This window comes from Medicago sativa, chromosome 2 (genome assembly GCF_051527215.1).
Source record: "Medicago sativa cultivar Bolivia chromosome 2, Bolivia_mono, whole genome shotgun sequence".
Lineage (NCBI taxonomy): Eukaryota > Viridiplantae > Streptophyta > Magnoliopsida > Fabales > Fabaceae > Medicago > Medicago sativa.
Genome location: NC_140750.1, coordinates 29,896,902 through 29,957,849, shown reverse-complemented (window position 1 = coordinate 29,957,849; position 60,948 = coordinate 29,896,902). Strand labels below are relative to the sequence as shown.

Here is a 60,948-nt window from a genome sequence, read left to right as displayed (position 1 = left end):
ATATGAATTTTTAAGCAAAATTTTATTTAAAAATTCTACATATGAGTTTACTTTAAAGGAGGGACCGAATGTGAAGGTAGAAAATTTTTAAGGGACTAAAAGTTGAAGGAATATTTTAAAGAGATTAAAACGAAATTTTGGTATATTTATAAAGACAAAAAACATATTTAACTCAATATATAATTTAATTGAGCTATTTTTTATTTGTTTTAACCCTCCAATTTTTACACAAATGTGACTTTCGTGATGTAGAGTTTGATAGAAAGATAATAAAGACCAACAAATGATTATTTTAATCCCAATTTAAAATTAAATCCTTTCTAATAATGTATCATTTATCAAAATTCGTCAATCACTCAAGTCTAACTTCTTAATTTGATTAAATCATTTTTATTATTTCTAATTTAAATATTTAATTTTGTTTAAAAGTTAATTGGTACACTATTTGGTATGTTTTCTTTTACAGGATCCAATTATATATATTGACGTTGAGGTAATGATTTTTTTTATAAAAGAAAATGTTATGTCAACTTGTTTTTTTTATTAGTTTTAATTATCTCTATAGTTATCTTCGTGGTAAAATAAAATAGACACACATGTGATTTTTTTATATAGACTGTACATTTTTTCTTTTGAAAGGTCTAGACTGTACATATTAATTATTTGGAAAAAAATATGATTTCATTAATAATTTTGACATTAGTTAGTTTTTTTTTTTTTTTTGAAGGAGACATTAGTTAGTTGAAGCATGTGCTTTGTAGGGGATGTGTTGAATTTTGTAAACAAAGGATAATATTATTGGAGTTCACGGGCGAGACTGAGTCAGTCTTGGACATTTTTCTCTTTTATTTTTTCTTCGAGACTGAGTCAGTCTTGGACATTTTTCTCTTTTATTTTTTCTTCTTCTTCTTTTTTTTTGGTAGATAGATGAAATGACAAAGCCATTATAAACTCACACACACAAATGGAGGTACCGGGGTACGAACCCCGGTCATAGCATTCGACCTAACAATTTCGGCATTTTGCCAGTTGAGATAGGACTTCTGGATTTTTCTTCTTCTTTTTTATTAAGGGGGAAACATTTTTTCTCTTCTAAATTCGGATCAATTTAGAGTTTAAATTTAAGCTTTCTCGGTGATTCGTTTTATCTTGTCAACTTACTTTAAACACACATTGATCAATATATTAAAAATATATTTATTCAATTTGCCATATTTTAAACACTTAGAACAACATGATACTTCGACAACCATTATCTCTCTTTTCTACTTCTCAAACTCTATACCCACCTTCCCTTTTCTTCTTTTGGAACTATCAAAGATGGGTGATTTAAGGTCAATTTTGAACTAAAATCATCCATCTAAATTGTTAAACTTTCTTTTTTTAGTTAAATAAGTGATATTTTCAAATATTATTTCGTTTGTTTTTGTGATTTTGCTGTGTTTACCCTACTTAATTTGTTTTGATTTCTCATCTTTGTGCGGTGGTTTTAATTTTACATATTAGTACGGTGTTTATTTGATTCAGGTTAAGAGATTAGCTTTTAGCAAGTACATATTCAATTAATGATTATAGTGTCGTCAACGTTGCAGATCCGGACACATGAGTAATCCAGAGACTTGAATATAGTCATAGGTACTATGCCGTTTTATGCTATTAACATGGATGTTGTGAGTTTACTTGCATATTCATCCTTTTTGTTTTTAGTTTCTTTACATATGTATTGTATCGATTAACTCTATCTATTTGTATGAATAAATATTTTTTATTTTTGTCAAAAAAAATGACACTTATTAGTGCATTTTCGACCTTTCCAATAATAAATAAGTACATTTTTAGATTAACACTAAAATTGTAAAACTTACATCAATATGATACTGTAAATTTTTAGAGTTTTAAAAAGAATCAGTATGATACCGTAATTTATTTATTTATTTTTTAAGAAATATGATACCATGATTTTGTCAAGCTCGCTATCAATTTATCTTATGTTTTAGTACATTACTTCTTGACTTATTTAATTATTAAAATTACTTTTTTTTACAGTAGTGATTGAAATTACTTGTAGATTTTGAAATGAAAAACTAATATGTCAAACAAATTCAAACACTGATGTGAACTTATTTACAATTAAATTTTCTTAGAAACTATATTGTTTTGTGTTTCGATCTAGGTCGCAACCAAAACTATGACTGAATTTGGATATCCTCTCTCGCATGTCTAGAAGGACCAACATATGGACGCCTCCATGGACCGTATTGGAATAATGTCCTCTTGGGAGTAATATAAGTCATTCAATCTCGATCCAATGATATCTTTTTCATAATTTGCTTTCAACTGTCCATATAGGACAAAAACCATAAACTCTATATAAATACTAACTCAATGACATTGGTGCAGGTACACATACATTTTACCATACATCACCTCACAAATCCACGCCGCTTGTTGATTTGAGCATCGTACCCCCCCCCCCCCCCCCCCCCCCACACACACACACACACACACCACCACCCCCGTTCAAGAAGAAGGATGTTGATGAAGGTTCTACCTTCAGAGGCCATCCAACTCGATCATCTAGAGATATCAGGTCAGGCAAGATCAGTGTCGACTTCAATGGAGACTGAACCTCATAACAACCTTTCCATTGTTCCCTTTCAAGCTTGAAAGGAGGCATAAAAGCTTGAAACTGTGTGTGGGAAAGAAGTGCCCAAGACATGGAACACACGTAACCTTAAGTAATATTTCAGTTAAATGTAACCGACCTAATCAGCCTTTCATGTAAACAATTGTATATGTTTTAATTCACACTTTGTGTTGTTTATCCTTTTTTACAAGATCATACTTCATCGACGAAATTATGGAAAATCACCCAAAGTTAAAGTCCGACGATAATAAATACACAATCCCACCCAAGATATGTACGTTATACCATCCCTTAGAGATCGATTCAGGGAATCTGATGACAAGTCATCTTACCTTATTCTTAAGCATGTTTTTAAGTCATTTTCAGTAGGTTTTTCTTCCAGAATGGTGGAATATTAGAGCAATTGCATATGATTTCGGGACATTTGTAATATTTTCTATAATTGAGTCATGTAAATCTATTCTTCCCGAAACATAGGAATTTTAGGGTGTTTTGAATTGACGAAAAAATCATGCAAATCGGCAAAGCAAGAGATCTTGAGACTTTGGGAAGATCAAGAATGAAATTTAAAGAGGCCTCATAAGACATTGTAGTGGGAGGAATTATGTTCCCAAGTCTCAAGACATCTTATATGGAAGCAAACACCCAAAAAGACGAAGAAATAGACATTTCATCACCGAACTGCACTCACATGTGCTCTGAGCATGAAACCATTTGCCTGAAGCATCAAAATGCTCTCTCAAATGCGCCCCGAGCATGGCTAAAAACGGTCCAGAACTTATTTTTTTCTATTTTTTTAGTGGAAAAGGCCCAATTCTTGAGCCCAACTTTAGGTAGAAACTCTCCATATAAATACCACTCCTTTCATTCATAATTTTTCATTTAGAACGAATCACTTCAAGAGGAAGGCAAGTAGTAGGATCTTCCAAGGGATGAGTTTCTATCCTCACTTCGAGTCTCTAGGGTATGTTCATATTAAGGATAGAACATGTTTTCAACTCTATCTTATAAGTTTTTTTTTTTTTTTTTGCTTTTGACAAAACTCTACTCCCTGTTTCTTAAATTATACGACGTTTTGACCATTTCACACAAATTAAAAAATATAATTAATGTTGTATGAGAAAGAGAAACTACAACTCATTTTACAAAATTATCCTTCATTTACGGTATATAAAAGATAAATTAAATAATTAAAAAAAAAAGTAATAAACATTTGGTGATATAATACAAAAATTAGTATATAATATTTTATTGGTATTATAAAACGATATGATAAAATATTTCTCAAAACCAATTTATAACTTGATGTAGAGGGAGTATTTTATAAGCTGAGCTAGCTTTTATTCACCCACGTGATTTTTATGACATTTTTTGTTTTAATTTCTCTTGACTATTAGGCGTGATATTCATGACCATTAAAGCTGCCCCACTTCCTCTCCATTTGGAAAATGCAGATTTATAAGAGGCTTTTACATCTTTTGCAAGCAAAGGTTTACAATGCCGTTTCCTATTTCACCCACTTATACTTTTAGCCCTTATTATATTATTAGTTTTTTTTATTAAATATATTTTTATCCCTATAAAATTACAAGCTTTCAAATTTAGTCTATACAAAACTTTTATTCACTTTTAATTTCTACTTGCATTTTATAAGGACTATTTTGAAGGACTAAAAAAATATCTCTTTTTTGTAAAAAGTTTTTAAAATAGGGACTATTTTTGGAGGACTAAAAAATTACCATTAAAATTTTATAGGGACTAAACTTAAAAACTCATGATTTTGTACGGAATAAAAACATATCTAACCCTAGTTTTTGTAGACAAATGTTAGTAATATTAACAGGTTATCATAATTTTCCGGGATCGAACCTAGACCTCCTCCTACAAACTCCTTCAATCGTTACTTAATATTTTCCATGATATTGTTCCATAATTTTAGTTTGGTGCAACAAATACACAAATTATTTCTATTTAAACACGAAAAATATGTTAGCCGTGTGTCAAAATATATTTCATAAATTGATGAGGTGTTGGTGTTAAAATCTTGATATTATCAAGTATTCGTTAGTTCTGAAAAACACAATTTAAAAGAGGCTTTTACATCAATCACAAACCAAATTATTACAAAAATGTGGAAATATTTTTGTAATTAATGACAAATATTTTAGATCGGTTCAATTGGGGAAGTTTTACCATATACCCCTACGCTTATACTTTCACCCCTACAAATTATTTTAAAATCCAATTTTACCATTTTTGTCAATTGACTTCACACCCCCACAGAATACATTTTCTGTGCCAAAAGTTTCCTGGTATTTGTGAATAAATCTCTTGATAACTTGCAGATTGTATTGTGCAACACACATCCTCTGTTCAACTCCCCAATTATCTCCCATGCCTGTAACTATGTTGGTACAAATTCACAGCTTTGATAATCCATTAATTACAACGCCTTGGTTCTTTCATAAATTAAATTAAATGGTATTGCTTGCACATGATAATAGTAATTTGATGAAACCAAACAAAAATTTTATTGAAATAAAAAATTGAAAACAGCTTTGTAGAATAAAGAGGAATCATAGATCAATTTCATTTTGGGGATATTTATTTTGTAAACCATTATTCTTTCCCGTATTGTAATGTAAAAACATTCGTAGATGCAAAATTGAGGGAATGATTAATAAGTAAACTAAAGGTTATGTGTTGAAATCATAGAAGAAAAACAAGAAGAATCAGAAAAATTGAAATGGTGAAGGAGAAGGAAGAGAGATGGAATCAGTTTTGTGGGGGTGAAATCCAATGATATAAAGGGTAAAATTGAGATTTTCTTCTTACTTGTAGGGGTGAAAGTATAAGTGTATGGGTATATGGTATAATTTCCTTCAATTGTATCAACTGGCTGGTTCGGTCCAATACTTTTTTTTTTTTTTTTTTTAGCAAGGTTCGGTCCAATACTTAGAACAATGGTCAATACAGTGAAATCATAATAAATCTCAAAAAATGAGCAGGCAACTTGTGCATTTGTGTAACCTTGAGAAAAAAAATTTGTTTATGAAATGTAATCTTGGAAAATTTATATAAGCAACTAGTTTTTTTTTTTTTTTTTTTTTTGTTATATAAAACTCATCGCCTAAGAAATCTATCGAATTAAGTATGACAAATGAAATTACTAAACAAAAAAGAATAAAAGACTTGATTGCTCCATCCCCTCACAAAAATGATCATATTATACATGAACTGGGGCCTGATTGATATGGAACTCAACATGCTTAAGGGATATTTGATATACCTCAAAATTCAAAATTCATAATCAATGTCTGTTACATTGTCTGAGACGGCACGCTTAACCAATATTCCTTGCTCATTGTATTGATCCAAATTATTACACGGTTTTGGAAAGATTGTCCCGATTACCTGACCATCCACAAAAGCACACTGAAAAATATGCTTGTGTTTGTAGGTTATCCCAACCTTCATATCCTCGAAAGTCACATTTCTGACCGGAATCTCTTTACTACCTAGAATGCGTACAGGTACACGAACTCCCTTGCCACGAATATTGGTGAAGCTTATGTCTCTGAGAACCTGGAAGTGCTGTATGGTCATATCCAGCATCAGGGTGTTCGTTGTAATCAGTTCTGATAACAATTCCATTACAGACATCGTTGAAAGTCAGATTGCGATAAGTTATTTGGTGAACGTATCCACCTCTTCCAGGCGAGGTCTTGATCCTGATGGCACGTCTAGATTTCCATACAAGAATGTTCTCGATGGTGATATTGGATACTCCACCAGACATTTCACTTCCTATTGAGATGCCAGCACTGTTGCATTTCACACAAAGAACAACATTGAGCTTCAAACTATTCGAATGCCTAACATTTTACGTGTTTCATAATCATAAATGTTTCATAATGCTTACTAACAATTCCATATTGGCAAAAAGCACATTGAGTTGAGTTAGAAATTCAGCTCACCTGACATTAGAACGAACGACGAGATTTCGGATTACTATATTCTTAGAAGGCTTTCCATAAGCAATTCCATACTGATCCCAGCCACTTTTTATCGCAATTGCATCATCCCCGACACATATGTAACAATCCTCTATCAACATATCCTCACAAGAATCTGTACATATCATAGAAACTGGGTCCTGTTAAAATTTCTTCATACAACATACTAAGACAAATGAACATTTTAGTAGAAGAATAATCGAACATTGACTCGGATTCTAACCAGAGAGCATTATGTACACTTAGTAATGATAACCAGAACAACTGTCAAATAAGATATTATACAAGGTAAAATTATGGCTGCCGACTCAAGATATGTTACTCTTCTCTATGATGATATGGTAAGTTTTATTGACAGGGTTATTACTTATTACTGAAATGTCTTTGAAATTAATGGAGTAAGATAACACTGTCTTGATAGCTCCTTTCACAGATGAGGAGTTCAAGTAAGCTCTTTTTCATATGTTGCGAAGACGTAGTTCATTCTTGTCTGAATTGGCTCGAGGATGAATTTATACCTGTGGCTACAAATAACACTAACATTGCCCTAATGTGATCAATGTCATCATGTAATGTTTCTTAAAAGATTCTTTCAAAAGCAATGGCTAATAGACGGACAAAGTAGTGTTCAATTGTGTCTCAGAGTACAAATTATTTTTTCTTCCTAGCTTTCCAAAAGCAATTTCAATCACCGGAGCCGAAGGTAAGTACTGAAAATAATTCATCTATTTCTGATATGACTTACTAATTGCTTTGTGAAAGGAAAAAAAAAATGTTCTGTCAAATTCCCTACTCTAAATTTGTCTCCTCTAAACATTTTTTACCTGCAGCATAAAAGCTTTACTACATCTGCTAACTCTGATGAGAAACTCGACATATGCTAAGAGGCACCAGAGAATAAAAATTAGGTCTAAGCTATGTATGAAGAGATGAAAGAACTTGAAAAGGAATGAAACTTCGGAGATTGTTAAGAGGCCAAGGGACGAGAAACTCGTTGGCTGCAAGTGAATGTGTACAATCATGCATGAATCTTATGACACTCTTGCCCGATTCAAGGAAAGACCAGTGGTTGCTCTAGTATAAGCCATTCTATAACCCCTATATTTTGGCTTGTTTTTCAAGTAATAACCTTGATAAAGATGAAACTATCCACCCCTATCATGAACATCTAGTAAATCGCAACTCAATATAGAAACAACCAACATATCATGTATTTAACTATGAAATACTTATTGTATTATAGAAAAGATACTTGCCAGGATCTATGCCATCAGTATTTGGAGCATCATCTACAGGAGCCAATATCGTAACGTTTTTTACTGTAACGTTCTTGCAGTCGTATGGATGAAGAGTCCAAAAAGGAGAGTCAAGCAGAGTAATATTTGATATCACAATGTCACTAGACCACATTATCTGAACAAGTGGCCCCTTGTATGGTTGAGAAGATTCTGGTGATATTTTGTCCACCATGTACGTCCTTGTCCATCTATGGTGCCATTATGCCCTGTCAATCATGCGAAATGATAGAGTCGGAAACTTAGAGATTATACGTTAAACAAAGAAAAGTTAGAGACCTAGGATTGTGCAAGCCTACTTTGTTTATCGTTATCATGGTTGAATCGTAATTAGTTCACCCTGCTTACAAGTTCAGTATGCGCGACTGTATAGTTCATCTAATGTTGCCGCAAAATGTATTTTATTTCAGATTCTTAAAATTTAGGTCGGGAGTAACTCAGCCCTACAAAACGAGCTTGTAAAGACTCTTAACACGCTTACCTGTTATCACAACATCTGTAAGATTTTGACCATGAATCAAACTGCTATACCGCGGTCTAGGATGCTCTCTACCATATCCATATGAAGGCAATGCAGGCATCAATGGCCAATACTTTTCATCCTATTAATCATCATACAAGAGAACAAACACAGCATAAGCAAAAGTTTAAAACTTTAATCAACCATTCTATTTATGGTCATAATTATTCATATTTTCCCTAGTAACAATGGATTCAACTTATATGCAGTGTTAGTGTGAAAAAGTTTTACTCATACATTCAATTATGGATCTGTGTGTTACAACGTATGATTTTTATAGTTCATCATCTTTTTGTAATATTTTTTCCAATAAAGAATTTATTTAAAAGAAAACTTCAAATGAGAAATTGGCTTGAATAACTTATCTTAAAAAATCATTTTAAGTATTTCATCTTTTTGGTACGTTTGACTTTTTTGGATAATAAAATTTTTAAAAAAAATGCTTAAAATGAGTAAAAAATGTGATTTTTATAATGTTAAATTTGTAACAATGAATATATAAGTTTTTTTTTCCTTTCAAATAGATAATTAAAAAAAAAATACTGGAGAAAAAGCAGACCAAGTTAAGTACAAGGTGTGCCTAACGAGAAAATAGTACAAAGTATCATAATACAATGAATATGAATGTCAAATTACTTTTTTAATTTATAACAAACGAGTTTGAAATAACTTTTGTAATTTTTTAGTAAGTTTTCATGCAAATCATTTTTAGATTTATATCAAATGAGTCGGAAATAATTTTATAGTTTTTGAGTAGGTTTTCACACAAATTATTTTTAGAAACAAAGAAAAAACAATAACTTTTTAAATCTGGAACAAACGGCCCCATATCACTCTCATGCCATCTTATCTTATTATATTAATCCCCAAAGTATAATTATTTACTTGACGAATGGTGAGATGTCAAGGAATGCATTGTAAAATATGTTTACAATGTCAACCATATCAATTAAACTTGTTGGCTCTATTATTCGAGATTGTATTAGTTTTAAGGGTAGTTTTTGTAGTTTAAATTTTTTGCATATTAGGCGTGAAGCCAACCAAGCAGCTCATTATTTAGCTAAATATGCTCTTAAGAATTTAGATTGCATATGGGTCGAAGAAACTCCGCCTTGTATTTCTGCAGTCTTGACATTTGATTTATTGTCAGACTTTCGTTAATGAAATTGTTTTTCAACGTCAAAAAAAAAAAATTAAACTTGTCAGCAAATCTAAAATAAAATAAATAATCAAGAGTAAATAGCGTTGTAAAATATTTTTACAATGACAACATGAATCATATAAGAAAATAAAAAATAAAAAAATAAATTGTAAATACAAAACATATTTCTAAAACATATATTTAAATAAAAAATAAATTCTAAAAATATTCTAAACAGAAATACAAATTATAAATCCTAATGATATCTCATTTTATATCTGAAATATATTTTCCTTTAGAAAAATATCTAAAATATATTTAAATCTAAAATCTTCAAAAAAAATATATCTTTGACCGTCAACAGTCTCATAAGACACATGTGAGATTAGAACATGTTGGCATATGATTTGCAACTAACGGTATTGATTTGACATATTTAGAGCAAGTTCATGCAATAGTCTGTTTCCTGACGGTATTGATTTGATATAACCAGAGTCTTAACAAGAACAAAAGTGCCACCTTCGTCTCTAATGCACATACATGACAATGACATACCTATGTCAAGCCTTCAGTTGCATAGAGAAAGATGCGTTGATATTACAATTATATTTGCCTCGCTGCGGTCTTTGCCACCGCACAACTGTTGGATCTGCTGCACCTAGACATTGTGCTCCCTGCCAATCTGTCCGACGTTTCTGCTGAACTAGGTGTCGGACCTGCATTATTTGCTACTGTCCAGGACCTGCCTTACAGTTTGAGTTGCCTTCTGCCACAGTTTCAGGTTGCAGTTCTTCCACAAACTCCATAGAATAGCATAAAACGGCTGACATTGGTCTGCAATAGCTGCTGTTAGTGGAGATAACTGCTGCTGCTCACTACAAGAAACATTGGATTTTGCCAGGGGCAAAATCCCTGAGAAAAGGGACATAGCACTAGCGCTTTCTCGACAAAATCCCTGCAGTTTCGGTATCCCTCGCTGCTTTCTCGACAGCATGCCGCATAGCACTAGCACGCCAAACTTGAATAGCAAAGGGAGATCAAGTATAATATGTGCAAGGTCTTCATACATGGCATCACAACTTACACAATTTAGTGGACATTTTGAATTCCTTTCTATTGAAGAGGAGCTCTTATTTTTTTTTTATTACATAAACATGAACACATTTTGATTGAAGGCCTTTTATCTTTGTTAAGTAATTTATTTATTTTTTAGGCTTGAAGCCCTAGCATTGGTTGATTTCTCAGCACTTGGGAGTTGGGACAGCCTTGATCGTATTTTGGTTGAAGAATTATAATTCGATCATTAAAGATATTTTGACAATTGAATCAAGTTGAAGTTTTATGATTATTGAATTTTTCCATAAAACTAAGTTTTTTTTCTTCCCTTCTAATACATGGATATCTTTTTGTTTTTGGTTACCATATTAAAGGTATGAAGTTTTCACCGTCGTTTAACGGTAATATTAAGTTTTCTTTTTCCTTTCTAATCTTGGTCGGAATATCCCTTACCACTTGTGTGCGTAAGCGGTTCAAGTCCCTTACAACTTGCACTACAAGAAATGTTGCATTTTGCCAGGGGCAGAAGCCCTGTCAAAATGCAAAAAGTCTTGGCAAATGGACGTTTGCCAGGAGCTTTGCCAGGAGCAGAATCACCAGCAAATATGCCCATCGCAAATGAACATGCCAGGGCTTTAGCTCCTGGCAAATGCGCTCCTGGCAAAGGCCCCGACACAACCCCTGCAAAATGTGTCAAGACATGCTTTTCTGACGCATGCAGTCCTTTGTAGACCGTGTCAGAGTCACATCAGTCCTTTTCAGAAACATGTCAGGCGCTTTGCCAGGGGTTAACGTTTTTTATTTGTTATAAAAATCAAAATATTAAAATTTAATAATAAAAATAATTTTTAAAAAGAATTAAAAAAATTCGAAAATTAATTCAATTTAATTATTAAAATATTTAAAATAAACTTTTTTAAATTGCTTTTTTTAAAAATTGTTTTAATAATAAAAATTATTGGCAATTAAAGTAATAGCAAACATAAAACATAAAATATTGTCTAGCAACATTGAAATTTAAATTGTGCCAAATACTACACACCATAAGTATCAAAACAGTAGAAATTGTGCCAGGAAGTATAAGAAACTTCCCCAAAAGTATTACAGACCTAGAAATTAAATAGATAAAGCCATAAAACTTCAATCCTCATCATCCACATCATCTACGGGATAAGGCTCAACATTGGGACTTAAAACCGGCGCACTAGTGTGGGAGGGATGTTGAGGCTGTGATTGCCTAAACTGAGCCAGCTGCTCCTCATATGATCTTGGCGGTTAAGCAAATCTTGTATAACGGCCGCTTGACTCGCCATCTGTTGCGTCAATTGCTCTTGTGTCAATCTGTGAATAAGCTCTCGCATCTCTGACGTCAGCTCAGGCTGCTGGGAGGATCCTTCACCATGATTGAGGGTTAGTCTTAGGGTTGATGCAACACTACCCTTCCGGTAGTTAGCGCCTAAGTTACCAAGACCGTATAGCTTTCCCTTCTTCTTGTCTCCAGCAACTTTTTTCCAAGTGTTGGAGGTCAAAGAATGATCAATAGTAGACCCTTGAGAAATAGCCTCGGCAAGCTGCCGGTCATACTCCTCCTGTTCAAATAATAACAAAATATTTAAGGACACAACTGGAGTATTCAATGTGTATGCATCATTCACACCTAGTGTTCAAATAGTAAACCCAACATTAAACAAAACAAAACAGATTGTCAGTAACAGATTGAAGCCTACGTAAACAAAACAAAACAAAACAAGTAACAGATTGCAAGTAACAGATTGCAGCCTAAACAAAACAAAACAAGTAATAGATTGCAGCCTACGTAATCGGAATGTTTTTAAAACAAAATCAGACCAAATAATCTCATTACAAGTAACAGAAAACAAGGTGGAATAAACAAAATCAGAACAAATATTGTCATTACAAGATTGCAGCCTACGTAAACAAAACAAAACAAGTAACAAATTGCAAGTAATAGATTGCAGCCTAAACAAAACAAAACAAGTAACAGAAAACAAGTAACAGATTGCAGCCTACGTAATCGGAATGTTTTTACAACAAAATCAGACCAAATATTCTCATTACAAGTAACAGAAAATAAGGTGGCCTACACATTCATGTAGCAGTTTAATCAGGTAACCAAGGTAGCCTTAACAAGGTGACCAAATATTCTCATTACAAGGAACAGAGTAATCAAAGTGCTCTTTTACACTCGCGACACACAAACATTTCATGTGCAGAATAATAACATTAAGGCCTAAAATGTGACATATAATTATCAAAGATTACCTGCACTCTCCTAGCACGCTCGTCGCAGTATTGGCCGGACCTATTTTTGTGCGTTTCGTCGTGAAGCTCGTTAATAAACGGATCTCGACGTAACCTACTAGCCTATTTTTCACAAGAAATAAAATTATGAATTAATTAAACATTAAATTTAATGGGCAAATGCATAAATTTAGTAGTATTGATTTAAAACAATCAAAATTAAATGATATGGAAAAATAAATAAAAGTATATTATTTTTACCATACGCTCAGCGTGCTCTCCGTTGCTTAAGCAACCACCAGTGTGAATGCATCCTCCCTTTTCCGACGCCCGATTCTTCTTTGATTTGTCGGATTTTTCCTTGAACGCCTCAGACGCCCAGTACTTAACCAATTCATCAAAGATAGGCTGGCCAATCCAATGTGGCCGCTTTCTTGTCTCCTCAAACCGAATACGGGCTCTTCTAAGTAAATCCGAAAAACGCGCAGCAGCTCTGATATGAAAATTACGCCGCATTATATCATGATACCTAGCGTCCCAAGAACACTTAGTCTGCATTATAACATATTAAACAAAATTAGTATACTATCTTTTATAGCTCCTGATGCTCTAAAATTATCTCATGATCTTGATAGTTGCCCATTAATACTAGTCATTCAATTCAATTAATTGATTTACCTGCTCTAACAGATATTTTTGAGAACTGTGTTCAGTCAACAATGTTAACCGATATTAGGCATAACCCATTGTGTGTGTGTGTGTGTGCTGCCACTCATATTACTTTTACCTAAATGGCTCTCTGAAGAAGATGTCAATTATTATGCTTCCAAATTTGAACAAAAAGGCTTCACTGGCGGACTAAACTACTATAACAATTGTGCATATGAAGTAAAATAAAAATTATGATATAGATTTAAAGTAACCTCAAAGAGCCTAAACCAACGCTCTTTCTCATCATCATCCACATCACCATATGTCTTCCAAAATTGATGATAGCAGTTATGAATGATGGATCTGATTGCTTCAGCAGCCGGTTTGCAAGGCAAAAAACTGAAACAATAAAAACTCATAATTAAACATTACTACAACTTAAAATGTGCATAAAATAATTGAAATTGAACTTACGAGTTTCCACTAGGCTTTTAGATGAATTGACTACGAGAATCTCTCGGATAATCCGGGAAAACATCATCAACTAGCACCAGCTCTCCACCACCCTCTTCGACCACATTTTCTTGTTGGGGTTGTGGTGGGTTTTGTTGTTGTTGGGGTTGTGGTGGGTTTTGTTGTTGTTGGGGAAAAGGTGGGTTTTGTTGTAGGGGGATTTGTTGTTGGGAAAAGGGTGGGTTTTTTGTGGAGGGATTTGTTGTTGTTGAGGAAGGGGAAGGTTTTGTGGTGGGACTGAATATAGTGGGAAATGATAGCTCGGAGGAAGGTAGGTCCCAAAAGGAGGTACGGTGCCATAATATCCTGGAGGGCACATGTAAGTGGGAGGAGGCGCATAACCCATAGCAGGAGCAGCTACACTAGCCTGGGAGGACCCAGGTGATCCCTGGCTAGACGAAGCAGAAGATGCAGTAGATGCAGTAGAAATGACAGGCATGGGGTTTAACCTGGCTTCTGTTGCTGCATCCACAATGTGAGTAGTATACCGCTTCCTGTTGTTGTTGCCCTTGCTCTTTCCATTATGTTTCGGAGGCATTCCGAGATATTTATCAATAATAAAAACATCATATCAAAACCATAGTAATTCTAACGTCTTGCTAAAAAAATCTCAAAATGAAATTGGAGGCTTGAATGCTTCACTGCATGAATTCAACCAGACCTCAAAAACAAGTCACTTTATTACTTATAATCCCCTAAAAAAAATATTCTGCTAGACCAAAAGAATTATTCTGCTAAACAAACTTTAAAACCAAACCACACTGAAAGTATGGTACTAAAAGGCCCTTCAGTGAAAGAAGATGCAATATAGTTCTAAATTAACGCATGTAATTCAAGAATTCACCACTTGTGCTTAAGAAAAACGCAACACAAGCCCTATGCAAAAATGACAGCAGATTCAACAGAACAAAAAACCAGCTCGTGTAATTATTCATGTAGTAGTTTATTATTATAGAATTAGAAAAAAAATCAGCTCATGTAATCATTCATGTAGTAGTTCATTCATTCATGTAGTATCTGCTTAAAAAAACCAGTAGTAGAAAACCAACTCATGTAAAAAAACCAGTAGTAAAAAATCAGCTCATGTCATCATTCATGTAGTAGTTCATTCATTCATGTAGTATCTGCTTAAAAAAACCAGTATTAGAAAACCAGCTCTTCTGCTACTTTGCAAAAATCCTAAACTCAGCAAACTAGCACAGTAGTAGTTTTCTAATCATTCATGTAATCATAGAATTAGAAAAAAAAATCTCAACGTAACCATGATTCAAAGTAATGACTCCCAATAAGATCATTTTTGTGAGTCAATGTCATGAATGACTGACAGATATTGTTAACACATGGGAAGGTAGTGAACTATATGCACTTGGGAGTAAGTGCTCCATGAAAACATGCTTATCATGACTTTTCATTCCATTTACCCTACTAGTTTTAACATCGGCACACCTGCCCAAGTTAGAACAATATCTGTCATGCATTCTCAAATCTTTCAACCATTGACAAACTGCCTTAGCTTCTTCGAAAGTTAGAGTGTATATTTCCTCGGGTTTCAACAACTTTCCATTCGGTTGAGGTTTTAACTCCAAGTCCTTTCTTTTACAATACACTTCTAAGTCTTTTCTGGCTTTCTCATTATCTTTTGTTTTCCCTTTAACATCCATCACTGTGTTAAATATGTTGTCAAAAAAATTCTTCTCAATGTGCATTACATCAAGATTATGTCTGAGCAAGTTATCTTTCCAATAGGGGAGGTCCCAAAATATACTCTTTTTTGTCCAGTGGTGGTCAACTCTGTATCCTGGTATTGGGACAGTTGTGCCAAAATCAGTGAATTTAGGATAATCACTAACTCTTGTGCACACCTCTTCTGATGTGATTTTTGGGAGAGGGCCAACTACTACTCTCGTATCCTTCAGGAAGCCATTCTTACTTCTTCTAAACGGGTGATTATGAGGCAAGAAACAACGATCAAACCACGAACTCTTCCCTCCATGTTCGAAAGTAAACGCCTTCCTATTTTCCATACAATGTGGACAAGCCATTTTTCCGTGGGTGCTCCAACCAGACAACATGCCATACGCTGGAAAATCATTAATTGTCCACATCAAAGATGCTCTCATTAGAAAATTCTGTTTGGTTGAAATATCGTATGTCAATTCTCTAATCCACAACCTCCTCAAATCATCAATTAAAGGTTCTAGAAACACATCTATGCCTGCTTTAGGGTTATCTGGCCCTGGAACAACACACGCCAAATACATGTACGGCTTTGTCATGCACATCTTAGGAGGGAGATTATAGGGGGTTACAATGATCGGCCAACAAAAATAGGGTTTCGATGATGCCTTGATATATGGAGTAAAACCATCAGAGCACAATCCAAGTCTTACATTACGCGTATCTGCTGCAAAATCAGGATATACTTCATCAAAGTGTTTCCAAGCTTCACCATCAGATGGATGTCACATGACTCCAAGAATTTTGTTTGAATAATGCCACGTCATATGGCTAGCAGTTTTCATCGATGCAAACAATCTTTGTAATCTTGGTATTATTGGCAAGTAAAACATTGTCTTATTCGGAATCCTCCCACTCTTGGTTAGACGATTCCGTGGACTCTGACAAAATTTGCATTCCACCAATGCTCCGTCATTTTTCCCAAATTCATTGTCATAAAACAACATGCAACCATTTATGCAACAATCAATCTTATCAACTTTTAATCCCAACTTCATCACCAACCTCTCAGCATCATAATAAGTTGCTGGCAAATTATCTTTAAAAGGAGTCACATCCAACAACATCTCCGTAATTTCATCCACACCTTTATCAGCAACACCATAATTTGCCTTATGAGCTAAAAGTCTGACACACATTGATAACTTTGATTGCGTACACCCTTCAAACAGCGGGACATTACATTCACTCAACAACTGGTAAAATCTCTGGGCTTGCTCATTTGGGGGTTCTTCACCTTGTTCATCTTCAACATCATCATTGTAAGACAATTCCACACCTAAAGCATCAGCAACCATATCATTCATCATGTTGAATTGCTCATTGTCATCCACATTTATTCCACTACTTGAAGCTTGTGCATTGACTCCCGCCCCAAAATTTTGAAACTGTTCACCGTTATAAATCCAAACCCAATAATCAGGCATAAATCCAACTTTTTTCAAGTGTTTCTTCACTTCATTGGGGTCAGTCTTTATATATCTACATGCACATTTAAGACACGGACATCTTATCCCTCCCTCATTTTGACAAACTTGTTGTCCCCATGCCCATGAAATAAATCCGTGAACTCCTTGGACAAAAAATCCTCTTCTTCCCGGAAACGTTCTGTCATACATCCAACTACGATAATGCTGATAATACTCCATCTTTGTCACGTTCAACTATAACATTCACATATTTAAAGATTAGAAATTAAACTATAACGTTCACATATTAAAATATTACTTAATGTTGTTTTTGTACTAACTAACATAAATTGCACTAAATTTCTTTACGTGCAAATCATATTACTAACTAAATTATTATTTTTACTAACTAACCTAAATTGCGCAAAATTTCTTTACGCGGTAATTTTTTTAACGCGGAATTGATTTTAATAAACAAATTTCTTTACTTAAGAAATAGTTTGTAGTTAAAAATTATTTTTTTATACAATTTTTTTTCCTAATTTTAACAGCTCTACCTTAGAAATTTTTTCTTTAAAAATTTTATTACAGAAAAATTGAAATATATTTCAAAAAAAAACTTGAACATGAAAAAATTATAACATCATCCATATCATTAGTATTTATAAGTAGAAAAACTACTAACTTGTTGAAGCTTGATGATAGAACAGATCCAAACAGCAACGAGGATGGCAAGGGAACAACAAAAGGCAATAAACTTGGACACTGTTGCAAATTAAACAAGTGAGAAAAAATAAGTAAATAAGCAATAAAAAAATATAACATGAAATTATAACAAGTGAAAAGAGTTATACCTAATGAAATAAGTTTAATTGAGATGGGAATGAGCAGAATTTTTTTCTAAGGTTGAGAGGCATTTTTTCTAAGTGTTAAAAATGAATATGTCTCCATGAATGAATGGAACAGTGCTGTTATTGTAAAAATTATAGATCTGCAATTTGCCAGGAGCCAAGCCAGGAGCTACCCCTGGCAAGGCTCGGTCTCCAACCCCAATTAGTAGCCGCAGGCCTACAACAAAACTGTCAGCAATTTGCCACGAAATTGTGCATTTTGCCAGGGGTTGAGCCCCTGGCATGTCAGCTTTTCAGAATTTTGTCAAATCTTCTGCATAATGCAGAGATTCCCTTGACTTTAGGGCTCAAATTTGAATTAAATTTTCCCGCAAAAAATTTGCCAGGGGTTTGCTCCTGGCTTATGGTACAATTTGTAATTGCAATTTGCCAGGGGTTTCCCTGGCATTACTCCTGGCAAATTTGCCAGGAGCTGATGCTCCTGGCATTATTCTCTGGCAAAACGCAAGATTTCTTGTAGTGTTGGACCAATCTATTTCTTGGTTAATACATGCATATCTAATCTCATCGAATAATATTAACAACCATTGTTAATATTAACAAATTCTATTCGAGGTAATCTCTGGCTGAAAGGTGAATTTAACAAAAGCATGTTGGTGGGGTGAATGTGTCTGATTCTTGACTGACTGAGGCGTCGTTGTTATTGAACCGTAAAATTGATTATATCCCTTTTTTGTATCTCGGTCTTCTGATAGGTGGTGATCATCGCCAGTTAAACTTTTGGCATTCGTTGGTTGAACGTATTAAAAAGAAGTTATTTGGATGTAAAGTAAAAATTTGTATTTAGGTGGTCGCTTGGTGTTGGAGAATGGATGTGGAGAGTTTAATTTGACTTTGGTAGGTAAATGGTGTTGGAGAATGAATGTGGAGCAAGTGAGCCTTTGGTTTAAGGTTTTAGTAGCTCGGTATGGAGAGGAAGATGGGTGTGTGAAGAAGGGAAGGAGAACGAGGTCAAGTTGGTGGAAATAAATAATGGGTATTAGGTAATGGAATGGGGGTGGGTAGTTGGTTTGACTAGTGGTTGGAAGGCGGTCCCTTATAAGATAGATTTAGACATCTTTTTGAGTTATTGGAGAATCATTTGGTGTATGTGCCTGAGGTGTGTTCCTTAGGGTGAGGTATTGGGGAAGATGGATGAAAGTGGCGTAGGAGGTTATTAGGTTGGGAGGAGGAGCAGAGTGTAGTTAATTGTTGTATAACATTTTTTTGCAGGATGATATGGAAGACAAATGAGACTGGAATCTTGATCCAAGCAAAGAATACACAGTAAGCGGCATCTATTATATGTTGTCTCCTGTGGAGCAGGCCGATCTTTATGGCACCTCAGATATTGTCTGGAATAAAGCTATCCCTTTGAAGGTTTCTTTGTTTGGTTGGCGATTATTACATAATCGCATACCAACGAAGGACAATTTGCTTCAGCGTGGAATTCTTCCGTCTAATTATAATGTGTTCGATTGGCTATGGGATGGAGGAAAGTGTCCATCACTTGTTTTTAGGTTGTAATTTTTATGATAACATTTTGTTTCTAATTTTGTAATGGTTAGACATTCCCTCAGCAGGTTTGATGTATCTTTCTGATCACCTCACTCAATTCAAAAGTTTAGGAGGTGAATCCAGAAATTGTATATCTTCTCTTTAGTTGATTTGGCTATCATGTGTTTGTGTTATTTGGAATGAAAGGAATGCCACATTTTTCAGCCAAAAGATTCGTCTCTGAACTAGTTATCATACTTATTTCTAATACTAATAACAATGTTAAGAAAAATTGCCAACCCTAATTCTACATCTCTTTGGCGCCAATGCTTCTTTGTTGTCATTGGTTCACTTTATTTTGTTTCATAATTATGGCAAGCACAATTCACAACAATTGATTCAAATTCTAAACCCCCTTCATTACTGATCATTAAAAACACATGTATTGGAGGAATATGAGTGGGATGCACATGCATTGCATATATTGTTGTTATTGGTCCACTATATTTTGTCCCATATTTAATGCAAGCACAATTCATAGCAGCTGGTTCACCTTCAAAACGCCTCTATTAGAGGAATGATTCAGCTTCAAAACGTCTATTAGAGGAATGCAAACAATCATATACATTGGTGTCCCAATTTTCAATTCAATGAATGGCCGTTGCAAAAATTCAAGGGTTGTCAGCATACTATATATGGATCCATTCATAGTTCCTGATGCTCCTTCATCCCTTGCTGTTGCGGGTTCATGGCGCACCAAAATAACATCCAAGCTATGCTTTCATATCAAATGTTGATAGGTGGAATTGATCACTAACTTCATGGTTAATAAAGTAGAGGTAAAGAACTAACTTTAAAAAATAGTACTAACGTACTATGTGATTTTTTATATTGAAGGGGATTCTAACTAAATATTTTGGTTTCTTTTTTTTACATTTTAATTAACTTTGAAGAGTCTATTGAAATCCCTTCATGTGCTTCCAAGTAGAAATCAACATCTAAATATTCTCAAGGATATTAGTGGAATAATAAAGCCTTCAAAGTATCAATACATTTACTGTTCCATTCATTGATTTCTCTATGTACGTTTGGAACAAATATAACTTATTTCAATTTGCTTTTTTTCTCCTTCAGAATAACGTTGCTTTTGGGACCTCCGAGTTCTGGAAAAATGACACTTCTATTGGCTTTGGCAGCACTTTGGAAATTTTGCCGATGTTTTTGGACCTGGATGCCATTGTTTGCCTTGGTGAGATTAGTTTTGATATGATTCAACGACAAAAAACTGTACGTGAAATTAAGAATGTGATATACTAAATGTTTATAGAAACTAGAATGTGTATAGAGACATGTTTCAGACTTGGAGTTTAGGGGATTGACCTATGCTAGACTTTTAGAGGGAGATAAATATAAATATCTTTAAAGGAAAATCTGGAGTGAGCTTAATTTAGAGTTTGGATAGAGTTATTGATGACTACTAATTGAGTTATACAGGGAGTTTGCAACCTTTTGGTTCCATTATGCAGTGAAGAAAAGATGAAAATATAGCTGAAAGTTTGTTGGCCAACAAGTGAACTCATATTTTTATTTGTGCACTTTACTGACTTTTGTTCATTATTATTTGTTTTTTTCATTTGATTTAGATTATAAAAGAGTTTCTTTTAAATTTTTACCTGTATAACAATGTGTTGGCTCATTTAGAACCTGGAATAGCCTTAGGTAGCATACAATGCAATTTAGTTTTTTAAATGATACTATGATAGTATGAAATGCTATATCATGATATTGGAACAAATCTAAACTCAACTGTATTATTTTTTAAAAAGAATTTACATATAAACCTTAGACATGAACCAAAAATGTATGATGCATTTGAATCTTATAGGAACTCAAAGTTATTTAGCATGGTCTTTCATGTTGAGAATGTGTCTTGGTAGTTATGCATCTCATTTAGAAATTGCTTTATAGTGTTGGTAGCTGTTGCTTTGTTTTTAGATTGTATTAGAATTAAGAAGACTAAAGTTTATTTGTTGGGACATGATTATTGGAGGACCTTGAACAGATTTGGAATGGACATTTGCAAATCTCACGAGGAAGGTTAAGATGAAATAAGAAGAATTTTCAGGTATGAATTGGAATAAAATGAAATATTGTGAATCAAATTAACTAATTGAAGTGTGTATAGTTAAAGAAACTTAAATATTACTACTCTTTTTTTTATACATCTAATTTTTTTTATCTAATATGAAATTATTTTCGTTTTTTTATATTCTGTTAGAAAGGAATTTTTTTCAATTCATAGGTAACCTCTTCTTTGAGTTCCAACCCCTTAACTTATATAAACTAAAATAATATCATGATCTTGGATTGTTGTGAACAATGAGGTATCATGGCCTCTATGATGTAACTAATGTCATGTTAGACTTTCCGGAAAAGAGAGGTTGATGGAATTGGTTGTATAAATTTGTATCTGCAAATCTTCATCTCCATGTTATTTACTATTTGTTTCTTCTCCATCTCTGTATTTTTGGATCTAATTAATTAGGATATATGTTATGTTGGTGTGCAAGGCTAATTTGGCACAGTCAATTGGGAAGAGAGAGTTCATACTTTGATGAAGTTGAGAGAGCTATTGAAAGTTATGCATTGGATTTAGGAGGGTCGTCATACTTTGAATTTAGGATTACGACTAAGTTCATTATACTACATTTTGTGCTTTTCATGAATTTAGGATTGCAGTGAAGTTCATTATACTACATGGTTTTGCTAATCCAATGCTATTTTTGAAATCCTTTTTAATGTGTTATTCTTGAATTCTTACTATATTGTGTTTTTTACAATATTCTATAAATTCTTACTATATGATGCTGGGCTTGGGACTATACTTTTTAAATTAAAGGCTATAAATGCCCGTGCGTTAGCACGGGTAGGAGAACTAGTTTGATAAAGTGACGCTTCTATCTTTTTGGTGGTTGAAAGCTAAAAACGGAATCTTAGCTTTTGATTTTCATCTCTGGTGGATTAATCCTCTTTAGTGTTTGAGTTATGTTACCTAACTAGTGATTTTGTCTTGTTTCCTAGCTAGCGTTTTTGTTACTCTCTGTTTTGTTTGTGCTCGGTTTGTAATGACTTTTGATTCCTCACCATGCACAAACAAAGATAAAACAGAAGATGAACAAATACACCAAAAATTTGTTTACCTAGTTTGATCCAAAGTGACCTATATCTTGGAGAGCGAGCATCTCTCTGATCCACTAATATTATGGTCATATGAAATAAGACCCTTGAAAAATAACTCTTCCTCATCAAAGAAATACAACATGATAAAATAGAGCAGTTAATTAGATACTCGATCTATTGAAGGCATGTCCAATAAAAAAGAGAGCAGGCAACCAATATTTTAGATTGAAGGTGTGTACAATATCCAACATGTGTCGGTGTTCGATATCGACACATGATTGGTCTTCTGACCGGTCCAGAACAATTCCCAATGTAAAAATTACTATTTTTAAATTCTTAAACAAAACTATAAGAGCACTTGTTATCATTTTCCTTTAGTAACATTATCAACAACACTCAAAATAAAACTAGCCAAAATATTCCCACATGACATACCTAATGCTGAAAAACTTGATGCAATACTAGCCATAGATTGAGGCAACTCACATATATAAAACTCATTTTGTACAACGCCATTAAAAACTTCAGCAAAACCATCAAGAATTTGTCTAGGCAATAGCCACATAACTGACATGTTCACAACACCTTGTGGAAACTCTTGAAAGCTCAATTGCTAATTTTCTTCTTTTACCTTCTACAATTGCTAATGAAGCTGTTGATAAACATATTGCTACTAATCCAATTCCCATTTTTTGTTTTACTCTGAGACGAGTCGGCGAACGCCTTAGTTTTGATGCTGAAAGGATTATGACACAATCATAGAGGACAATCCAAATTACTACAGAGAGGATCATGAATGTTGACATTGAAGCCGCGGAAGTTATGTGGCGGTTCATGGTGGATGCTTCCAATACAGAAAATGTTCCTTGACTCAAATTTATAGACATTATCATTCCTGTTGTCCAAATTGGAATGATTTTGATAATTGCTTTGAATGCTTCTACTTGATCTATTGTGCAAAGGCTCCATTGGTTTTTTAATCTTCTATCTTGTGTAATATTTTTTTGTTGATGTTTTATAAGGCCAATTAGAATCATAATCATTGGGCCATGAAAATAGATACCAAAGCCAATTAGAAGATTAAAGTAGATACCAAAGCCAATTAGAATCACATATATCATCACTCTCAAAACAGGATTATGAGTTGATTATATAATTTATGACTTTAATTGATATATGCACCGACGATAATGTAAAGAGTTGACAATAATGTAAAGAGTTTTTACAGTGTCAATCGATCATAATCATTGGGCCATGAAAATCATTTTTCTTTAGTTATATCCACTTTAATTAAAAGTCAAATAAGGTCTTATTTATTAAAATTGGTTTCAGGTCTCACTGTCTATTGAAAATTATTGGGAAATTATTGAAAAAAAGGCACCATGTTAATCTTTGATTCCTTTTTATATAGAGAAATTATGTTTGTATTTATATACACTAGTTCTTTGTTTTGTGCATCCAGAAAGACAACGTGAGGTGTTGAGAATAATTTTGAAGCTTACTCTAATTTGTAAACATCAAGCTAGTAAAAGTAGATCCGATTCAAATTGTGAATTAAATTTGAATTGCTAAAGTAAGAAAGTGTGTGACACATCAAATCTTTATTCAATTGCTTCATACTGCTTTAGTACATCATTATTATTAGAGTGAATCAAGGTACACAAATGTTGATAAAGATCTATAAATTCTAGGTTTCTTGTAGCCAAGTCAATGACAACAATAATACCCTTTTGGTGGACTACAATATCTATCTTGAGAACAAATACATTGTCCTTCAAAAGCATAATCATCGAAATTTACTAATTCCTTCCTATACAAAATTTTATTTGACCAATCACTAGAGAACACATTTTGTGGATCCAATCGTTTTTTTAGCTTAAAAACATTAAACTTGGGATATTTATGTTGCACGTTTAAAAGTTCAGAGAGGAATGAATATGATTAACATTTTATAATTTCAATTATTTTAAAATATTAATAATGTGATTAAATAAATTAATATATTTGAGGGGCTAGCTCAGTATTCTCTCCTTCTCTCAACCTACCCGTTTCTCCATTTTCATAGAAGGAGAAAGAGAGAATAAGAGAAGGTGAGGATACAAGTCCCTTTTAATCTTAAAGTGCTGGAAACCCACTTGTGTTGGTTTAAAAACATTAAACCCACTTAAGATTGATGTGTCTTGTGGATTTTTAGCTTAAAAACATAGTCACATTCATGACTTGTATCCAGCACAAGTGGTTTAAAAACATTCATGACTTGTATCCAGCACAAGTGGGTTTTTTAGCTTAAAAACATTAAACTTAGCATCAACCCTTCAATCTTAAGTGAAGAGTGAAGACACATCAATATTCCACAAGTCACATTCATGTCTTGATGACTATACAATAATAAGACCACTCTCAATTCTCATGATTCATGTTATGTATCATATTTAAGGATACATAATTTAACTATTGTTCTTATTTTTTAAAAAAATATTTGGTGAATTTATTACATGAACAAAAAATAAAAAAAAAGAATCTTCAACAAATATAGACTTTATTATTCCCTTCAAATAAAAAAAAAATATAGACTTTATTATACCACCTCTTCCTTATTTCCTTCCACTTCACCTTCAATTTCTTCTCCCTTACAAAGTCCATAAATCTTACTAAAACAAAGAAAAGCCAAAAAATTGGCCAACATCAATACAAAAAGAAGCCAATAATAGTAATCTAAATGTCCCTTATTTATGTTACTAGAAACCCAACTTTCCTTTCCCTCTCCCTTAGTAACATCATCAACAACACTCAAAATAAAACTAGCCAAAAGATCTCCAATTGACATACCTAATCCAGGAAGTGTTGATGCTACACTAGACATAGATTGAGGCAATTCACATATATAAAACTCATTTTGTCCAACACCATTAAAAGCTTGACCAAAACCATCAAACATATGTGTTGGAAGGAACCACATAAGTGACATGTTCACAACACCTTGTGGAAACTCTTGAAAGCCTTCATCAATTGCTAATTTTCTTCTTTTACCTTCTATAATTGCCAATGAAGATGTTGATAAACATATTGCTATCAATCCAATTCCCATTTTTTGTTTTACTCGGAGACGAGTGGGCGAACGTCTTAGTTTTGATGCTGAAGGGATTATGACACAATTATATAGGACAATCCAAAGTATTGTAGAGAGGATCATGAATGATGACATTGAAGCCACGGGGATTTCGAATTTCGAAGTTATGTGACGGTTCATGGTGTTTGCTTCCAATGCAGAAAATGTTCCTTGACTAAAATTTATAGACATTATCATTCCTGTTATCCAAATTGGAGTGATTTTTATAATTGCTTTGAATGCTTCTACTTGATCTATTGTGCAAAGGCTCCATTGATTTTTTAATCTTCCATCTTGTGTAGGATCTTGTTGTGAATTTTTTATAAGGCATGCTTTGTTTAGAAACCTGCCAATTATCAAATCAGAGAGACTCCAACCAATTAGTCATCACTCTCAAAACAATATCGAATGATACCATCTGAGCTAAGTTCACGAGGACGTAAAGATTTTTTATAAGGTTAGCAAATCATAATTTTATGGTCGTGAAAAACATTTTTCTTTAATCATATTCACTTTAGAAGTCATAAAGAGGATATTATTAGATTCGTTGACATATAAAAAATCTTAACACTAGCATTGCATCAAATTTATTCCCAAAGTTTTTAGAATTCTGCTCTTTACCCAACAATTTTTGCTAGCTCCCAAATGAAAATACCAATCATATATATAGTCTTTTCAGTTGGGAGCGAGCAAAACAGTTGGGTGAAGAGCAGAATTCAAGTTATTATTCGAATATATTATGAATGGTTGAAGTATATGACAAGAAAATGAGTGCATTACAAACTTAGTCCCTAAGATTGAAGAGCTTGACAATTTGGTTCCTAAAATAACCTAATTTTGAAACGATCAATGAAATTGAAAATTCTCAATCATATAGTCCATCATGTACAATTTCATCACTAAATTGAACAACAATAAAGGACCAATAGAATTATGTACTTTTAATTTTTGGGATCATTTTAGACTTTTGTTAATTGTAATGACAAAAATTATCCGACGAGAGATAAAACCAGTGATTCACTATGAAAATACACTATGGACAATTAAAAGGTTCATAATTTGATACCTGAATTTATCACTCGGCGCATTGTCACAATAGTACATGCTACCATCTGAGACATTTGATGATGGTAAGTTGAGGTTTCTGTTTCTGTAAGACGCGACGACGACTCGTGCACACTCACTAATCACATTGCCTTTTGGTTCCATTTTAACATAGATTGAAGAAGCTAAAAAGAGAGACACCAAAGATATCAACATGAAGATAACAGGGACACCAAATCCAATAATCCAACCAAAATTTTCTTGAATGTATGCCAAAATGGTTGTTCCAATTAAAACTGCAGCTGCTGTTAAAGCATAGGTCCAATTAAAGTATCCCTCTATGATTCCTGCATCTTTGTCCTTGTCTAGTTGGTCAATGCCAAAGGGTAAGGAAGAAGCTCTTACACCACCAGCTCCAATGGCGATTAGGCATAGAGAAAAGTATAAGAAAGCAAGTTGTGATGTTGTAGGAGAGGTGCAGCTCATATTGAATGGATCACAAGGACTTAGGTTGGGAATGGTAGTTGTTAGCCAAAAAAGTAGCATTCCCTATAGTGTACCACATAATATATAAGTAACCAAATAGTTCGATATATATATATATATTGAAACAAGTGATTAAACTCGTGCATTTAATGAGCTCTAATTAAGGACAAATCGTTCGAGAGAACCTCAGTTTGAATTCTTGTTGGATCAATCATTTTGCATATTTTACTTACCTTTGGATCGAATTCCAAATTACTATGGTTTCTTTCCTTTGGAAGCCAAAAAACTAAAACCAATAAAAAAATATAACATGAAAATGTTCTTATGACGGATTTGGATTCTGCATAGTGAACAAATTTATTGATCTTCATTGTTCGATCTCATATTAACGGTGAAGATTATTTAAAGATAATTTGGTGAAATAGTAATGTGAGTCGATTGATCCCAAATCGATGGTTAAGATCAACTAATGTGCGCAAGTGTGTACTATTCTAAATGCAAGCAATTCATATCCATATATAAATGAAGAATACTACAAAAAAAATGAATGAACAAAATTGATCTAGTGCAAATCTAATGAATATTGTGTCGTCAACCTTACATATATATACATATATATATATATATATATATATATATATATATATATATATATATATATATATATATATATATATATATATGTGTATACATACATATATATATATATATATATATATATATATATATGTGTATACATACATATATATATATATATATATATATATATATGTATGTATACACATATATATATATATATATATATATGTGTATACATACATATATATATATATATATATATATATATATATATATATATATATATATATGTATGTGTATACATATATATATATATATATATATATATATATATATATATGTGTGTGTGTGTGTGTGTGTGTGTGTGTATATATGTGTGTGTGTGTGTGTGTGTGTGTGTGTGTGTATATATATATATATATATATATATATATATATATATATATATGTATGTGTATATATATATATATATGTGTGTGTGTGTGTGTCATATATATATATATATATATATATATATATATATATATATATATATATATATATATATATATATATATATAGTTATTGACGTGGATACAATTTCAAGTTTGTATAGATGACCGAGTGATAGAAACATGCTTGTAAATCCACATGGTCCTCGGTTCATCTCCACGTCCCAAGATTCATGTTCTTTTCTTTTTATTATATTTTGTTTGTTCTTATTATTTTTTTCAGTGTGTTAATAAATATAATCATAGATAACTTTTTTTTCTTATTTTTTAGGTTTCTTGCAATTTTTGGCCTAGTATAAAATAGCAAAGCTTTAACAACAAATATTATAATTAATCTCTAAAAAAATAACATATAACAAACATTATAAAAAACAATTCCCTTTAAAAAAATTTGTGTTTTTTCTTTTAATGACATATCCTTATTTTGATAACCGAACCTCCAATTTCTTAAAAACGGCCTTGAATATAATCATATTTGTTCGCTGATGTATCAGGGACGGATACAGAGGGGGCGCCGAGGAGCTCCAACCCCTCCGTCACCCCAATCAACACACAAGTTATACATATTTCTCTAGACAATTTTTTTTTTTTGAATAAATATTTCTCTAGACTATTAAACAACTACGTATCATATTATTTAAATTTTATATTTCCTTTAAAAAAAACTATTATACTTATGTAGAGCGGTTATGCTATATTAGGAAAATACTTTTGCTATATTGGGAAAATACTATTCTGGTTGTTGATCAAGACGAGTCCTACTTTTGTTCTGACACTCTTTTTGGACAATTTATATGTAAATGTGACATTTATTATGAAATAGAGTGAACGCTATTTTTTTAATTTTGTCAAAAATATTTATGATATATAGTTTAATTTTATATGTTATTTATTATTTATAAATTGTCTAGCTTCTCATTTGTTACATTTCTGGATCTGTCTTTGTTATATATATTTTGTCATTATATGCTATTAACATGGATGATGTGAATTTGTTCATAGATTCATTCTTTTTATTTTTAGAGTCTTTAAATTTGTGTTGTATCGATGTATTCTATCAACTTGAATGAATGAATAACGTATATTTTTGTAAAAAAAAAGAAAGTGTAAAGCGAAAATAGATTGATAAGATAAAAACTTAAATGCATTTTTTTATTCCTCTATTTTAAAAATCAGTTCTTTTGTCCCATATTTAACTTTTGGTCCCTATTCTCCTTTTAATGATAATGTGACATATTCATTTTTTATTTGGCAATGCGTATTATGCGTATTTTTACTTGCATGAATATTTAATATGGTCTAATAAGTGTTGTCATGATAATAGACCACCACGTCTTCAAAAATTAACCAAAAATGAGATGAGTCAAAAATTCGGAAGAAAAAAAAAAGTTAATTGGGATCAAAATACCGATATTTAAAATATAGAATAAAAACTTTTTTTTTAAGAAGCTAAATCAGTCCACCTAAATTGGCACCGGAGAGAATCTTAAGAAGCTAGATCAGCCTCCCTAAATTGGCACCAGAGAGAATCGAGATCTAACCAGAGAGAATCGAACCTGAGACCTCGAGGAGGAGCACACTCCCATGTCCCAAGCCAATACACATGCCAACCCAAGTGGGTTAGAATAAAAACTTTATTTATTTATTTTTTAAAAATGAAGACCAAAAATACATTTCAGTCTAAAATTTATAAGAACTTACCAGTGAACTAATAACAGATCCAAAGGCGATGGTAGGGTAGCGACCAAAGTAGGAATCAGCAAGAAAAGCACCGATAATTGGTGTAAAATTAGTAGCTGCTGACCAGAGGAGGATCACATTGGTAGCTGCAGCAGCTTCCATTCCATAATGTCTTGTTAAATACAAAATCATGTTTGGCAATATTCCATAAGTTGCCATTTTCTCAAATGACTGGTTAGCTGCCATCCCAAGAAAAATCAATCACCATATAACAAATTAGTTTTATTTTTAATTCCATGTATGACGATCAACTGTGCGACAATGAACTTTTTTTTTTGGAATAAGCCAAAATGGAATATAATAATCACCAAGAGATATTCATCTCGCACAAGGCGTGCAAAGATAAACACTTCTAAAAGAATACAAAGCTCAGTTTTCTGTTGCCAAATAAAACACACATAAAAAGAAGAAAAGGAACATTAACCCAAAACACTCATACAAATTAAAGGGTGCCGCCACCAGTCATTATAACTGAAAGCTGAAGTTAGCCTATTAGCCTGTAACCAAGAAAAAGACACAGACTTTACATTGTCAAAAAGTTGTTCCAAGTCTTCTGCTTTGTCTTTGAAGATCTTGTTGTTTCTTTCCTTCCAAACAATCCAAACGCAATGAACTAATACTTAAAAATCACTAGAAACTCTATTGAAATGATGGTTTGATGCGTGTCAGGTCCACAAAAAGTAAGGAAATACAAATATGAGTTAAGTTGGAGACGACATAATTGTTTTCCTTGCTTTTGTGGAATCGACAACAACTTGTTCACCATCTCAACCATAAGTGCAAATATAAACTTCTACTTTCGAAAGACAAACTATTTTTAATAAAATTTTGAACAATTTTCAAATATTGGAATATCATGGATCAATTATATAATATGAAACATTACATTGTATCAAATGATATGAGTCATGTTACCTATGATGAAGGGTAAGGTTCTGAATCCACCCTTTCGATTTGTAATGTTAATTAGAGGCTCTTCTTCCTCGTTCACCATATTTTTCATGCTTGAAATTAACAAAAGAAAATAACCCAAATGAATGAAAAGTCGAGTTAGTTGGTTGTGACAGAAATGAGACTTAGAAAGTTCAAAGATTGACATGAACATATATAGTGTAGGTTGGTTGACACGAAGTGTCCTATAGTTTGTTAATAATTTTCGTTGTCCAAAAAAAAAATAATGTGTATGAATACATGATGAAAGTCACTTCCACAATCTTAAATTATACATGGTTGGTACATAGTCCAAAATAAAAATAATGTGTATGAATACATGATGAAAGTCACTCCCACAATCTTAAATTATACATAGCCAACCATACATGGTGCAAAATAAAAATAATTTGTATGAATACATGATGAAAGTCACTCCCACAATCATAAATTATACATAGCCAACCATACATAGTCCAAAATAAAAAATAATTTGGATGAATACATGATGAAAGTCACTCCCACGATCATAAATTAGGTGTCTTTTTTTATACATTGTTATTTAAAAAATGATTAGTAGTTTTAATCTTAATGATAAAATATATTTCGTTTTTTTTTAAAAAAAACTTTGCTAATTATAATTAATGGACTAGTTAGGTATATACTATATATAGATAATAACTTATTTCAATTCTTTTGGGCTGATTTTTTCTCTTTTCAAAAATGCCTTCTATTTTCGAAAATTGCTTTTCTAACTTCAAAAGGTTCCTAACAACACATGGAAAATATCAATTTGCCCCCAGCAGTAGTTAACTACCGTTGGCATTACCGGCAACAGTTAACTACCGCTGAGGCCAGCGGTAGTTAACTATCGCTGCGTTATGGGAATACAACAACTTACATTCAACCTTGTTTTTATCATTTAACATTTTATCAACATTTTTATTATCATTCAACATTTTTTCAACATATTTTTTATCATTCAACATTTTTTCCAAACACTAATCAATTCATAATAAAAAAGTAAATGTAAAAAATAAAGTCACAAGTACATATAATCAATTCAAAAATACACAATTGTATTTAGTTCATTTCATTACATTCGGGTAGAGATTTGCAACTTTCGTTGAAAAGTCAAAAGTGTAACAGCCCGATTTTTCGCTATATTTATTTTATTATTTATTTAATTGCTTTTGTGTGTGCTTGTATGTGCTCTTATGTGATTATTTGCCTCTGTGTGTATTTTTGGTTGGGATTTGTAGAATTCGGTGTTAGAAGGGTATTTTAGTCATTTTGGACTTAGGGGCATTTTGATCATTTTGAGAGTAGGGGTAATTTAGTAATTTTGTTGAGGATTATTTTTTTAGTTCTTAGTGAGAGTTGTTATTTTACTAAGTGCTAGGGAGTTGTAGTAATTTATTTTATTACCGATAAGTGATCGTTAGTATTACATTTTACCGTTAAGTGAGTAGTAACATTTTTGGGTTAGAATAGAAATGGGTTAGGCCCATTAAGGTGTTGTGAGTTGAGCCCAATTAGATAGAACCTATATAAACTCTAGTGTTAGAGGAAAATAGGGTTTACCATCATTTTTCATTATTAAGAGAAGAGGTAGAGAGAGAAAGAGTAAGAGAGGAGAATGGTTGAAGAGGAAGCTAGAGAGAGCTAGAGGGAGGTCAAGCTTCAAGGATTGGAGCTAGGATTGGAGCTAAAGTGAAGCCCTAGTATTGATTTTGAAGAATTGAGGTAAGGGGTTAGACTTTAATGATAATTAATAGTTGTAGATTATACCCTAATTCTTTCATTAAGTGGTTAATTTGAATTTGGTTGTAAAAATTCGTGCTTAATTGTGATGATATGATTATATGCATGAATTGAATGATAATTGTATTGTTGTTGTTGAATTTGTATGTTAAAAATGGGTATATATGAACATGATGGGTTTTGGGTGAAATTGATGATGAATAATGTTGTGGTTGTTGAATTGTTGATGAAATCATGATCAAATGTTGTTGGTGTTGTTGTAGTTTTATCATGTGTTGTTGATGAATTGATGCATTGGGTATCATGATTTGATGAATTGGTGATGAGAATTGTTGTTGTTGTTGAAAGTTGTAAAAGTTTGGTGAATTGGTGAATTTTGATGAATTGATGTTGTGATTGCAAGTTGTATGCATGTTTAAGTGTTTTGAAGCATATATGACATATAAACATCTTTGGGATTGAGTTTTGGGGTTTGGGATGATCAAAATTGGGATTTTGGGGTGAAAAGGGGTTGGAACCCGAAACATTTTTGAACTGTTCTGGTGCAGGACGCTTAAGCGTGCAGACCACGCTTAAACGAGCAGCAAGCATGCTGCCAGCGAGCTCTAAGCGAGCCCAGAAGTTTCTGGAACTTGCACGCTTAAGCGAGCGGCGGTCGCTTAAGCGAGCTACCCTATGTACAACCACTTTTGATTTTTCGCTTTGTGCACTTGGGGACCAGTCCGAGCTTTCTAAAATGTTTCTTTTGACTTGTTTAACCTCTGTTTACACACTTAATCCTACTGGAACTACGTTTGATTCGATTTGGACTTGAAATTGTGAAATTCACTTAACTTTTGAAAAATGGTCCAAAACGTCAATTTTCCGGAAACTCGTTTTTCTCATGGAATTGAAGTAGGGTTAAGATTGTATGTTATTTATATGATTTCTAAAAATGGTTGTGATTGGTTTCATCAAGTCTTAACATGTTTTGCTTTGAAAATGAGATTTCTTTTGTAAAGATGATAAAGTGAGACGAACTTTGAGTTTTTCATGATTTCGTCACATTTGGCCGGTGAAACGTCAAAGTATCCTCTACTGCACTCACATGTGGCCTAGAGGTATACTTAGTTGAGGCATTGAATCTTGTTTGCTTGGTTTGGTTCAATAACTTCAATTATTTTGAAAATGAGATATCGATAGACGAACTTTGTTGAAAACGATTCCTTTGAACAATTACCTTGTAAATCTTTTATGAATGACTTTATGTGATTAATTAAGGATATATGAATGGTTGTTGAAGGTTGAATATGATGTTTATCATAAATGTTGTATTATTCCACTTTGCTTGGTTTATGAGAAGTATGTGGGATTGTTGTGAGATATTGTGTAGTTGATGATGATTTATGTGATGATGACTCATATGTGAATTGTGATTTGTTGAATGTGTGTGGACATGAATACTTGATAATGCAATGTTGTTGAGCTAGTCAATGTAATTGGAGGTGTACATTTACATTGTCGTTGGTAGTTGTATGTTGAAGTTGTGCATTATCGGGTCATTGTTGTATGTCCATGCATCATATCATATGAAGTCAGTTGTGAAATGTAAAAGGAGGTGTACTTTTACATGGTAAGAGGAGGTGTACTCTTACTTAGATGTGCGGTTGGCATCTAATGTTGTTGTATGGTACCACATGCATGTATGTGTCGAGTATAGGTGCATTGCATAATGAAATGAAAGCTTGATGTGATATGTGAATGTTGTTTGTTGGTGGTAAGTGGATGCTTGCTTGTAATATTTGGATTGGTTGAATGTATGTATATATGGAAGTTAATTGTTTATGCAACTATTTGAGGATTAATTTAACTTCTTTTTATCCAATTATTATTTATTGATTATGATTAATGTAAAGCTAACCTCATGTGGTTTTGCCGCCTACCTGTCTGTATGGATGGGTAGACGCGTGCAGAGTAGTCCACTTGTGGTGAGTGCTTGGATAGCTGGAGTTAGCCTCCGCTATCATTTTGGAGTTATAGTCTAGGGCTCTGATTAGGTTGAGTCAGTGTCTTTTAGTTGTGTTGGACTTATTTTATTTATTTGAGATGTACTGATTGTCGGACTTGGAGGATTTTGTTTGATGATGTATTGTTGACCATGACATGTTTTGTCGGAGATTTTGTATATGAATTTTATCCGCTGTGACTGTTGAGATACTTTATCTAGATATGCATGTTGATTTTTGGATTATGTGAGACGTAGCGGCTAATTCTTGAATATCTGTTATATTCGCATGTTTTATTGCTTTAATAGAATTAGGTCGTTACAAAAAGAATGAAGAGAACACAACACATGTATTCTACAAAATCAACTATATATGTTATCACATCAAATTCCCTCATATAAGACGAGTCATCACATAAAGAATGAGGTGCATTCTGTGACACTCATCTTACATGAAGGAATTTGATATCATAACTTATATAGCTGATTATGCGTAATACATTTCGTGTTCTCTTCATTCTTTTGACTTTTCAAATGGGCTTGCAAATCACTACATCCCCTACACTACCTAAACATAGAACTTCTGGGTGAATGCTTGAGAGTTGTTGTTTAACAGGTTTGACCTTATCCAACTTCAGAGGTAAGACAATTGCTGTAGTTGGAAGGTGCACCCGGAAGGGTGAATGCTACGTAATCATGATCTTCTTGCGGAATCAAACTGTTGAGAATATCTTCAGTTGATCTCAGCAACGTGACAAACATATCGATCCACGGGAATATGTTGTGCTGCCAAAACTCGAGAACATGCTCCTCACGTCGTCGTCGTTCTTTAATTCTAACCGACTGAACGTTATTCTTCCCTCGTCCAACGTTGGACGTTCATACCAAATGTATTTCACCCTCCTTGTGTCTCCGGAGTTGAGTCTCTGGTTGATTTCATCCAGTTGATCCTTGAGACCTTTTAACGTGACATTAATGTACCGAACTTTGAACATCTGAGGATTTCCATCGTTGAAGCGTACGCAAACTTTGAACAAATCGGTCATTGTTTCAAACCTACACCATAAAAAATTAAACAATCAATGAAAAACTCATTCAAATATTTCATCAAACACTTGGAGTGCAAATTATACATAAACCCTAAAAAAACCCAAATAAACCCTAAAAAATTTAAAAAACTCGAAAAAAATATAAATTTAAGCAATATAACTCCATTATAACAAGTATTCATAATATTTATTAATAACATTTCAGATCTACAACATAACTCTATTTAAAAAATAAATCAAAATTTAAAAATAAAACTAAAACTAAAACTAAAATTATAAACATATATACCAACTAAAATGTATGATAATAGCCTAAGTGATTACTTGTGATTAAGTGGCAAAAAAATTGGATGATTTGGTAGAGATTTTTTAGAGAGAGAGTGAAAATTGAAATTTTTAGAGAGAGGGAGTAATGAAAGAGAGGCTGGAAGCTTGGTTCTGACTTGAATAAGTAACATGCAGCGGTGGTGCTGGACAAAGCGGTAGTTAACTGCCGCTAGTAATGCCAACGGTCGTTTACTACCGCTAGGGGCAAACTGATATTTTCCATGTGTTATTAGGAACCTTTTGAAGTCAGAAAAGCAATTTTCTCTACTTTCAATACAAATAACACATGTAACAAATAGAATCCTATGTTGAAGGATTTTGGATTATGTAATCCGAATTTCACTTACACCCTAGAACAATCCGGATTATATTATCTGTACTATACTTAGACCCTATAAAATTGAGTTGAATTCGGATTATTTTAGTGTTTAAATGTACATCTTTGGTGTAAAGCAACACATAATGAAAATTTAGATAATATATACTATATAAAACATAATAAAACAACTTAGTTCAACAACATATAACAAACACATAATAAAAACAACATAAAACACGTAATAAAAACAACATAAAACAACATCATCACTGATCCGCTAAATTAATGTCATCATATGTTGTGTCCATGAGTGCCCTTATCTCTTCGTAGTTCCTGGGCCCAATCAAACTTTTTTTAATTTTTCAACAGATCTGACCAACGAAGCATCCAACTCGATCGGCCCTCTAGTACTGTACTGACCAAAAATGGAGAACATGGTTCTCACGTCGTCGTTGTTCATGAGCTTGGATGAGTCGGTCGACGAACGTTGGTACTCAACACCATCCACCCTCTATGTGTCTCTGTAGTTTAGTTCGAGGTTGATTTGATTCATCTAACCCTTCAACCCGGAGAGGGTGACATCAGTGTGAATCCTGAACAAATGGAGTGATTTCTTCCCGTTGAAGTAACCTGCAGCTAACTTGGTGTTTGAATTAAAGACAAAGTTTTTCATGTTTTTTTTCTCTCTTAGTGTGGTTTACTGGAAATGAAAACTGGGACACTTATTTATAGAGGTTTCTTAGCGTCCTGGGCCACAGAAATTGTCGATGCAATTCTTTGGCCTTTCATAAAAAGCGACTACTTTAGAAACTCATTGATTGTATAAACGGTTAATGAGGATGGCACTGCGCTGCAAAGAAGCATGGTTTGTTTGGGTGTCATGTTGGTTTGTTTGGTGTAAGGTTGACCATCAGGGTCTCTTTCGCCCTGGAAACAAACCTTGGTGTCATGTAAGGTTGATGGTCTCTTTTGACCATCAAGGTTCCATCTGTTATTAGGAACCTTTTGAAGTCAGAAAAGTAATTTTCTCTATTTTCAATACAAATTAGACAAGTAACAAATAGAATCCTATGCTGAAGGATTTCGGATTATGTAATCCGAATTTCACTTACACCCTAGAACAATTCGGATTATTTTAGTGTTTAAATGCACATCTTTTGCGTAAAGCAACACATAATGAAAATTTAGATAATATATAATATATAAAACATAATAAAACAACTTAATTCAAAAACATATAACAAACACATAATAAAAACAACATAAAACACGTAATAAAAAGCAACATAAAACACGTAATAAAAACATCATCACCACGAATCAGCTAAATTAATGTCATCATATGTTGTGTCCATGAGTGCCCTGATCTCTTCGTAGTTCCTGGGCAGGATCAAACTTTTCTGAATTTTTCAACAGATCTGACCAACGAAGCATCCAACTCGATCGACTCTCTAGTACTGTATTGACCAAAAATGGAGAACATGGTTCCAACATCGTCGTCGTTCATGAGCTTCATCCGGCTGACCGCAAACTCCCTGATGAGTCGGTCGATTGACGTTGGTACTCAACACCTTCCACCCTCTGCGTGTCTCTATAGTTGAGTTCGAGGTTAATTTGATTCATCTAACCCTTCAACTCGGAGATGGTGACATCAGTGTGAATCCTGAACAAATGGGGTGGTTTCCCCCCATTGTAGTAACCTGCAGCTAACTTGGTGTTTGAATTAAAGACAAAGTTTTCCATGTTTTTTTTTCTTCTTAGTGTGGTTTACTGGAAATGAAAACTGGGACACTTATTTGTAGAAGTTTCTTAGCATTCTGGGCCACAGAAATTGTATGCAATTCGTTGGCCTTTCGTAAAAAGCGACTACTTTAGAAACTCATTGATTGTATAAACGGTCAATGAGGATGACACTGCACTGCAAAGAAGCACAGTTTGTTTGGGTGTCATGTTGGTTTGTTTTGGTGTAAGGTTGACCATCAAGGTCTCTTTCGCCCTAGAAACAAACCTTACCCCCCAGTACCTTTGCTTCAACTTTATTGTAAATGTATCAATTATATTAATAAAATGAGATTTTATGTGTATTATTTTTCTTCCTTTATTTTTGTTTATATTTGCATTTATTTTATGATTTTGGCATCTAAATAATATAAAATAAAGCAAAGTGTATTTAAATTTTGGTGAAATGGATTTTAAGAATTTGGATTTCATAATCCAAAGGATATTTTTGGTATTTTACAGGGCGCGCGAGAACATATGAGGGTGGGAAAAGTAATAGTCTATAAAGTTTTACTCTAACTTTTAATGGGGCTTTCACAAGTGGATGGTGAGATCGAACCCATCATATTAGTTAGACTTTAGGCCTCATACCGAGTTTTCATAAAATATTTCTCTTTTAATTTTCTTTTATTTATGTGTGCATAAATAAATAAATTTAGAATTATGAATAAGTAAGACTTGCTTCTACGCAGATTTTTTTAATTTGCATTTTATTTTGTACAACACGCAGACCCCTATTAAAAAAATTGGTTCGCAAATTTAATGAAAATTGTTTTTAGTCTTTGATGTCATATGTGACCTAATAAAATTACACCACTGACTCAAAATTTATGTCAGAAATTAAAAACAACAACTTTTGAATATGGAGAGACTAGGTGCAAACAAAAAAAACTGAGATTAAAAAAAAAATAGATAATGAGGTTTTAACCTAGAACCTGGTGCATACTACCCAAACCTCTATGTACTAGACAAATGCTAGTGGCTAACATAAAAAAAAACTATAATTGCAAAAAATAAATTCATGTTTTAACCTAATTTTATAAGAGAAGTTTTAACAACACTCCCTTTTCAACACTTTTTTTTACACTCGTGTTCTTATTGAATGAAATTCATGTGAATCTAAACACCCTATATGGGATCTCTTTTCAATTTAAGAGTGAGTGTTATAGAGTGTTAGAAATAAAGTGTTGATATCGTTGCTCCTTTTATAAATCTTAGTCTTAGTGTAGGGCTGGCCAAAAGACGGACTCACCCGAATTAACCTGCCCAAACCGAAATGTGGGCGTTTGGTGGTCTTTGTCGGGATTCAGGTTGAATGAGTTTAGGAAAAGCGTTGAGTCGGTTCGGTTTGGGTGGTCAGTTTCAGCCCCAAGATAATTGAACCCAACCCGAACTATATATACTTTTTTTTTGTTTGCAAGTCATCAAATGATTCTTTTACTGGCCTAAATTGAACTAAACCCAAAATAAAAAAAACATGACCGTCCTTTAAACATCAAACAAATCAAATTTCTTCAACCCTAGATATGTTTCTTCAACTTCTTCCGTGAAAACATAAACACATAAACAGGGTCAAACTTGAATCATCTTCTTCTTCTAATTGTCTTCTGCTTCGCAATGTGAATCCTCCTCTTCTAATCGCACCGCAACAAACTCAGGAATATCCACGCGATGTGAATCCTCTTCTTCTTTCCTTTTCTTCAGATCTGGGAGTTTTGTGATAAAATAGTTTAGATCTAGATTTTCAAAGGAATTCCTATGTCTAATTTGTCATAAAATTGTTAGATCTAGCTTTTCAAGAAACTTATATGTTTAAATCTTTTTCTTTGAATTTGTGTTGGTCTTGAAAGGAATCTGAATTTGGATTTAAGATAAGTTTTTCTGGGTGTTGTAACCTGTTTACCCGAACCGAACCAACCTGTAACTTGAACTACACTATTTAAATTTCAGGTACAATAGGGTTGTTGTTCTCCACCCGCGGGTTAGATCGAACCAGGCCGAACCCAACGCACACCTTATCTTAGGAAAAATGCTCTTCTCCCAACAAGTTTTGCTCACTCCCAACCAAACTTGCGAAAATGCCCCCAGCGTGAGTTAATTCACACATGTGTTAAATCAACGTGAGTTAACTCACGCGTGTGTTAAACTCAGCGTGACTTAAGTCACGCTAATTACAGGTCTGCGTGAGTTAACTCACGATGCTACTGATATATCAGCAGACAACATTGAATGCTATGCAACCAAGTCATTAATGACCCCGTAATCTTTACACACTCATAATTGAACTGAATCACGTCAGTTTAACAACATTATCAGATAATACGACATAAACGATCCAAATTACACAAATTCGCCGTTAATAACACAATCACACATAAACGATCCAAACGGTCAAAATTACACAAATTAATCGTTAATGACGCATAATCATTTAATCACACTTAATGACACATAAAGATCCAAATTACACAAATTTGTCGTTAAATTCCCAAAATCACATAAACTCACATAAACGATCCAAATTACACAAATTCATCGTTAAATTACACAATCACATAATGACACATAAACGATCCAAATTACACAAATTCGTCATTAATGATACATAATCACTTAATCAAACTTAATGACACATAAAAGATCTAAATTACAGAAATTCGTCGTTAAATTTCCAAAATCGCATAATCGCGCATAAACGATCCAAATTACACATAACACAAATTCATTAAAATTCAACATTACGAACACAAATTCGAACACATTACACTATTACACGTTAATAATACACGGTCTTCCAAAAGTCCTCTACCTTATCCTCCCTCAAGTCCACACATGGCACCTGTACTATTACATGTGCGTGACTTAAGCCACGCTGGCCATTACACCTATGTGACTTAAACCACCCCAACTTAACTCTTGCGCATGTTAACTCACGTTAGCCCCTGCATATGGTTGTTTTCTATCACTTTCACTTTATCAAATTATTTTTAAGTGTCTATAGTATCGTGTTTAGTGTCCATGTCTGTATTTCAGAACAACCTTTGCATTTGTAAAATCTTGGAAAATTTATAAGCAACTGAAATTATTTTCTAATTCTATATACAACTCATAACCAGAGCAAACTATCAATGCTCTATGGCACATGAAGTTACGAGCAAAAAAAAATGATATGACTTGACTGTTCCATCCCTCACAAAATTGAATATACAGACGATCAGACATAAACTGATTAATGATGGACCAGCTGCTAGTAGTTTGGAATATTTGATAAACTCAAATTTCATAATCTATATCTGTTACATTTTGTGACACAGCTTGCTTAACCAACTCTCCTTGCTCATTGTACTGATCAAAATTCCGACATGGTTTTGGAAAAATGGTTCCTATTACCCTACCTTCCACAAAGGCACATTGGAATATATGCTTCTTTTTGTATGTGATCCCAACATTCATATCCTGGAAAGTCACATTTCTAACTGGAATCACTTCGCTACCTTGAATGCGTACCGGCACACGAACTCCCTCGCCACGGACATTGGTGAAACTTATGTCTCTGAGAATTGGAAGCGCTGTAGGGTCATATCCATCATCAGGGTGTTCATTGTAATCAGTCTTGATAACAATTCCAACACGGACATTGTGGAAAGTTATGTTCCGGTAGGTTATTTGGCGTACATATCCGCCTCTTCCAGGTGCCGTCTTGATCCTTATGGCACGTCTAGATTCCCAAACAAGAATGTTTTCAATGGTGACATTGGATACTCCGCCAGACATCTCACTTCCTATTGAGATACCAGCACTGTTGCAATTCACACAAAAACAATATGTAAATTTAGAATAATCCACGGCTAACATTTTGTGTTTCCTAATGATTTATAACATCTTGGCTTAAATGCACTTTTGGTCCCTCTATTCACAATTTTCGTCCTTTAATTTCTAAGTCCAGAAATATCGTCCTCTGATTTTAAATTTTCAAAAAATTCATCCACTACTGAACTTGGGACTTATTTTCCTGAAGTGTCATGTTGAGTATGAGCTGGCAAGTTATTTTACATTTTTTATTTTATTTTTTTAAAGAATAAAGTTCTTTAATGATATGTGAAATAAACACATCAATAAAAAGAAGCTCCAAATTCAATGGTGGAGAAAATTTCTGAAACTAGGGCTAACATTTCTGGCTTTAAAAATGAGGCGATTAAAATGTGAATCAGCGAGAATAGGGAACCAATTATACATTTAAGCCTAACATTTTTCAAAATACATATAAAGAACAAGATGCTCAAAGGTATGAAATAAGAACAGTTGAGTAGTAATTTCAGTTCACCTGACATTAGAACGAACAACAAGGTTTCGGATTACTATATTCTTAGAAGGCTTTGCGTAAGCAATTCCATATTGATCCCATCCACTTTTTATTGCAATTGCATCGTCTCCCACACTTATGTAACAATCCTCTATTAACATATCCTCACAAGAATCTGTTCATATTATAGAAACCGGGGCATGTTAAACTTCTTCATGCAACAAATGAATACTTTAGGAAAAGAATAATCAAACAGGGATTCCCTCGGATTTTATCCTGAGAGAATTCAATATAACACTTAGTAATGATAAACAGAACAAGTATCAAATAAGATATAATTCAAGGTGAAACTATGTCAGCCGGTTCGTGACTATTTTACTCATCTCTTTGCCGGTAAGGTGAGTGTTACTGACAGGGTTATTACTGAAATGCCTTTAAAATAAATGAAGTAGCATTGTTTTGATCTATGTAGTCAGTAGCATAGCGTAGGGGATGGCCGGACCCCAAAATGCTATAATGGTATAGCGAGTAGCAATATGGCAGCTACATCAAAATCCAGAGAAATAATACAGGCACTTTATACTAAACACATATAAAGGCTAATAAATTGAAGAATGCACAAAACTAAGCACATTCATAATCATCAAAATTCATTCTTAGTACTATTCAAACATAATATAAAGCAAAATAGCAAACGAGTTCTAGCCTCCCAGGCTCAAAAACAGAGTTGGAGCAGAGAATAGAAAAACAAGGGAGAAGAATTTTCGCGGAGAAAAAAGGAACAGGGAGGAGAAGAATGGTTGCAGTGAACAGGGGAGTATTGGTGCGGAGAAAGAACAGGGAGGAGAAGAATCAGTTGCAGAGAAGAAACTTCCTTCTTTTCAAAAAAAAAAAAAAAAAAAAAAACAGCGCTGCATAGCGGAAATTTGGAGATGAAAGATCGCAAGAGTCTACTTAAAATATTACACACCGTTAATAAGACAAAAAAAATTTCAAAATAACCCGAACAGTTAAAAACCAGGGGTATTTTTGACTTTTCTCTCTTACAATAACAGTTGTGACTTCTGTCTTCGTGGTTGTTATGATATTAAATATGACTGTAATTTTTTCTCAAGAAAAATATATCTGCAGACTTTGATAAGAAAAAAAAAAGACCTTGAGAAACTTGAATATTTCTTGATGATTGAAGTAGTTACTCAAAACAAGGCACTTTTTATTTCTGCAAGGAAATGAGTTTGATATTAACATGAAATTTTTTATGTAAACCAAACCTGTAGGTGATCCATTCGAGCAAAATCACAGAATGAGCATTGAAGACCGTCATTTGCAGTATTTCAAAGTCATATCAAGAAGAAGACTCTTGTTCAAAAGAGGTGGAAGATTGACTATGCAAGCATATACAAATGCAGATATGTTGGCTTGGTGAGTAATAGAAGGTCCATTTTAGGTTATTACACTTTCTTATGTCAGACTGGGAGTCGTGTTGTGGGAAGGCTGGATCAAGCGTGAGGCATAATTTAGAGATATGGCGCAAGGAATATGGGAGCTATTGTGGATGAAAATTTTACTTATAATAACTTTAAGATAAAATATGAAGGCCCTATGAAGTTATTCTTCAACAATAAGTCGCTGCTATTTTTATTGTTTACTATCCTATAAAGCATGATAAGACAAAACACATTGAGATAGAGGATTGAAAGCAACTTCCTACATCCCTTCGAAGCACTACTTGACAGATGTGTTAACAAAGAGCTTGCCAACAAAATGATTCAGCAATGTCCAAAACTGGGAAGAAATTAATAACTTCCAATATATAGTCCACTATCTTGTAATAACCTCGATAAAGATGAAACTATCTGTTAGGAACCTTTATTTTGAAAGAATTTCTAAAACTAGGAAGAAATGAATAGACAAGAGAATGATTCTAACTAGAATAAATATTGATCAACAAAATTGAGAAAACAAGAATTCTCTGAATATCTCTTGTTACTATCAAATGAATGGGATACTAGGATTGAAAGAGAAGATACAAAAGTTATACACTGAAGATGATAACTCAAGGCTATCCTAAAAGAGCACTCTCTTTTCACACCAAAGATTTTCTAGTCGATAAATTTATTTATTCAAAGCTATCTTCCCCTCTAACAAGCGAGGGTTTTTAAAGAGTTTCAAAGAATAACCAAAGTAACAACTCCTAACAACCACCTAAAAAGCATATCAACTTACTAAATTTTAATAACTCACTCTTAATTACTCTAATTGTCCAATAGTCTATATCCTAACGCTATCCTCCGCTATCATGAACATCTAGTAAATCATAACTGAATAAAGAAACAACGATCATAGAGTAAGATATGAAACTACTTATAGTATTGTGAAAAAGATACTTGCCAGGATCTATGCCATCAGTATTTGGAGCATGATATACAGGAGCCAATATTGTAACGTTTTTTATTGTAACGTTCTTGCAGTCATATGGATGAAGAGTCCAAAAAGGAGAGTCACGAAGGGTAATATTTGAGATCACAATGTCACTAGAATACATGATCTGAACAAGTGGCCCCCTTGTGTAGTTGAGAAGCTTATGGAGATGTTTTGTCCACCATGTTTGTCCCTGTCCATTTATGGTACCATTGTGCCCTGTCAATTATGAGAATATATAGAATCAGATATACTTAGAGATTATACATTAAACAAAGAAAAGTTAGAGACCCTCTACTGTGGAAGAAAAGTCCTAATTGAGAACAAGAAAGAAAAATTCTCACCTGTTATCACAACATCTTTAAGATTTTGACCATGAATCAAACTGCTATACCGCGGACCAGGATGCTCCCTACCATACCCATATGAAGGCAATGCAGGCATCAATGGCCAATACTTTTCATCCTATTAATCATCACATAAGATAACAAACACAATATAAGAAAAAATTTCAAACTCTAATCAACCGTCCTATTTATGCAGATAAATAACAAACAACCCACAAAATGAAATTCAATAGATCTGAATTAATGGTTATATTCACTTTTTTTCCTTGCAACAAAGGATTTACCAGATATATGCACCGTCAATATAAAAATATTTACACATAAACCCAATCATTATATCACTTTATTACATTAGTTCCTAAAATATCTCTAGAATTATCTAGTTGGTGAAATGTGATTGGATACATTGTTATCAGTATCTTATGATTCATGCAATCATATTTCAAATCGATACTAAATTGAACCGAATCAATATGAATCTATAGTGCGTATCTACTTGAACATGAATCACATCTTAAATTCCGACTCATTCTAATGAATCACTACCTAAACCTAATGTAGTCAATCACTACGTTTTGTCAATTTCGTATAACAAACCACTTTTCTTTTGTCATTTGATATATGACTTCAATCTTGAATTATTTTAAGGTTCATATACCATATATCAATTTGTAAATTAGTTATGTCATTTGTTTTTTTTACTTAAAAGTGACATATTATCAGCAATGTATCTTATGATTCCTAATAACATTCGATTCACAATTCGGGGAATAAGAATGTCTTCCGGATCACAACTTGAATCTCGATTTAATAACCATGATCGGATGCATATGTAAAACTTTTTTACACTGACAATGCATATCAATTAAACTCGGAAACAAATCCTAAAACAACAAAAACTTTAACAATGACAGACATTAGTATATAAAGAAAAAGCCACCTGAACAGCAAGAATCACGGCATCACGAGCAAGAAAAAGAGTCATATGACTAGTAAGATTAAACGGCGAAGTAAGCCAAAACCCAGGAGGCACATTCAACTGAGCACCACCCTGATTCCTAAACTTAGAAATAACAGAAACAGCTCTTTCAAAAGCCTTAGTATTAAGAGTAACACCATCACCAACACCACCAAAATCAGTCAAATTAAAAACCACCGGTCTCAGTTTTGGTGCCTCCCAATCCAATTCCTCACCCAATACCAAAAACCCATTAATCACATTCCTCTGCCACACCAAAAAAACAGAACCAAGTGCTGCAATTATTAGAAACACAAAGAAGAAACTTGTACTCTTGTGAGGAGATGAAAAGACCATGATGGTTGATTTGGAAAATGGTGAAGTGGGTTTGGTTCAAAATTGAATTTTTAAGAATTGGAATAAGAAAGTGGGTTTTGGGGTATGAATCAAGATTTGGTGAAGATTTAGAGTGTATTCAAAGTGAAGTTGATGGGAACGTTGATTTGTACTAAGAAATGGAATTTGTTGATGATTGAGTTGCAAGCAAAAGAAAGGACAACGATGTTTGTTCAGAGGTTTAGAGTTTTGAAGTTAACAGTGGTTTGGTTTAGATCGCATGTTGTTGTAGGAGTTGCTGTTCATGTTCCGAATTTTTCTAGGGTAAATATAACATGTAATAAGGACATTAATCCAACAAATTTTAATATATTACTCCCTCCGTCCTCAATAGATGATCTAGTTGACAATATACATTATTGACTTGACATACTTTGACCATATTTTTCTATTAATTCACAAAGATAAATAATATCATGTAAGATGTTGTTGGATTCGTCTCGTTGAATATTTTTAAAATATTAAATTTTCATAATTTTTTTTAGTAGAGAATTAAAGACATAAAAGATAAAAACATATGCATTGGTACGTGTGTCGGAGTCAACTAGGTCATCTATTGAGAGACGGAGGGAGTACTCCCTCCGTCCTACAATGCTAGTTAAAAATGTGTAACATTGATCTAATATACTTTGACCGTATTTTTCTACTAATATACAAAGATAAATAATATCATATAAGATGTCGTTGGATTTGTCTCGATGAATATTTTTAAAATATCAAATTTTTATAATTTTTTCTAAGTGATTAGTAAAGTTATTTAAGATCAAAATTGTGCATTAGTATGTGTGATAAAGTCAATTGCGTCACTTAATATAGGACGGAGGGAGTATAGGATGGGAAGCACTTCAGTGCTTTTATGGCACCAAAGGTGGGTGCCTTTCAACAAATCTTGTCCATCTGATTCCTTGAATCACCAGATTGCGCCACGTGTTCAATTATTTATTATTAAAAAAATCAGAACAAAACCTGACTATTAGAGAGAGAAACAGTGTTCCGTTCGATCCTTCTCCGACTCCTTCTATCTGTAACAGGACATCAACCATCCACAACCACCCTCCACTCACCATCAACTTGCCTCCCATCGGCCACCGTCGCACCGTCGCACCGTCGTTTATACAGGTCCTAAAAAATTTCAGACCCAAAATTCAAACTTGATTTAAACCCACTTCACTTTTCTCTTTATAAACCCTAATTACCTTTCTTGGTATCTCAGAAATTAATTCAGAAAATTTCCTCTAAATCAAAAACAAAAAAGTCAGTTTCTCTCTCAAACCCAAAATTCAAACTTGATTTAAACCCACTTCACTTTTCTCTTTATAAACCCTAATTACCTTTCTGGGTATCTCAGAAATTGATTCGATTTCTCACTGGAATTTAAATATTTTTTTCTCTTTTGATTGTTAATTTATATTGGTTGAGCAAGAGAAGAAGAGACACAAAGAGCATGTGTTGTGTGTGATCGAGCAATAGAAATAAGACAAGAAAACCGAAGAAAATGGAAAGAAAGAGAAAGAAGACTTTTTTGGTCGACGGCACGGCGTCGGCCGTGGACAACGGGAGGCAAGTTGGTGGGTTGATATCAAGTTGGAAACTGATATGACATTACATTAAGTAAATACTTATAAGGATCGATTTCCTCAAAAAACCTATAAGGATCGATGCGATAGTAAGTACGTATATCGATGGCTAATGAGAGTATTAACGAAACATTTCAACGTCATAGACTATTTGACAAATGAAGTGTACAATCAAGGAATAATTTATAATTTTGATACATTGATGAACCATTGTGACTACTCGTTACACATTCAGGAATTTTACATTTGGTGTGAATGTGCAAGTCACAACAAGGATTTCATAGTTTCCTGAAGGGAATTCACCAGATACCCTTTTGCCTATGGTTGACATAACTGGTTGGGGCGAATCGAACCTAACTGTTATTGTGTCCCACAAACGCTTTAAAATTTATGTGCGCTCTTCATCATGGTTTTCATCATAATCATATTGTTATTGCAGCAAACCCCAAAACAAGTTCTAACAATGTTTAAATTCGATTTGTGATTTATTTATGCTTAATTAATGGTTGTAACTATGAAAGAGATGGGCACGCGTAAGCTAATTTATTTATGACCATGAGGAAAATTTATGACCATGATGAAAGGTAGAAACTTGTTTTATATTTTCATATGTATATGTTTGAATGATAGTGCACATATGTGTCTATATATAGTCATCGTTTATCATTCATGATATGAAAGCATGACTCATATTTTTTATATTGTTGATATGTTATCTGCAATTTCATTATATCATGGAGTGTCTCGTTGATAAAATGTGTAGTTTTTTATATCGTAAAGTGTGTACTTTTTTATAATGACTTAATACACGACAATGTTTGAATTGATGGTATGTGATAAAACAGTATGGAATGAAGTTGTAACTTATTAGATTCTATTGTTTAGATTTGTAAAAAGTGAATGGAGTATAGTGAATTACAATGGAACCCGTTCCATCACATCTATACCATCAAATCTTCAATTTTGCTTTCACCCCAATTTGGAATGTATGTAATAGAATGGAGATTCATAATTTTAATATTACCCTTTTATCCCTATTTTTATTTAATCACTACATTTTCATCTTCCTCTCCTCTCATATACGTTATTTCTTCTACTCAGTGCATGTATTTCTTATTCCGCTATATCTATGTGCGTGTATAATGGCCGTGCATATTTGTTATTCATTCCACCATCGTGATTTTCAATTCAAAATGTTTCAATGATCCATTAAACAACTTAGATTTATTTTTTAGTCTTGGTGATTAATATTATCAGTATAATGAAGTCTTGGTGATTATTCTTAACAATCACACACTGCTATATTTTGTCTTGTTTACAAAATTAATGGTTCTTGAGCTTAGAAATGGATGAATGTATTGTTAATAGATTTTTGGTAAAAATACATATTACATTTTTTTGAGAGAAAAAATACATATTACATAATAATATTGTTTATAAAATAAGGGTAAAAATGAAATTAATTTTTTTTTTAGTTGTTCCGTTTCGTTCATTTTTTAAACAATGAAATATAAACATTACTCTTTTTTTTTTGTTACAGAATAGAAACATTAGTCTGTCACAACGTAAGATATCTAGACAATGGAATGGAATTTTAGTTTCATTCTACTCCGTTCTATTTCGTTCCGCTCTCATCATTCCAAACAAAGCCTTAGTCTACTTTCTTAAGGATGTGCGTTTTTTTTATCAGATCGGAATGAGTATACATAATAATTAGTTCTTTTGTTATAAAAATAATAATTAGTTCTTATACAATATAATTACTTCTTATGCCACAATATATTATAAGAAAACATATTAATTATTATAATTATAATTTTTTGAAAAATTTATTGAGAGGAAAAAAATTGTTAGTCAATAATATTAATTATTATAATTATAGTTGTTGTTATTATTATTATTATTAGTCAAACATATTAACTATTATAATTTTTTTACTAAATATTAACTATTATAATTATACAGTAGGTAACAACTGTTTAAGAAAAATTCCATTAAAAAACTGTTTAAGAAAAATTATTACTAGTTAACTTAAAAAGTAATTGACCGTAATAAATATACATTATTTTTGACCAAAAAAAATACTAATACACACTATTTTTTTAAATAGAAAAACACAATAAGGAAAAACATTATAATAAGATTATATACTATCGATACAAAATAAAATAAAATAAACAAAAAATTCTATATAGCATTAATTGGATTTCAGCCATTGGCATTATAAATACCTTCATTCCTAGCTAGTATCATACACATACACACACGATTTTCAACAATCTTGTATTGGAAGTGAGCATTGACATGTTTAGTTTGTGCATTATTCATTGCTATCAATGATTGTCTCCTCTCTCCCTTTTAAGGATGCTGTGAAAATTTCAATCCTTTCTAAAGATTGGGAGAAGGTATGCAAATTAACAAGAAACATAGAGTTCAATGAACTCTTCTTTGTTAAATTTGATCAACCTCATGAAATTGTTCATGCTCAAAGAATGCCATTTTTGGAGTTCATGAAAAAATGGATAGAAAATCATGGAGAAAATGTCATTGACAAATTCTCTTTAACAATGTCAACTCCTAAAGTATTTAGTGAGGACATTGATCAATGTATTACATTCGCTATAAGAAATGGAGTGAAAGATTTGGAACTAGATTTCACTTCTCCAACTTGGATCAAAGATAAGTTCGATTATGATAATTTTGTGGCTTCCGTTGATTTGCCTAATTATGTTTATGGCTATAGTGGACTTGAATCTTTGAAAATGTATTCATGCGATTTTGTTGCTAGTGAAATGGTTAATTTTTGTTCACTCAAAGAAATTTCTTTGGGTTTTATGAGAATAGGGCTATGTTCTTTTTTTTTTTTGGTTCAATAGCCTAGTGGCTAGATCACACACTTTTAAAGTGTGGAGAAGTGGGGAATCCGGGGTTCGAACCCCGGCCCCTGCAAACATTGTCCCTGGTAGCTACCAACTGAGCTACACTTACGGGACGAATAGGGCTATGTTCTATTAAAGCACTTTTAAGCAATTGTGAAATGTTGAAGAGTTTAAATTTGTATAAGTGCTGGAGTTTGAATGATGATTTTATCTTGGAGGAAGAATATTTGGGGATGAAAAATTTGGTTATCAAGAAGTGTAATTTTAAGTTGAATATTATCAAAGTTAATGCCCCAAATTTGAAGGTTTTCAATAATCATGGGTCAACTTTTGTTGTCGTTGATATTCAATCATATGTATTGGATGAGGTTAATCTTAAAGTTTCATTTTCACAAGGATTTTTTGGACCTGGTGGTTTTTATCAAATTTACAAATTATTGAATGAAGTCGCTTCTGCAAGAGTTATGACTGTTTGCACTTACTTGCTCCAGGTGCTTTAATTTTCTTTAACTTTTATCTTTTTTCTTAAATTTAATTTTTATTCTTATTATTATGATTATGATTGCATGATATATTAATTTTATAGTATAATCACTTGGGTTGGTCTGGTGGTATTGGCTCGAGATCTGGGAGTGTGCTCCTCCTTGAGGTCTCAGGTTCGATTCTTTCCAGTGCCAATTTGGGTGGGCTAATTTAGCTTATTCAAAAAAAAATTATAGTATAATAAAGTTTAGTCATTGAAATGATTTATAGCAAGATCTATGTCTTGTTTCTTTAATGAATTGTTTTGAAAATCCTATAATTGTATTATCAGAACATTTTCTAGCAAGATCTATGTCTTGTTTTTATAATTGTATTCATCACAACATTTTATGGTTGGATGTATTTTAGAAAATATTTGTTAGACATCTCATAGGTGTGTATACATCTTGAGAAAGATAAAGATAAGAGAGAGTGAAGTGATAGATATTATAAAGTGAGAGGAAAGTTGGAATGTCTAAATCATTGTTTTACTTTTTTTTAGAGTGTATCTTCTTGGTCGGGGAGTAGAAGGTGTACTTTTATTTAGATTTTGCATTTTTAGGGATCGTAGTACGATGCATCTACCTTTAAAAAAACCCAGTAAGTTGATGTGTTTGGATACAATGGTTGTGGGGACGGTTAAATTCAATGGATAAAGTTTTTTCTTTCTCAAAATTAAACTATCTAGTGTTGTCTGAAATGACATCATCTGCACGGGAATGCTGAAATTAAATCCTTCAAGATATTTAACATTACTTATGATGTACTGTAAAAGATCGCAAAACTCTCTCTTAAGATATTTAACATTACTTAGATGTACTTGAACTATGCATCTAAGAGGGTATTCCAAAACTGATATATGATAATGAAGAGAGAGTGATTATCTCATGTACTTTCTCTAAGACATTTGTTTTTACCGTTAAAAAGATTATTGATTTTTTTTCTTTAAATAATCTAGTGACTATAAATTCACATTTTTAAGGTGAATAAGTAGGATGTTTGAAGTTCAAACTTCAACCCCTGCATATATTATGCAATATCCCCTACTTATATTAAAGTGATATTAATCACCTCAGAGTGGTCCAAGTGTTTTTTTTTTTTACAAATTATTTAGTACAAGTGTTATGCAGTTTTTTTTTTCCGTAACAAAAGAATTAGTCTAATCTTGTAGTATTGACTCATAAATATAACAAGGTTTGGCTGGAGTTATATAATAATATGAGTAAATTACTACTTTCATCTCTTTTGAGAGAAGTTTGAATTATATTTTATTTCCTCTCTTAGGTTAAAATATACATTTCAATGTCAGGGACATGTACTGTTATATGCAGAGGTTGGGGTTCGAACCCCGGACACCCCATTTGTTCACCTTGAAAAAGGTGAATTCTAACCACTAGACTACTTGACCAAAAAAAAAAAAAAATATACATTTCAATGTCTTGGAAAGTAAAACTTATATTCTCATCCCTTATGAGATCCTTGAATTACAACTCTCTCCCTTATGTGTCTATAATAATATTTCAATAGTTAGTTTAACTTTTGGAACTAACAAATTTTTTTTTTTTTTATCTTTCGTAACATTTTGTGTATGATATTCAAAGGATATTTATACGGAAGGAGGACCAAAGTGTTTGTATCCCAACTTGAAGGTGAAGCATTTGATAATGAAGGCCTCTTTGCACAAGTTTGAGTTTACAGGAAGAGTATTACTTTTCCCACACTATGCCTTTCCTCACGCGCCCTATTTTTTTCCAAAATTACCCTCAGAGTTTTCCGGATTTTATAATACGGAATGATGTTTTTTCAGAATTTTTTTGATTTTAAGTTTTCTATTGCTGTGGAATTGGTTATGTACAAGCTACAGATTTTAAAAATAACGGTGCACTTAACATTTATGGAGAGAGGTATATTCTGCAATGTGCTGCAGATTATAAATATAATATGAATGATATTACTGAGTTGTCTTTCTTAATTTCTTTCTTCCAAAGGTATCAGTACTGAATGAAGTTTTCAAATACTTGTTAGGTCATGATTCTAATGCTTTGAAGTGATTATTGAAACTTTACTTGTCTCATTCATCACAAGAGTTATGGATATGTCAACTTCATACTTTGAGCATTGTTATGTAGAGAAATAAGTACTCCAACACCGGGTTCAAAGGATTTATTCTTCCCAACAAAATACCCCAACCATTTTCTATGCAATTCAAAGCTTGTTTCTGGAAAAAAATTATTGGTCATACTAGAGAAATCCTGCATATAATGACATTCCGGATTACAAAATCCGAATTGTTTAACGTATTCCGGATTATGTAATCCGGAAACATCATTTTTCACCCTATTTGTTGACTTTCAACGTGAGTTACGGATTTTTCCGGATTTTGTAATCCGAAAAGCTCAAAAAATAGGGCGCGTTACATGATTTTTTCGGATTACATAATCCGAAAACCCCCTAAACACCCTTTTTTCATGGTGCTGATGCAATCCGGATTCTATATTCCGGAATGCACCTGCACCAAATTTTTCATATGTAACAAATCTTCTAAAATTCTATGTGCATCTAAACTCTTAGAACCAGGACAAACTTTAAAAGTAAGAGTCTTTAACGATGTTGAATTTGCAAGTACGAACCGTATCAAACTCATTGCATGCTGAGAAATTCTACATGCTCTAACATGGATATTCACCATCTGCAGATTATTAAGGCAATCACTACTGTATTCTAACTCTTCTAAATGATCCGACACTTGTACGGTAGAAACATCGATGTAACTCTGAAGTGTAAAAATTAAAGTGTCAAAATACAACAATAAGAAATAAGCTAAGAAGCTTAGGTAATCATGTTTACATGTATAATAAGTTCAACCAAGCCAGGAGCACATTGGAGTGCACTAACAATATACAAAAGTTCTCCTCTATCATTTGCTCCATGATTTTTACACCCAAAATTCAAAATTCCATCATTTATACTTTTTTTCATGGTGCTAATGCAATCCGGATTCTATAATCCGGAATGCACAAGGGCATTTTTGAAAAATTTACAGGGCGCGGGAGAAGACCATAGGGTGGGAAAAGTAATACTCTTACAGGAATTGCATTCATGCTAAACAGTTGCCCTAACTTGGAGCATCTCACAGTTGAAATTGTTGATGAAAAACACTGGGTGGTAAGTATTGATAAATTTAATTTTCTTTAATAAATTTTCTATATATAATATATGAATTTAATTTGTATACATTAATTTCTGCATAACATATTTTTATGTATGTATCTTGTTATATTTCAACATATAAATAACTTTAGATTTTAGAAATGAAAGTAATAAAGTGATACCATATAGTTTAATTTGATAAAATTTATGCGTAAAACAAATTACACTTTTTTTTATATTAGGTTTATAAGTATCAATTTGATTATATTATAATGGACCCACAATACTATTGTAAACACAAATAAACTAATTTTATATATCAGGTTTATAATTTGATTTTCATTTTGACACATTGTTGGTGAAAAAATATTAAAATAATGGAACATTTTGTTGTTGTTTATATTGTAGCGTGCACCAACAGTTATCCCAAAGATATATTGGATTAACTCTGCAAAAGCTTATAAATGTGTGAAATCACATCTGAAGAAGCTTGAGATTAAAGGTTTTAAGGGAACTAAAGATGAGCTTAGTGTGATTAGCTACTTCATCATTCATGGGACGGTCTTAAGAAAGATGAGTATCAATTTACTTAAAGATGACATGCAAGGTGAGGTTGGACCAAATGTAACTACCCGTCGTGAAGCAGCTGAATATTTGTTGACGCTTCCCAAAGCTTCAACTAATTTGGATTTATTTATTTATTAGTGAACCTTTGAGAGTGTTGTGTTTGTTTGGAACATGGTTTTATTTAATTTTTCAATTTATTAGCTTACTTGCTAAGACTTTATTTTTCAGATGTAGTTTACTACTGTAAGACTTTTATTTGGAATTGATTTCAATGTTGTATCAATAATACGTACTAATGTGCCTTCAATTTGATCTTTACTCAGATTTATTTATGGAGTAGTATTTATATTTTTTTATATAAGCAAAAATTATGTTAAAGTGTCAACATTACATTGATTTGAGTGTAACTGGACTTGAATCTCTGAAACAAAGTCTCAAGTTCGAATCTTGCACACGGAGAAAATGTGCAAACAAAAAATGGGAAAAAGTCAAGGAGAAACAACAAAATCACTAAATGATGTTGAGTGTGGAAAAAGAAAATGGAGTATATTATGAAAATATATATCTTGTTTATAACAAGTGATCTCAGGTCTTTAGACTTTTTGAATTCATAGAAAAACATATATATTTTTCAGCCTAGCCACATTACAGCATAATGAAAGACCTTAGTGATCCATGATTGATTGCGTAAGTTATGACATTGATTCCATGACTTGAAAAGTTTACTCCCTCTGTCTCACAATATTAGTACTACCTCCGTCCCTAATTATAGGACCCTTTTGAAAAAATAACGGGAATTAAGATAGTGGATATTTGTATTAAATATGTTTGTAATTACTATTGGTTTTACAATTTTATCCTTTAAGAGAGAGGGTTGGTTTATGTTTTCAACATATTATTTATTGCTTATTGAAGAAAAAGATGTATAATAAATAGGGGCATGTATGTAAAGAAATAATTAATGTAGTTGGAAATAGCAAAGGGGTCTTATAAAAAGGGACAAAAAAAATTCTCAAAAGGGTCTTATAATTAGGGACGGAGGTAGTAGTTGTTTAAGGTTTGTGCACAACTATTAAGAAAATGATTAATTGTATTGATTTCAATGATAAAATTAGTTGCATTTACTAAAACATCCTTATTAATTGTAGTTAGTGGAGTAATTAAGTTGAATGAAATTCAATAAATAAAGGTATAATAGTGGAAAAAAAATATTAAATGCTGCATTGGTATCGTAAAATGACAATTATTTTAAGAAAGAGAAAAAATACTATAGAGACAATAATTGTGAGACGGAGGGAGTATTTGTTATGAATACAATGCAATGATTGAGATAAAACATACCATGTTTGAGTAAAACACATGTGAGGATTGTGAGTTTGAATAACTAATTGTTGATTGGAATCTTGTGATATCATAATTTGGTTTAGCAATTATTTGATATGCATTTTTGGATTCATTGATACCACGATACTTACCTTTGAAATTTTCATTTAATGAATCATGAAATAGTTGAAATATGGAGTTCTTGATTGCTTACAAACCTTGAATGTCCAATATACACAAATTATCTTGGACTTTGTTTTCATGTTTTTTTTTTTTTGTCTTTTGTTTGAGGACAAATAAAATTTTAAAATGAGGAAAGTTATAATAAGTGTCAAACTTACTTTATTTGTCTTCGTGAGCTTAGTTCAATTGGTATGGACAATGCATAATCATAATATATGCAAGGTCCGGGGTTCAAACCCCAGCCACCACAATAAAAAAAAATCTTACTTCATTTTTAATATAATTGTAAGTCACTCATTAACTTGCATTGAATTGAAAACATAGAAAAATTCCCTAATTTCCCTAATTAATGTAAATATTAAATATTTATGTTGTATTTAGAATTTAGGTACTTAGATATTCCATCTTCTCCCATGCATGTACCTCAAGCTAGCAATCATCGTGTCCACGTTGAATTCTTCCCATCACGAGAATGCCTCTGCGCTGAAGGATGTAGCTCGATCGATAAGATGCCCATAAATGTCTCAAAGGTCTTGCATAACGGCTTCCGGTATGCCTTTGTAGTGAGTATTCCATCAATGTAGGAGAGATTGGTGTAGAACACCTTCATGACCTTGGAATATGTATGGGTATCTTCATCGACCCGGACTCAATGAGGTTCAAGTTGTCAAATTTGGTGCTTGTTAGGTAGGTATGTGAAGGCTTTTGTTTGCCTCACCTTAGGTTCCGGTTCTTCCATCTTGATCTTCATGTCGTATTATGGTTCTATTTGCGGGTTAGCACTCCTTGTGTAACACCCTAAAATCTCATATACAATATTTAATAATAAATCAAGAGATAATCACATGTTTCAAAGTGTTACTTCATCATTAATCCAAAATAGTCATAAATAAGTTGCATCGGAATCACAACATAAAACAACATAAAGTTATCATCTCAACATCTCAAATATTCAGCTTCTGATTTTTATAAATTGGCGATTTTAACTATTGACTTTCAAAATAGCACTTTTGACCTTTAAGTTTTAGTCCATTTTAAAAAAGTGACGCTCCCGTTGATTTTGGCCAGGTCAATGCCGATGTTAGGGGCCAAAAACGTTAGTTTATGTAAGTTAAAGGGTCATAATAAACACTTTGTGTAAGTTGAGAGGTCAAAAGTGCAATTCAGCCAAATATTTAAATACACATGTGACATTTGACTTATTAAATTTGGTGTTCATGTATGAGTTGATCATGTCAAAATCAAGGGGGACGTCACCTTTGCAAAAAGGGGTAAAGTTTGAGGGCTAAAAATGCTATTTTGAAAGTTGGGGTTCAAAAATCGTTGGTTTATGAATGTTGCTGGCCAAAAGTACAATTTAATCTTCATTTTTAATGCATTATTATTATTATTATTATTATTATTATTATTATTATTATTATTTATTTATTTATTTATTTATTTATTTATTTATGTTGCTATTGGCATACAAAGCAACATATACTCCAACGAGTTGCACTTGGGTGACATTAGTGACATTGTCTCTATCTCTCTCTCATAACCAATTATTCTCTCTCATCAAAAATAACTTATTTTAATCATTCATAAAACATTCTCTCTCATCAAAATACACTAATGTCATCAATGTCACCTAAGTTTTTTCCGTGTCATACTCAAACTCACAAGGAGAAACAGAAAGTAATGATCGGGTTCGAACCTGAAATTTTACATAAAACATCATAATCTCATTATTTATCTTCTTTTTTGTCAAGTAGTCTAGTGACAAGCGAAATTCATTTGGCGAATAAGTTGAGACTCTAGGTTTCAAACTCCACTCCATGCATATCATAATATATCTACTAACTGAGTTAAATTCATTTAGAGACATTAGAGCATCCACATCTATGATAATCATATGACTGGTATAAATAGACCACACTTAATATATTATATTACTTCACACTTCTCATTTCAATACTGCATACTTTATTATTCATCACACGAAAATAATTTTTATCAATTTTTTTTCTATACAGATTTGCATATATTAAATGCTGAGAAGTTGGAAATTATAGATTCAAACTTGCATCCCAACATGTCAAATATCGCTACAACTTTTTACTATTTGTGTTGTAATCTTGTATCATTTGAGTTCCAGTCTTCTTACCTCTTTTACTGAATTAAGGGAACATTTAACTTTTTCTTTTAGTGAGGAACTTTTGTTGTTCATATTTTTTTTAGGGGGACTATGTTGATTATAAATTTGTATTTTAAATAAATGAAGGACAAAATTGTCCTTTTTAAACTTATGCTATTGATAAATTTTAGTTATATTTTTATTTTTAAAAAGTAAACGTTCAAAGTTTTTTTTGTTAATGATATTTTAAAACAATAAAAATATCTGTTCATTCTTGGTAATCAATTAACCAAGTCCATTATCTATGTGTAGATTGGGTAAAATTCTTCAAATGATTTAACCAAGCTTGTTGATGAGGGTCGTCAACCAAACCAATATTAATAACTAGTACTGGTACTATATATGAAAGTCAAATGTAAGATTTATGAACTACTTGGGATATTTATATGTTTTCGGAATGTTAACGAGTGTTTCTGGATATTCTTTAATGACCTTTAATAATAAGTTTTTATGAAGACTTATGTATTCAATCTATTAGAATTTGTAATATTTTAGTTTATGAAGAAATAATTTCTAAATTTTGAATTTTTATAAAGTACTATGACACTTATTAGTAGACCCTTTAATTTTGATGCCTTTTTATTTGAGAATGGTGTTGATAAGTTTTCTTTTATAGATAAGTGTTTTTGTTATATCAGTGGTCAATACATGTTAGAATATATAAGAGTTTTATATAATTGTGAGTAACCATATTAATCTCTATTTTGTCTTTTAAAAATAATATACCCTATAGTTAAATAGCATCCTGAACTTGAGAATTGAACTTATAAACTTCTCCTTAACAATACATTTCTTTAGCATTTAACAAATGATTAGAGTTTATAAGAGATGTCAACTTAGCTAATTGCGATGCTTTTTTTTTCTTCTTCTCTTTAATGTTATTAGACCATCTATAATGGAGGATTCTTTTTCTATTTAGCACCATGTTAAATAAACACCCACATTATGACATCAATCAATTGTGTCATGAGTGCTTTTATAGGTACCCTCTCTCACCTATTATATTTGGATCAACATTCACAATTAATTGTAATTTTTTATTCAATTGTTATATTATTTTAATATTATAAAAATAAATTAAATAATACTTACAAGTGTTATGTTTAATTGATCAATGTTGACTTTTCAATGAAAGACTATTTTTACACAACAAATAATTTATTCGTCTGAAAATTTTAAAAAGAAATCAAATATATTTCTTTTTTTTATTAATAGATAAATTATTGTTAAAATTTGATGATAATAGTTATCATCGATAACTATTTAATAAATTATTTTTGGATGCTGGGTTAGAGAGATTAGGATCTTATCATATATTAATTATAAAATGAGTGATGTATAAAGTTGGGATCCGTTTAAGCACCCAAATGGGGTGCTGCATTGTGGATGGTATTATACTCTTAGTTTAGAAAAATATTTTTTTTTCAAATTTAAATGTAAACCATAATTAATGAAAAATAATAATATTTATTTTACATAAACATTTCACAATTAACTAGCCCCGACATGAGATAATATAAATCTCTTCCACTTTTTCTAGCGGTTTCAAGAACAAATCCTAGAAATGCATCAATATTAAAACTTTTAAGAGAAAACAACTTTTGCAAGAGAACTTTATTCTCCATTTAATCCTATATACCAAAAAACTATTTCTCAACCAATTTTGTTATGTACAGTAGTCAATCCTACTCAGTGAGATAATTTATTTTTACTTCTTTTTTTCGAACGAGT

The 60,948-nt window shown here is 32.5% G+C and overlaps 2 protein-coding genes, 1 long non-coding RNA gene and 2 pseudogenes across 5 annotated transcripts; 1 reads left to right on the top strand and 4 right to left on the bottom strand.

The window, feature by feature from the left end:
* Nucleotides 1–5,926: 5,926 nt before the first annotated feature.
* Nucleotides 5,927–6,791, bottom strand: LOC146946113 (putative polygalacturonase; annotated as a pseudogene). Its single transcript, XR_015028052.1, has 2 exons — nucleotides 6,625–6,791; nucleotides 5,927–6,471 (listed from the first exon to the last, which is right to left on the bottom strand). The product of XR_015028052.1 is annotated as a putative polygalacturonase (transcript).
* An 8,620-nt stretch (nucleotides 6,792–15,411) lies between these two features.
* Nucleotides 15,412–17,487, bottom strand: LOC146946112 (uncharacterized; annotated as a pseudogene).
* A 2,403-nt stretch (nucleotides 17,488–19,890) lies between these two features.
* On the top strand, nucleotides 19,891–22,568 carry LOC146946111 (uncharacterized). The gene is made up of 3 exons (XR_015026635.1): nucleotides 19,891–20,473; nucleotides 20,769–21,759; nucleotides 22,205–22,568. It is a non-coding gene; the product is annotated as an uncharacterized LOC146946111 (long non-coding RNA).
* A 2,768-nt stretch (nucleotides 22,569–25,336) lies between these two features.
* LOC146946110 (protein NRT1/ PTR FAMILY 1.2-like) lies at nucleotides 25,337–31,338 on the bottom strand. Its single transcript, XM_085744305.1, has 4 exons — nucleotides 31,179–31,338; nucleotides 30,225–30,442; nucleotides 26,990–27,516; nucleotides 25,337–26,269 (listed from the first exon to the last, which is right to left on the bottom strand). Exons 1-4 carry the CDS (start codon nucleotides 31,264–31,266, stop codon nucleotides 25,393–25,395), a joined length of 1,710 nt encoding a protein of 569 aa, XP_085600431.1. The 5' UTR covers nucleotides 31,267–31,338; the 3' UTR covers nucleotides 25,337–25,392.
* Nucleotides 31,339–41,461: 10,123 nt separating this feature from the next.
* LOC146946109 (putative polygalacturonase) lies at nucleotides 41,462–47,937 on the bottom strand. 2 transcript variants are annotated; one of them, XM_085744307.1, is made up of 5 exons: nucleotides 47,812–47,937; nucleotides 45,484–45,604; nucleotides 45,110–45,358; nucleotides 42,740–42,893; nucleotides 41,462–42,214 (listed from the first exon to the last, which is right to left on the bottom strand). In XM_085744307.1, the coding sequence occupies exons 1-5, from the start codon at nucleotides 47,920–47,922 to the stop codon at nucleotides 41,689–41,691; spliced, it is 1,161 nt and encodes a 386-aa protein (XP_085600433.1). In that variant the 5' UTR covers nucleotides 47,923–47,937; the 3' UTR covers nucleotides 41,462–41,688. The 2 variants fall into 2 exon arrangements, with proteins under 2 accessions (XP_085600433.1, XP_085600432.1); XM_085744306.1 differs by lacking the exon at nucleotides 47,812–47,937 and adding an exon at nucleotides 46,427–46,823.
* Nucleotides 47,938–60,948: the final 13,011 nt, after the last annotated feature.

Excerpts from the sequence above, each read along its gene's own strand:
- LOC146946110 (XM_085744305.1), bottom strand. The coding sequence starts at position 31,266 with ATGAAAAATATGGTGAACGAGGAAGAAGAGCCTCTAATTAACATTACA. Across the intron at positions 27,517-30,224 it reads GATCTGTTATTAGTTCACTG|GGAATGCTACTTTTTTGGCT; the intron begins GTAAGTTCTTAT and ends GGTACACTATAG. Across the intron at positions 26,270-26,989 it reads GCGCCGAGTGATAAATTCAG|GTTTCTAAACAAAGCATGCC; the intron begins GTATCAAATTAT and ends GATAATTGGCAG.
- LOC146946109 (XM_085744306.1), bottom strand. The coding sequence starts at position 46,801 with ATGGTCTTTTCATCTCCTCACAAGAGTACAAGTTTCTTCTTTGTGTTT. Across the intron at positions 45,605-46,426 it reads CCGTGATTCTTGCTGTTCAG|GATGAAAAGTATTGGCCATT; the intron begins GTGGCTTTTTCT and ends GATGATTAATAG. Across the intron at positions 42,894-45,109 it reads TACTGATGGCATAGATCCTG|ATTCTTGTGAGGATATGTTA; the intron begins GCAAGTATCTTT and ends TAATATGAACAG.